The sequence below is a fragment of the Cryptomeria japonica genome, chromosome 5 (genome assembly GCF_030272615.1).
Source record: "Cryptomeria japonica chromosome 5, Sugi_1.0, whole genome shotgun sequence".
Lineage (NCBI taxonomy): Eukaryota > Viridiplantae > Streptophyta > Pinopsida > Cupressales > Cupressaceae > Cryptomeria > Cryptomeria japonica.
The window spans coordinates 641,741,828-641,813,916 of record NC_081409.1 but is presented as its reverse complement, the minus strand read 5'-3'; the positions used below and the strand labels follow the sequence as shown (position 1 = coordinate 641,813,916).

Genomic DNA, 72,089 nt, shown 5'->3' with positions numbered 1-72,089 from the left:
CCACCTGGTCAGTCGCTATGTTGCATGTGATAACCATCAAGCACTTTCACATGGTGGTATAGCAACAGTTGTAGATCTTCCCTCAAGTTGCTTGATCCTTAACACCTGGTCCGCCCTCTCTTTTAGCGCACGTACTTTGTCGCCAAGTCGTATGGGATATTTGGCGAGCACTTTCGCATTGCGACATGGCGATAACTGTTAGATTATCTCGCCCGACCATCAGATCTCCTTAACCCGCTCGGACTTTAGCCTCTCTGAATGGCTCTCGCCTATGCCACGATGTCACCACTTGGTATCTCTGGATTCGCTCTTAGATCTTACTGGACTCCACTTGTCCAGTCAAGCCTGCCACTTGTCAACCACTGGTTCATCACCAAACACACCTGAACCGCCCAGCCATCGCCATCGGGTCCACCACTTCCTTTGGTTTGTTCGGCATCATCCTTTTGGCCAAACTTCCTCTTCGGCTATCCATTTTCTTGTCTCATCGAAACCGCATTTTCATCGATGCCTTCACTATTCAATGAAACTGATTGAAATTTCTTCGATGTTCCTTTGTCGATGGATCCGAGAATTCGGTGAACTATTTTCACATCTTATCAAAACCTTAGTTTCATCGACACCTTCTATGTCGATGAAACTGATGTCTTTGGTGAGTCCTCCCTAAGATCCATCAAACCACGGTCTGCTCGACATTCATCTGCAATCTGTTATGTCGCATCACCACTGGACCTTCCACTTCATCAACTGCATGTTACCACGTGGCACCCCATGACTTGCTCAGTGCTTACCTCAGCACCACCTGGACCGCTAGCTCATCAGTCGCCAAGTCATGGATGTTAACAGTCGAGCAGTTTCATCCTGCGATATAGCGACTATCGTCCAATCTTCTGCAACCTGCCCGTTGTTTAATTTCCCCTTTTGCTGCAAAATTAGGCCGTTTTGGGACACACACGCACGTGGGGGCCCACCACCTCCTTGACCGACCATTTGCCAAAACCCCGTAAGCTTTGACACTAAGGATGCGTGCGGCTGTGCATTTAAATATTAAAACTCTCCTCCCGCAACCAATGTGGGATAAATGGTTCTTCACCTTGGTGTCTAAAATTGCTTCCTCGGACTATGCAGAGAGGATGGTTCTGGTCTAGGCCTAGACTATACACCTGCCATTGCATTGTTTATAAAACTTAGATGCCTCCCCAAACACTTGTGAATCTTTATTTGTCTGAAATGCTTGCATTAACTGCTGGCCATGGTTCACCACTGGTGGTTTGTCGCCATGTCGCGGTGAATAAATATCAAGCACTTTTATGTTGCGGTATAGCGACAGCCGTGAGATCAACAGGAACCTGCTCGATCTTTAGGAAGCCCGATAGATACATAGGAAAAGACACAAGACTTCGGTAAAATTAAAATTTATTAGAATTCGCCCAGGCGTAGACTAAAAAGGGGGCCCCTCTTGACGACGCATAGACCCTTCCACTTAAGTGGAAAAATGATGAGCAAAGACTTTTAATCAAAAGCAAAGGGACATTTTGAACCTTGAACCTTGAACTGATTTGCAAATGGTTCAAAATAGACATAATGCATTCTCACTTTCTTATTAAAAAAATAATAATACAAAGCCACAACACAAGTAGGAGAAGAGGTTGAACCTTGAACCTTGAACCAAAAAGGTTCAAGGGTTCAAGTTCAAAGTGAATTACAATAATGTGCTACAAAGGCTTAATTTTTTTAAATGTTTTCATGAAAGAGTAAAAACCCTAAACCCTCAGAACCACAAATTTGCAGGCAAAGGTCAAATTCTAAATTTCGATAAACTCCAACAGCTAAAAGGCAAGATTTTCAACATATTTGAAACAGTGATAACAGATTCATCAAGTGCCATTAGAAAGTGCAGAGCAAAATTTTAAAATGGGCCACCCAGAATCTTAAAATTTGTATAGGTCCCAACAGGTTGGACCAATTTTAAGAGGGTAAATCATAGCTATCAATGAATAAGGAGACTAAGTTATCATTATATGCATCAAAGAAAACATCGTGAACATCTTGAATGTAACTTGAAATTGAACTAGCAAACTAAGATAAGAACTCCATATGCACTTATGATCAAACAAGAAAATCATATGCCATGTACCCAAAGTAATGTTCACTCAATATATATAATGAAATTATGAAAAAATAGATCTGAAAACACAAGTGAGAAATTATGCAACCCATAAGTCAAATTTAGAAGAATAAATTAGGGTTTTATGAAATTAACCTCTAGATTTATGCAACTTAATTGTAAATATGATCTATGAGTGCAAGTTTGAATGTTAAAGTGTATACAAATCAGATCTGAGACTATAAATCATAAACAATCATGAAATAAGTTGGGCTCACCAAAATGTAATGGTGTAATTTGGAATTAGGGTTTCACCAATTAAGATAATAAAACCACTAGCTAATTAAATTAACTATACATTGAAAGAAGGGGATAAATCCAATAGATCTAGGCATACTTTGATTGGAAAAGGGGGCTAAGAACATTGATTATATTTACCAATTTGTGGGTCTCTTTTCTAGTTGAAATTGGATTGTAAATTATGAAATGAAGGTAAAACAATGAACAAATAAAGTAGATCAATGAAAATAGATTGCTACAGATATCTCTCAGAGCCACAAATTGAGATTTGGGAAAAGAAAGATATTTAGAACCTATTCCCTGAAGTTCGGCCTAATTTTTCGGGACCAAGTAGTACAAATTCGCCTTGGTCCTCTAAATTTTTCTCCGTCGAAAGCTGAACCTGTTCGACACTGTCAACCCTATTGAAGCTCCTAAGTATAACTCCTACATGTTCACTACACATAGAGAGAATAAAAACCTTGAATTGAATAATGTAGATACTAAATTAAATGCTAAGAGACATACCAAAAATTTGAAATTGTTGATGGAAGGATTGATGATGCAATTCTCTTTGAATGTAATGGCATGACAAACACCTAAACATGAAAACCCTAATTAAACACACATGCTTGCATGAAGATTGATGTTAATTTGCTCCATAATGTTTGAAGGATGAAATTTTTCCTTGAGTCTTTGAAAATCCTTGATGATAAATGCTTGTTGGATGTACAAATAGAATTGATAAGTAATAGATCCCAAAATGAATTCACAAGATATCTTTATATAGGGTTCCCTAGGTAAATTACTGATTAGGTCGACCTCCAACAATCAAGTGTAGTCACGAGGACCAAAATATGTCAGGGAGAGACAGGGCCTACCCCATTTCAAATTGAGGTCTGTTTAAGGGGGATCAGGCATTTTGGGGTACCCTAGTACAAGACCAAGGCACTCCACGCCATGATCCTCCAAAAATAGGACCATTTAATCAAGAAACAAGAGAGGATAGCCTCAAGGATGGGGCCCACCTAATGGTATCAACATGTGACATCAAGGTTGGGGCAAAAGGGGGCCAAAATGGGCCTAGGGGGAATGAAAATGAGACACACTAAAGTAGGAGCACAAACATGAGGTGTAAATTGTACTGGTTACAATTTGCGACACTACAATAGGTTAGTGAAAGTACCTAATATTTCATGATAGTTAAATAGGTTATTTTTAAGTTTAAGAGTTTTAATATTTATAATATTGTGATTTTAAAATTATTAGTATTGATAATGATATAAAAAAATTATTCAAGTACATATTCATTTGATACAAAAAGTAAAAAAGTTATCTAATGTTAAATTAGCAAATCAACAAAGAACGATTTAATTCATAATTATTCCATTTAATCTTTTTTGGGATCTTTTTTTAACACTTCAACTAAAAAACATATTGATCTGACATGATATTTGATATTGTGGATTAAAAGATTAGATTTAATTAAGGATATTGTTAAATAATTTATTATTAAAAATTGGTCCAGATCAAAATTATCATGTAGTCTTTGAAGAAATGTGTAGTCAACCAAATATGTAGGTAGAAGCTCCTAGATTGAATGTGGTGATGTAAAACCTGATGTAGTGAATACTAAAATAACTCATGACCTTATGTATTATAACATGTGTTCTTTTGCTATTCTAAAATTTAGAAATTTTTAATAAGACTTGAAGAATACAATTGAGTGTTAATTTTCAAGTCTAATAATAAGGTTCAAAAACCAAGTTTGTAATGACCAAAATCTTATGAAAATTGAATACGACATTGAATAATCATAGTGTAATATTTACTCCATATTAGAAGGTGACATATACAATTGTGTTGAAATAAAGTAGGATATATGGTGATTGACAAATGATTGAAAATCTACAAATAAACAAAATAAAAGAAAAATATTTTTGGTTGATGAAGATTACTTTTGAACCTTGAGATGCTCCTACATCATTTAGTCAACATAGTTGCAAATTGAATTTGATTGTTTTGTCCAAAAAATAAAAAACATGAAAATAATCGTAAACTCTATCAAATATGAATCCAATAGATACTACAAAAATCTAGATCCTAAAATCTCACAATTATATAAAATCATTGATAACACTGAAATATAAAAGATGCACAATTATATTCAAATATTCTAAAACTAAATAAAAATTATTAATTTACTTATATTAAATACAATAAATTCTTACTTATTTATCTTCTTTAATTTAATTTTAAAAAGTAAGATTACACATATATGATGAACAATTTGTTTTAGAAATTCATATATTCAATTTAATCTTTGTAATTTATATTTATTCAATTATAAAAAACTTTGTATAAATAGAAAAGAGAAAAGAAAAAAGAAAACCAACTTAAGCTATCCATCTACTAAATTCTATCCTAGGCAACTTTGGATAAAATGGCATACATTGAGAAGAAAAATGAGATAAATAAGTATAATAATCTAACATCTTTAGTAAAACATCTAAATTGAAAAGTTGGTCTCGCCAACGTTAGGTTTTATTACCTCCTTAGTAAGTAAAAATTCTGCCAGCCACTATTATTTTGTTATATGATTAGTAAGATGATAGGACATCTATAAGACTGTCAGTTCGCTTGGATTAAAACTTCGGTTGTTGAAGACGCGATTGGTTAAGTGGTTGAATAAACCTCGTCTCGTCCAAGACAAACGTAGTTGTTGATTTTTAATCCCTGATGTCGTGTCATCATTTGACGCGTTAATGATTCATCTAGAAAGATCGGTGAAAACAATGTTCCCCGCACACAGATGGCACGTGATGGCACACGGATGGCACGTGTCGTAGAGGGCCACCGTGTATTTCTAGAATCCAGAAATTTATGCACTTCGTATCCTTCTCGGAAACGGAAACCCCCAATTTGATTTCTCTCTCTATATATATGCTCCAAATTGTTTATCCTCGCCAATAAACCAAGTCTTGTTTATTTGATCTGATCTATTTGGAGTTTGGCTGAACAATTGAATTTTTATCTACATTTACAGGCAAAATAGTTATTTCTTGGTCACTAAGCTTTCTGTAACAGATTCATGGAGTACAGTGCATCAATGAAGGGTTTACAGGCGCATCCCCGTCTTATGAGCAAGTGTGTTTCTTCTGGAATTCCACGGCTCAGAATTGGAGCGAGGCCAAAGCATTCGACAAGTATTAGGGCTTTTCAATCTCAAAATGCTTCCTTTTCTTCTTCATCATCATCATTGTATGATATTCTCTGTATCTCCCCTGACGTGAGTGCGCGTGATATAAAGAGCGCATATCGTCGGATGGCTCTCAAATATCATCCTGACGTCTGCCCTGCTGCAGAGAAGGAAGAGTGTAGCAGATTGTTTCTTCAAGTTCAGGAGGCTTATAAGACTCTGTCGGATCCTCTGCTCCGCCAGGATTACGATTGGAGACTGCAGAACATGTTCACGGTAGGCGATTACGAAGGCGGATTAGGGAGTAGTCAAGTGTGGGAAGCTCAACTGATGGAGTTCATTAGAAGGAGATCAGAAAATAATACTTCGTCATGGGGTAGCAGAATGAGAAGACGAAATCAAGAGGGGGCTTATGCTTGCTGATGATTAAATCGTGATTACAGTGGATTATTTGCGAGTTTTTTGTAAATGGATTCTTAAAAAGGGGCATTTGAGCGCCTCCTCGTTGTCTAAATATTATAAAAAAAATTTCTGTTTATTTCATTCGTTCTGTGATATTTTACTAGAAATGTGGGTAAAAACAATAATAATTTCAAACAAAACTATCATAAAATGGTCGTTATCAGTTTCTTTCCCTAACTTTTGGTTGTCAAATTCGCCAATTTCGTGGATGCCAAAATTCGACAATTTTTACATTTTATAACATAAAGCAATTGCCAAGAGCTTTATCAATACGAGTTTCAAGCATGGTATTTGTCTTTGTGATTTATAGGTAGAACAAAGGACCACGATTTAATATCAGATTCTTTATCATTTGTAGACTCAAGTTTAAGAGTTGAAAAATCCCTTGCGCAAGGGTAGATTGAATAATTTGGATCAGATTATGGAATTCATTTCTTATAGGTGTGCTTCATTATTTGTTCATGTCAATTGAAGTAGCATGTGATTAGAGGGGGAAAAAGGGAGCTGAGATCCTACCAAATGAATAAGAGGCGAGTGCTAGTATTGGTGAAGAGAAGGAATTTGGAACTCCCATAAACTTGGTTTTTCTCTTAATTGTAGACATGATCTATACAATCCTCTCACATAATTGCTTCTGTGTAATTATGTGTCTTCTGAAAGAAATATTCATGTCATTGTGTTTGTTATGTAAAAGGATTAAACAATCTTATGTCATGGTGTTTGTCATGTAAAAACATTGAACAATATTAATGCCAAGCTTGCAAGTCTAGGTTAAGTTCACAAAATATAGATTTAGTCTTTTTCATTTGGGCTCAATCTTATGTAGTGTATAGTTTTGTATTGTCATTTGTTTCAATAATCTTCATTTAATTATATTGTTTTTAATATTTGAAGGTTAATAATATTGAAAAGTATTTGGAAGCGCTATTGTTTTGTCACAAGGAGACAACTTCACTTAAGTTAACTCTTGAAAATGTGTACAAATATTCAAAGAAAGTAAGTAATTGTGTTAGAATTATGTATGTAATTTTTTTGCATTGTTATATACTAAATTTAGATGTATATCTATTGATTGTTTCTTTAATGCTCTAAAATGAGAGAGGACATGTGAATTTTAAATGTGTTAGAATGAATGTATAGAACTTCTTTGACTACAAGCATAACACCAAATTGTGCCAAATGTGTACTTAGTTGACTATAATTTAACTTTAAATCTTAGAAAGGGCGTTCAAGTCTGCAACTAAGGGGTCAATCTAACAACTATATCAATGAACTTCAGAGGTTAAATAATTGGATGACTATACGAAAATAGATGTGTTTTTAAGAAATTACATAAATATAGTTAGAGCATAAGTTTTTTTAAAAAAAAAATTGATACTATATATATGAAAGTTGATAAGAATAAAGAAAACAAACAGCGTCATGTGTATATACAATTTTTAAATAAACAAAATTAAGTAAAAAATATACAAATTTTATCATTATAATGAAGAAAACCTAACCACAACTAGCTCATGTTGAGAAAGACAAGAAATAGAAGTTTTCAAAGTATGGTGAAAGCTACACAACTTACCCATTGAGAATTGAAAAAAAAAAAAAAAACACTAATTTCGGGTTTCTATAACGTGAAAGGTGAGACAGATGTATTTAAAACAACTAGCAATCATTAAGAATAAAATACAAAGATTGTTCCTTGACAAAATTCAATTTCACTATCTATGATAATAATCTAATGATTTTTATGAATTTTAATTGTGAATAAATTTTTTTCTTCAATGTTTTAAATCATATTCAATAATCCATCATCAATATGCATTGAAGTTAGAGAAGAAAATGATGAATCATTGAATATGATCCAAAACATTGATTAAAAAATTATACACAATTAAAATCCAGAAACATCATTAGATTAAAAAACCTATTACTAAAAACATCATCATATTAGAAAACTAACCTATTACTAAGAAAAAGATATGGACAATGAACCATTACAAAGCTTATTTCCCTCTAAACTAGTTAGAGGAAAACAACTTTATAGATGAAAATCCCCCATTAAAAAGAAAAAAAAGTGACGTGGACAATGACGCGAGGTGATAGTTTTCCGAAGAGTCAATAGAGGGTGGAGGCGTGACGATGGGACAGAGATACATACCTAACAAAAAGAGACCCAATCAGCCCGTACATCAATAAAATAAAGTAACGATCATTCATTTCTTGAGGAAGTATAGAACAATATGTCAATGTCAATCATGAAAACTTCAATTGCTTTATTCTATACATACATAGAAGTCGTTTCTTATATTCCAATTTATTACTAAAAGAACATTCAGTGGGCAATGGGCAGACGTGGCCTAAAAACTGAAGCTATCATCTTCATCTTCATCTTTAATCAGCAGCAGCAGCAGCAGCAGCATAAGCAAAGAAAGAGTAGGGTCGAGAGGGGAGTGGTAAATGGATATGCCTTCTAGAATTTTCCGTCTAATTTTCTTCTAGATTTTCTTTCGTTCTACGTGCTGACGTCTTGTATGATTTCATTTAAGATTCGCAAGGAGAAATTTAGTATAGCTTTATAATCAAACGATTACAAATTTACAATTAAATAAATTGTAGTGCTCGTTAAATATACGTGTGATTGTGGAGTAAATAAATTTTAGTGCTCGTTTTCTGGTAGGTGAAGGATAAGGAATGAGAGGATAGAATATTGCAAATTACTCACTTAGACCTTAATATTTAGTAGATCTAAATCTGCTTAATTGATTGTCAATAAATAAGTGTATTTTAGTAAAGAAATATATTAATTTCAATATATTTTTAATTAAAGTTTTTCAGTATATTTTTAGTTCTTGTCATGGCAGGATATTTATGCATTCATTATGTTTTTAAATAGCTTAAATAGTGATTAGTCATTGTCTTTTCAACCAATCAATCTTTTAAATTTTTTAAACTAAAATAAATTTCTCTCTTTTCAAAAATTAACATGCACATTTTTTAACAAAAGCTATGCAAAATAAAATTTATTTATTATGTGATTGGTCAATATCAATTTCTGTGGGTAGGAAAATAATTTTTTTAAAACAAAAAAATACGCATTTTTGTCATTTTATTAATTAAATAACTTTCTTACTCATGATATTAACACGGACCCCACACAGAGAAAAGATACATTTCCCGTTCCTGCCAACTTTGATGCTCATAGTTGCTTTTCCTTCTTTTTTTAACATTGGTTATCTTATTTACAAATATCTCAACGAGGGCTCAATCATTGTGACTCAACTCGTTTAACAATCCTAATTCATCTTACTTCAATGTGACATTATTTATCATGGATCTTCATAGGTTATGTCATATTATTTATTTACATATTTATGATTTTGGCATGCACTTATCTTTTGTGTCTTTTGATTGTGTCATACTTGCTTCACTTATGTGCTTTTATGCTATGGGTAAGGATGCATTATCTATGGAGGGATTATATCTTGTAATTTTTATCCCTTTGTTATATATTTGGTCATATAAGAATCATGTTATCCTAGATAGCCTCATTTCATTTTTCCATGAGCTTCATGTTTATCTTAGTCTAGCTATAGTTTGTGATGGCAATGAGCATGGACCTAGTTTTACTTTACAATGTTACAAACCTTACAACATAGCTATTGATGATGTGGCAACTTCTATTCAATACATTGTTGCAAGTTGAGATGATATTTCTTCTCCATATCATGATATACATGCGCCTACTCTTGTGAATTTATCCTCTTTTACACATGATGTATCTTGTGGTGCTCATTTTTTAGATCCCACACATGAACTTTTGTTTTTTGTTTTCTTAGTATATAAGAGGATGTTTACATTGATAGATAAATAAGTACTTAAATGCATACCCATGTCACAAAGGGTGCTCTATAGAGCCAACACAAAAATTGGCTATCAACATAACCCATAGATAATACTAAAATACAAACAATGCTAAATTATTGTATTCTCATAAAGCCCTTTCTCTGAATGATTTATATTTTGACAACGATTTCCCCCTTTTTGGGTTGATCTTAGTAACATTTGATATTTTCTAGAAAGGATTTCTTCTTCTTTATCTTTGTCAATTCCATCCTTGATGTAGGAGAAACCAAAGTGTTTGGATCCACTTTAGCAAATGGTTTCTTCTTCCTTGAAGCTACTACCTTTGTTCATTACCACTAGGGAAAAGACCACCATTAATTGGCAAGTTCAAAGACATTGCAATCATATATGAAAGTGAAGAGGCCTCACCTCCCTTGGGACAATGATTAAATTTTGAAGTTGCATCATCCATTGAGTTTTGGGAAGAAGAATCCATCGATGTTTGTAATTTTTTTACCCCGAATTAGCAAGTCTATCTCATGGTTAAATGTAGCAACTTGAGGAGGATTTTGGAGCCTCTGGAATCTAGGGTGATACCTCTATGGGTGATGTATGTCTATCCCCCAATTGCGCCTCTACCTCTTTCAATGGGGAAGCCCTCTCTACATGGTAAGAGTCAAGTTCTTTTCCCACAACTTTAGAAGCTTCAATCAAATAACGACGAGGAAGAACATCTGACCATGAAGATTAGTTCTCTATTTTTTATAATTTCTCAAACAATTGTTGGCCATATGCCTAGTTTCAAAGCATCTTCTACATCAAAAGTGCAAACCTTCATAATCCAAAAGTTGAGTCGAACTGCGGTCAACAATCTTGAATGTAGTATTTGCAGGGAGATCCCTTGTGATATCCAGATCCATAAGGATGTGGGCAAAAGTTGTGTGGATGAAATTGAAAGTGTTTGTGTCAACAACTAGAAAAAATATCAAAGACTCTCCAATGGCTTCAAATAAATCCTCAAATTATAATTATAATGGGAGATTTGGAAGATAAACCCATACATATTTTATCGAGAAGGATTCGATGGAGGGATTGAAATATCGATACCACAATTTGAGGAGTATATTTTGTCTCCAACACCATCTTTCACGAAGGATGACATCCCTATCATGTTTACAATAAAACACACCAATGAAAAAACCCTTTTGCACAAGGATAAAATTCTACATTACCTTTGAGCATTAATTTTTGTCATTGTAGAAGGCCTAGTAGTCACAAATGGGAGGCATGAATAAAATTTATATTTCTTAAGAAAGTCCTTGGAGAGTAAAAAAAATGCTTAGAGAAGGGCCCATCATGGACATACGATTAAAACTAGGGCATGACAAGGAATGTTGCACAATATAGATTTCAAGTAAGAAATGCCTAAGCCATCACCTACACTACATAAAGAAGAGCTCTGGATGGTGCCTCCCAAATCCAACTAAGGGTGAGAATATGCACTAGGGATCCAGCTAGAAGCATGCAATAGTTTAAAAAAAAATCACATCACAAGAACATTCATTTATTTTTGACATCGCATGTGAGTTATATGGGTACTCATAATACTCTTTTTTCTAGTGATATATCTCATGATGATGGAATGAATTATAATTTTCGTTATATATCCCCCTTATAATGATTTTAGTGAGACTTCTCAACTCCTTAATCATTAAATTTTCTAACATTATTATTCTTGATGAACATTTGTTACATGAAGGCTAGGAAGTACATAAAGATGAGGGGACAAAAATTGATCAAAATACATTTTGAAAATGTGTTGTTTTAAACTTAACCTAAGTGCCTTATTGAATGCATAAAATGCTCATCTTATGTTATTAAAAAAAATTAAGTCTTAAGGAAAAAAAATGCTCAATTTATAAATGAAATGTGTTTCCTAACTCACTCACATTATAATGTGAGATTCATTTACATGTTCTTTGGAAGATTTAGCCCTAAGAACTTGTAGGCCTGGATTTTTCTTGAATATCAAAGCCTAAGGATTTCACAAATGCTAATTATGCTCTTCCTTAGTTCTACATAGTTTTAGGCAATATGTTGCACATAAATAAAACTATGATGTTAGGCTCCATTTTAATATTCTAACCATTTTCTTTTAACATATTATTATTTTGATTTTTAACTATTTTTGGTAGTGCCTTTATATTTCATAAAACACATGTTTCTTTTCCTATATCATTTTTTGTCCTCTTGAATTCAAAATTGAAAATAATTGCATTCTCACCTCTGACATTTATTTCTATACACATTGAAAAGATATTTATTAATTAAGTTTTATAGTGGGAGAGTGATGATCATTTTGTTTCTTAATAATATCCCATCAACGACTTCATTTTCATTCCAAATTGTTCCTGCTATTCTTTCACAAGCTTACCATACTAGGGTTTTCATGGAGCATAGTGCATCAATTAGAGCTTTACAGACCAATTGTGCTTCTCCTAGGATTTTAAGGGTAAGATTTGTTCTTTTGTACTTCTTACAAAGATGAATTGTTTGGTAGTTTTAGACCCCACTTTGAGCTCCATACTCATGAGTTGTATTTTTTCTTTTGTACAAGATATCTCCTTGTTCATTCTAGTGGTTGAGTTGTATATAGAACGTTTCTTCATAGATTGTGAATTATTAAGTTCTATGGTGATATATTAATATAGATGCCTCATTTGTGTCGATGTCAATTGATGCACAATGTTGCACAAAAACCATTCTACACTATACTATTGATTGATTAACCATTAATTAAGCATTAAAAATAGAAATGTAGTAGAATTTGTATTATACTAATTGGGCTAGCCTTATACCACACACACTAAGAAACATATTAAGCCTAAAGAATGTCAGTCAACTCTAAGTGTTTAACACTTTTAATTATAAAAGTCAAAGCTTAGTGTGTATAATTTAAGCTGTCTGTACTAATTGTATTTAAGAAAAAAGTATAATATATTGAGATTTAATTTCTTGATTCTAGAAGCACAAGATAACCTACTGTATGCGGGAAAAGCGGGTCGATAGAACTCAATATGTGAAAATATTCCAAAAAGACTTGTCCACACACACACACAAGACTTCTTGGTGCAAGCTATGGAGTCATAAAGTATAACTCAGCTTCCCAAGGTGGGTCCCATGGTTCTCTATCTTACAATGTCCCTCAAACCAATATTTTTGCTCTCAGGTCACTGAGCAAAATGGTTTAGGGATGGCAAATGCAAGAACGAGGGATGCTTTGATAGATTTTAGAATGAAATGCATCCTAAGCTATGCATGATCTTAGAAATGCAATAAACTAGATGATAAGATGACAAGGTTAGTATGAGTACTATCCTAACATGATATATTAGTCTATGATTGAGCTAAATGATAAAGAAAATATTCTAAACATGCATATTTAGACTAATTCCTGATTTAAAAGAGGCTAAAATGATGAGCATAAAAATGATATATGAAAGCTTGAATGTATTTGGGTATAAATGTAATACTACACATTTGGAGGATGATCTAAAATGGAGGAATGAGAGCTCTATCTATAGCAAAAACAGGGCAATGGATGGTCAGGATTGAAAGAGTTGATCAAGGGTTGAGTTTGAAAGTTGGGGATCCATGTTTGCAATTTGTACCAATGAAATGGTGACAAGTGTCAACATAGGGTTGGGTTGAGAGAAGGGGTTGGAGGCATTAAATGCTTGAGAAGACCTTATGGTTATCTAGAAGGTAAGGGTCAAGCTTAAGTTAGGCTTACCCATTGGATTAAGAATTAATCCAAGGATAAACTCTTGTGCAAATGATTAAGAGATAATCATGGTCAAAGCATTAAAGGCTTGATGAGACCCTAGGGTTGGAAGAAGGTCGAGTTAAAAGAAATTCTTTAACCATGTAAGAGGGTTTGAGTTAACCATTAATGGTTATGAAGACTTTGGGGAATTAAGTGGTTGAAGGCTTGAAGCCTTTAATGGTTATCAAAGACTTTGAGGATTTGAGAAGTGACTTCCCCTTGCTTAGGGATGTGACAAAGTTTAGAAGATGGGTTAGGCTAATTTGGAAGCGATTAGAAGAGTCTAGAAGGGATTAGAAAGGGGTTTAGGAAGGCAAGTGGGAGATGTAGGATTTTGCAAGTGGATGGAGGGATAATAGGATTTAATTGAAATAAAGTTAATTTAATTCAATTTGGTTGCAATTTGGGGAAATTAAATAAATTAGATTTATTCAATTTAGGATAACTATTTAATTAAATTTGAATTTAATTAAAAGTGGATAGGGGGGATTTAATTGAATAAAATGATTTATTCATTAAATGGTATAGTGAATTTAATTTAAATAAATTGAGTAATTTACTTAATTAAATAGAGGAATGTGGGTAATTTAATTAAATTGGATTTAATTAAATAAAGAAATGAACATAAAATATTCATTTAGGAATATGGTCATTTTTATATGTCTACATTTTGCCCCTCTTTGAAGTGACGTGTGTGCACATGTTATTTCAAAGAAAATGATGTGTTATCATAATTTATGATCAAATGTCATTTTTGTGTCGCTCTTTTGATTTGCAAGTCGTGCCCCAGATTTGATTTGATGCATGATGCCCCAGATTTGATATTTGATGGTGATGCCCCCTCGGGAGATGAATCAATATTTTGAAAATTTTGATTTAATTTGATGAGTTGTGTGTGGTGTGTAGGATTTTGTCTATGTGAAATGTGTGTAAATTGATTCATCTCTCGATAATGTACAGTGTGTAGAGTATAAGGGAGACCGCGACCATATTACATGTCTGTTTGGCTAACCTTAATTTCATTGTCCCTCCTATAAAAGGGGAAAAGTGGTTTAATTAGATTCATTTGTTCATTGTTGACTTTGGAGAAAGAGAATTTGGTCTGAAGAGAAAATGCCTATTCTATATTCCAGACATCGTTTCGAGGGCATTCGGAGGTATCGGAGACCTACAGCGTATGGACCACCAGTAAGTCAACATTTTTTACCCTCTTTTGATTTTTGATTTGGTCATTTTAAGTCGTTTTTTTAATTTTTAAAAGTCAGTTTTAGCGTTTTAGCGCGTCAAAGTCATAGATTAGCGCATACGAAGTTTTAGGTAGCGCATCAAGTCAATTTTTAGGGTCGCGTCCGAAATAAAATAGGGTAGCGCATAGGAAATATAGGTTAGCGCATAGACTTAAAATAGCGCATGGTGATAGTCGGGTAGCGCTTCAAGTCATCAACTTAGTGCGTAGGGTAGACCTAGCGCATAGGGGCCGCAGATGTTCGCATGGGTAAGGGGGTTTAGTGCGTAGAGTTAACCTAGCGCATAAGGTCAAACAGGTAGCGCCTGAGAGGTATAGATTAGCGCGTCGGTAAGGTTTAGCGCATAGTGCAGGTTAGGTGGCGCATGGGGGGAAATAGATTAGTGTGTAGGAAAAATAGTCGTCGGTAAGGTTTAGCGCGTAGAGTCAGTCTAGTGCATAGGGTGAATAGATTAGTGCGTAGGAAAAATAGCCTAGCGCGTGGGTGAATTTTAGCACATCGAAAATCTGTTTTAGCGCATCTGAAAAAATTTTGCGAGATGAGCTGATTTGTGAAATTGTTGTGTCGTGCTGTCATGATTTTTATGGATTTGTCCAATATGAGTGTCGATATAACTTGTTTTAATTTGCGATATTTCAAGTTATGCATAGATATCAATGTGTTGATGCGATCAAAATATGATTTGTTTGCACTCTGTGTTAAGTTCAATGTGTGAAGTCTGATTTGTGTTACAAGCTGATATGGGTTGGAAACTTGAGTTGTTTTACAAGCTGATATGGGTGGGAAACTTGAGTTGTGTTACAAGTTTATGTGATTTGGAGACTTGAGTTGTGTTACAAGTTTTGATATGGTTTTTGAGAACTTGAGTTGTGTTACAAGTTGATATGAAATGATAGGATTTTGAACTTGATGTAGATGAACAAATTGTTTCATGTTGTTGATGTGAGTTTGATTTTGATATCTTTGTTTTGATGTGGAAACTGATATTAGATTTGTTTTGCTTGTTGACAAGAGCGATTGGGTGTGGTGCAGTCGCAAGAGAGATTTCCGAGACCGTGGACATTGATACCGCGGTTGACCCAGGCCGACCTCGATATTATTGAGAGATGCGGTTTGACATCCCTTTTGGATATGCCTCGGTTCACTATGAACCGGGGGCTACTGACAACACTTGCAGAGAGGTGGCACAGCGATACGAACACCTTTCATTTTGCTACTGGAGAGATGACAGTCACACCAGAGGATTGTTACAGGATACTGCGCATTCTCGTAGTAGGTGCACTACTACCATATGAACAGTTGGAGGAGGGTGGTACAGAGGCTCTTCGCCATATTTTCCATGATGAGACAATCTTTGGTTATGAGATCCCGTGGCAGGAGTTCTTAGACCTGGATTACGCACCACTGCCATCAGTACTGGCAAGGTTTATTGGTGGATTCCTTTGTCCTGATCGTAAGTCAAAGGGATTCTCTATGGGATGGGGGTTGGTATTGAAGGAGATGGTGACACAGGGCCAGAGGTTTTCATGGGGATCAGCTATGCTGGCCCATCTGTACAGGGGCTTACATGAGGTAGTATACCTTGGTTACGACAGTTTGTCAGCTGGCGCGACACTGTTACAGGTATGGTGCTAGGAGCATATTCCAGCGGCGAGGCCATTAGCAGACAAAGATAGGCCCGTTGGAGCAGCATATACTTATGGATATAGGGGTCTAGTTGTCTAGCGAAAGCTGGGCAAACTAGAGCATTGGAGGAGAGTGTTAGATGATATCGATACGGTTACATGGCGACCGTATACAGGTTGTGAGGTGTGGGCGGAGGACGGGCTGGAGATGCCCTTTATATTTATGACTAGATATTTGATTGGGAGGACCCCTTTTGTTATAGAGAGGTTTGTGGTGACCCGAGTTTTGAGACAGTTTGGGCGCCAGCAGGGTATTCCGCAGGGAGCTTATCTATATGCACGACAGAGGTAGGATGTAGCCGATTGGGGCCCGACTATTGATAGCACAGTGGCGGTGGAGGATTTTGTCAGGTTGGTGGGGCAGATATGGGATTATGTCCCAGAGATTCTGGATGCGGGTATGACGGATGAGTTTGCTAGATTGTTTGCTGCGCGGGCAGTGGCCAGGATATCTGATTCGGAGGAGATGCGGCCAGCTTTTGATGATGATGATGAGGAGGGAGAGGGAGATGATGATGATGATGGAGAGGATGGAGGAGGAGGACGAGGGAGAGGAGTCAGAGGGAGACGAGGAGATAGAGGGAGGAGAGGAGATAGGGGTGTGGAGAGAGTGGTGAGATAGGGGGAGAGGTGGATTGGCTATTGGAGCCGGTGGAGAGAGGAGAGTGGGGGAGGTGCTAGCTGCAATGGGGGGTACTGATGAGGCGAGGCGACCAGCACAGAGGAGGAGGACGGATGTGCTCCCACCTTCAGCACCGAGGACAGACAGAGTGGGAGGGTTTGATGGGTTCAGGTCCCTACACATGTTGAGGATGCGCAGATTTGGACCCTTCAGGTGACTATACAGCAGCTGTAGGCGTAGGTTTTGACATATCAGTGACAGATTGCACAGTTGACCACTGAGCGGGACACCTAGATAGAGCGGAGGGGGCGAGCGAAGGAGCTTGCAGCCAGTGTGCAGAGAGCAGCGGCGGGTGGCCTGATGAGAGACACCCTGAGAGAGCTAGCATTGAGAGCTCAAGAGGCGGAGTACTACCGGTGGCATTATGAGGCTACGGTACTTAGGGACCGGCGAATACAGAGCTTTACACAGTCGAGATCTAGTCGATCTCGAGATACTGGGTCACGATCTAAGAGCCGAGGTGTCATAGGGCCATCAAGACAAGACCCTCCTATAGATCCAGGGGCGGGTACATCTGGAGCCAGACCATCTCCGTCAGGGGATAGTCATACTTGAGAGATGTGGTCTCTGCTGTATTTTTTATCATTGTATTCTTTGTACTGGACACAGTGATGATATATTTTGTACATTTTGATCATTTTTGATATATATATATATATGGCACCATTTTCTTTGATCATGTGGTGTGTTTATATGGATGCATGTTATGTGGGTTATTTCTTCATGATGATGCAATGCTTAAATATATGATATAATGTATGATGCAGGATGTATGCTTTTATATGCTGTGAGATGTATCTTGAAAATGAGATGGATGATTTGATATGCTGTGTGATGTATCTTGAAAATGAGATGTATGATTTGATATGCAACTAAATGTAAAATGATATGCAACTATGTTAAAATGATATGTAATTAATTATAAAATGATATGCAGCTATTTTTAAAATGATATCTAACTATGTTAAAATGATATGTAATTAATTGTAAAATGATATGAAACTATGTTTTTGGTAGCATCCTCATTCTGCATTTGCCATCCGATATAGCCATATTTGTTTACTGTCTTTGTAGGTATCATCATTGAGCATTGATTTGTTTAGGATATGTTGAAAATTTATACAAGCATAATGGTATAATTGAACCATAATGACCTGAGAAAAATTTACATGATGTTTTGATTTTGCAAGATAGCACAAGCGTCAAGGTATAATTGAACCAGGATGACCTGAGTGCGTATTGCGTATAAACAGACAAGAGTAAATCATTTGTATGCATGAAGTGGAGTCAGGCCTTTAGTGATATTTGATGTATCATGTCTCAAGGCAAGTATTCACACAGTACAAGTGATCGGCTCCCAAACAGAAGACTAAGAAAATATTGGAAGTTCCTCATGATCTCTAGCTTTGAAGCATTTAGTGAGAAAAGGAAGAGAATCCAATAATTCAAAAAGTTCAAAATGCAATACTAGTCAAGATTTTTATGCGATAATGCAACATTCAGTACTTCAGAAAATCATCCATCCTTGGTATTTCTGTGAATTGTTTTGTTTTGGTTTGCGATGAAGTGTAGTTGTGGTTGTTGGATGTCATGCTTCTGGATTTTGTAAATAGTTTTGATGTCTTGAATGTTTGCAAGTTTTAGACGATTTTAATGCCCCTAGTTTTGAGTGCACCTCTTGATGTGAATATGTACAGTGATTTCCAAGCCATGGTGGAATGTGGTAAGAGGATATATATGGATAAACCAGGATAGTGACTACGCTAAGTATGTCCTAAATGGATATGTGCTAAGTGTCGGGCAATGGCCGATAGTGTTTGGATGGATAAAATGGTATGGAGATAGATAGAGGAGCCATTCTTTCACAAGAGCGCCTGTTTACCAAGTTTTCACCATTTGTTTTTATTGTACTTTATGTTTTTGTTTGTTTTGGCTTTTTCCATGCACTAGGCTATTTAAGTGTAGTGCTTTTTCAGATGGACGTTGTTAGTTGGTTCGTCGAGCACATCTCCTTCTGAAGTTGTTAGCTAATAGACACCTAATCCATAGACTGATATGATAACATAGGGACCCAGCCAATTAGGTTCAAATTTCCCTTTCTTTTCTCGATCTTGTTGATTTCTTGGATTTTCTTTGAGGACTAGGTCACCAATTTTGAAGTTGCTGGGGATGACCTTATGATTGTAGCTCTTGCACATGCGTTGTTGATATGCTTTGAGATGAGTGTAAGCATGCTGACGTCTTTCATCTAATAGTTCGAGTTCTTGCAATCGGTTAACTTGATACTCTTCATCTGGGATTAATCCTTTCAAAGAGACTCTGAGAGATGGGATTTCTACTTCCAGGGGTAAAATGGCTTCTGATCCATATACCAATGAGTATGGGGTTGCTCCTGTAGGTGTGTGGATGCTTGTTCTATATGCTCAAAGTGCTGGATTGAGTTGTACGTGCCAATCTTTGCTTGCATCATTCATTGTTTTCTTTAGGATTTTCAAGATTGTCTTGTTAGATGCTTCTGCTTGACCATTTCCCTGTGGGTAGTATGGTGTAGAGAACCGATGTTGGATTTTGAATTTTTCACATAGTTCTTGTACATCTTAGTTTTTGAAAGGTCGGCCATTATCTGTGATGATTGAACTTGGAATACCATATCTGCAGATCAAATAATTGAGGATAAAAGAGGCAATTTGTTTCCCAGTCACTGTGGTCATGGGAACTGCTTCTATCCATTTGGTAAAGTATTATGTTGCTGTTATAATGAACTTGTGTCCATCTGAAGATGAAGGATGAATTTTGCCCACTAAGTCTAGTCCCCACTAACAAAAGGGCCAGGATGTTGTAAATGGCTGCAGTTCCTGTGCTGGTGCATGTATCAGATTGCCATGGATCTGACATTTAGGACATTTCTTGGCGAAGTGATATGAGTCTTTCTCCATTGTAGGCTAGTAGTATCCCATCCATAGAAGCTTTTTAGCAAGAGTAGAACCACTTGAATGTGTTCCACAAATACCTTCGTGAAGCTCGTGTAAAGCAGAATCAGAATCATTACGATCAAGGCAATGAAGAAGAGTACCATCTAGACCTCGACGATACAAAGTATCAACGGTAAGGGTATAACGGGCATCTTACCAGATAAAGTTATGTTTTTGGTTACGGGATTGGTCAATTGGTAAGATATTGTGCTTGAGGTAGTTGTATATTGGTCCATATAATGGAGAATCTGAACCAGTCAAGGCATAGATAACATGGGATTCAGAGTGGTTATAGGCGGGGGAGAACAGTTGCTCTACTAGAAACTCATAACGACTCTATTGCTCTGGAATTTGTAGTAATGAAGCGATGGTAGCCATTGCATCGGCTGCTTTGTTATTCAATCTTGGTATTTGCTCGAAGATGATGTGCACAAAATATTGTTTGAAGTCATCCACCATTTGCTTGTAGGGTAGTAGCTTGTCATCCTTTGTCTGATAGTTGTTGTTGATTTGATGGATGACTAGTTGTGAGTCTCCATAGACCTTTAACTCTATGATTTTCCATTCTATGACCATTTTGATACCTATAACCAATGCCTCATATTCAGCCACATTATTTGTGCATGGAAACATAAGCCTATATGATCTTGGTATAGTGTGTCCTTCAGGAGTGATGAACAAAATACCAGCACCTGAACCATGTTGTGTATAGGATCCGTCAAAATATAGGGTCCATTGTTTGGTAGAAAGAGAAAGAACGTCCCTATCTGGAAATTCAATCTCCATGGTGTGTTTGCCTGGTAGTGGTGCTTCAACCAGCTGATCTGCAATTACTTGTCCTTTGATGGCTTGTCTTTCTGTGTATTGGATGTCGAATTCACTGAGAATCATGACCCATTTAGCCAATCGGCCTATAAGAGTTGCCTTGCTAAGTAGATATTTGAGAGGATCAATTTTTGTGACTAGCTTAATGGTGTGTGCTAGCATATAATGTCGGAACTTCTGAGATGCGAAGACCACTGTTAGGCAAGCCTTCTCAATGAATGTATAGTTGAGTTCATAGCCATTCAATGTCCTACTGATATAATATATGGCTCTTTCCTTTCCTTGTTGATCTTCTTGTGCCAATAGTGCCCCCAGCGATATATCTGTTGTTGAGATATATAGGATAAGTGGCTTTCCTGTGACTGGTGGTACTAGAACTGGTGGATTCATTAGGTATTGTTTGATTTGGTAAAAAGATTCTGCACACTTGGTCTCCCACTTGAATGGTACATTTTTGTGTAGTAAATGGTTAAATGGTAGACTTTTATCTGCTAGCTAAGCGATGAATCGCCTGATTGATTGAAGTCGTCCTTGTAGAGATCTGAGTTGACTGATATTCTTTGGTGGTGGCATGTCCATAATGGCTTGTACCTTTGCTGGATCTACTTCGATACCTTTAGCTGAGACTATATAGCCTAGTAACTTGCCTGATGTAACCCCGAAGACACACTTCTTAGGGCTGAGCCTGACTTGGAATTTCTCCAATCGATCAAAGATCTTTGTTAGGATGCTGAGATGTTCTACTCTGGTGAAGGATTTAGCTAGTAAATCATCCACATAGTCTTCCATAAATGTGTGCATCATGTCATGGAATATTGTTGTCATTGCTCTTTGATAGGTAGCCCCTGCATTCTTTAAGCCAAAAGGCATAACATTCCAATAGTACGTTCCCCAAGGACAGGTGAACGCGGTTTTATCTTGATCTTTTGGGGCTATTTTGATTTGATTATAGCTTGAGAAACTATCCATTAGTGAGAGCATTGCATGGCTTGCTGTGATATCTACAATTATGTCGATACTAGGCAGAGGAAAGTCGTCTTTTGGGCAAGCTTTGTTGACGTCCCTGAAGTCAGTGCATATTCTGATACTACCATCTGGTTTTGATACTAGAACAATGTTGGAAATCCATTCTACATAGTCAATGGGTCGGATGAATCCGACATCTAATAGTTTCTTTAGTACAGTTTTGACCTTGAGTGCCACCTATGGATTCATCTTTCGTAGCTTTTGCTTGACCAGTTTAACTCCTAAAGAGATGGATAAGTGATGCATGATTAAGTGTGGATCCACCCCGGGCATATCAACATATGACCAAGCAAAGTTAATTTGCTGTTCTCTAAAGAAAATGATGAATGCTGATCTTTCTTCCTCTGTCAGAGATTCTGCAAGGTGTAGGTTTCTGACTGCTTCTATGGTACCAATGTTGATTGATTGAGTGGGCTCAATCAATATGGGTGATCGTTCATGAAAGTGCTCAGGAAGAGTGTCAAGTCTCCCATCGTTAGGTGCCTTAAAAAGGTTTTCACCCTCAGATGCGTCCTTTATTTTTACTTTTTTGTGATCTAGAGCTGCCATTGACTGGTTTTCAGCATTAGATCTTTTACTTGGTTCATTTTTGCGACTGAGAGACTTGGCACTCCCTGGTTTGCAGACATCGTTACTTTGTTCATTGGTAGAGCCTATTTCCAGATTTACGGTACATAGGTAATGGATAATAGATTTATCATCTAGAAAAATTGGTATATCATGGATTTCAAGTTCATCCCAGTCGATGAGGTCAGGAAAGACAAGCGGTAAGGAATCGTTAGGTGGATCAAGTTTGGCTACTGTGAGTGTTAGGACAGAGTTTTCATCGTGATTGTCCTTGGTTTTAAAGAAGTCCAGGATTTCGTCGAGGTCTTCGATGGTATTATCTTCCGCATAGACTTGTTCATAATGTTTCTGTTCGCTTTCCTTGGCGTCATAGATATTCTGCGGTCCAAATTCAAGAGGTCTATCTTCTGTGTTATGTTCTTCTCGAGAAAAGGATATGGAATCAGTATCATCAGGGATATCTGTAGTAGCATTGGAGCAGGTACCCCATTCATATTCATTGGAATCAGTCTCAGAGGCATCATCCTAGATTCTATCAGTGCTGTAAACTGGTATGTTGTATGGTGAAAACAAATCTTTGATAATGGATACCATTTTGATAGTTTTTGTTGATTCTGTGTCAGATCCGTCTTCTATTTTCTATATTTGTTCATAGACTGTGCTTCCTCGGGGAGGAATAATGCTATCCGGAGATGATATTATTTGTTCTTGAGATATTGGTGTTTGAATATGAGCTACTGCTGCAGATATGGCCCTTTTGTGTTTTAGAAGCTTTTCCTGATGTAATTTCTGATCTTGACGTTCTCGTGCCTTGCGGATTGTTTCTGCTGATTCAAAGAGTGCTTCCTGCCAGGATTCTTCTTTGTACTTCGTCTTTACTTTCCATTGAGGTTTTGTAGTTAGGTGGGGTGGCCTTTTTAATAGGAAAGTGAGCTCACAACCCAATCCTGCTTTGTTTCCATTGGGCCGTGAAGGAAGATCTATAGGTTCAGTGACTCCTTCCTTGCGTTTCCCAATAGGTCCTTTACCGTCATATCCCATTTGCTGCATGATTAAGTATCCTTTTCTATATAGGTGTGTAGGTAGAACAATGTCCAGAGCAGCTGCTCTATTATCTTCTTTCTCAGCTTTGTATAACCAGCTAAGAACATCCTTGTCTTCTGATTCATGTGCTAGAGTGCCCAATTGGATGAAGGTACCATCAGATTTGGTGATGGGTTGAGTGACCAGATGTGTTGATGTAGTAGGCAATCCATGAGATCTAGGTGATGTTGGCAATTCGGCCAAACATAAGGGCTCCAAAGAGTATTCTCCCATACCTTGGTCTTTGATTTGCATTTTCTGTTTGAAGTCTCCAAATAAGGAGTTGGACTTTGTTGTTTGTAGATCTGATGTTAAAGATCGTTTTTTCTCTCTATTATGAGGAACCAAACTGTCTTGGGCTGCCCCCATTGCGTTGCAATGTTGAAATGGATTGTGATCAGCAGATATGGAAATTTCTTGTCCATCATAAGGAAATTTGACACATTGGTGATATGTAGAAGGTACTGCTTGCATTTCATGTATCCAGGGTCGCCCTAACAAAATATTGTAGGTAAGATCTATGTCTAAGACCTGACATATAGTATCTTTTTGCACTGGTCCCACTTGAATAGGTAATATCACAGTTCCTTTAGAGGACCTTTCCTCATCATCATATGCCTTTATAGTAATTTTTTTGCAGGGATCAATAGATTCTTCTGAGAAGCCTAATGCACGGATAAGCTTTAAAGTACATATATTAAGTCCGGCTCCTCCATCTATTAAGACTCTTTTTACTCAGTGTTTGCAAACAATGACTTCAATATGGAGAGGAGTGTTATGCGGATGGTTTAAGGAAGCATAGTCATGTTCTAAGAAGGTGAGGTTATGAGGTCCAGTCATATGGGCGACCATGGCTTGAAATCTGTCTGTATCTAGATTTTGAGGTACATTAGTTTCCAATAGTGCTTGTTCCAAGATGTCTTTGTGCTTCGGGGATAGTTTCAGCAATTCCAGTATAGATATCTGAGCTGGAGTTTTGCGTAGTTGGCTAACCAAGTCATATTGGATTTTTGGTGTGGTAGTTGTAGGTGACGTATGTCCTTTTAAGACATATTTATGAGTTCGAGTTGTTACATTGACAGATTCATGATCACGCTTATCTCAGATGGTAATGACATTTACTTGATGATCTTCAGCTGATATGTGATTTATGGTGTTGTTGTAGATATGGTTGACACGAGCTCCACGTGGATCGTTTGAGGTTAAAGCTCCCTCTTTGTTATAATTTGGAAGAGGATTTTTAAAGGCTCCATGATCACCATTTGTTTTGAGACCATCTACTGTTAAGTCACCTCGATCAATCATATCTTGCACCATGTGTTTTAACCTCATGCAATCGTTCGTTTGATGACCCTTGTTACGATGGTAATCACAATAGTGTGAATCATTCCACCAAGGTGGTTTGATTTGGGGTTCATAGTTGCTGATTGGAGGCAAAGAAAGAATCTTGTGTGCCAAAAGTTCTCTGAATGCTGATTTTAGTGATTGCCCCAGTGGTGTGAAGATACGCTTTTGGAAATTGTTTGTGTTGTTGCGTGAATTGTTGTTAGGTCCTGGATTCATGTTTTTGTTTTGAGTATCATTGGTGTTGTTTGTGTTGAGTTGTCCTTGATCGGTGTTTGGTGCATATGTGTTAGCATTTGGATTAGCATTTTTAGGATTTTTCGTATTTTGAGGATTTCCAGATAATGCAAGTACTGATTGCTTAGATTTGGGATCATGCGTTTCATTGTTGCCTTCGTTTTTGTTTCTAGTCCAAAATCGAGATTTGTCGAGGTTGGTGTTGTTCTGGTTATTGTAGTTTGATGAGTTTGTTCCTTCCCTGTAGAATCTGAGTGTTCCTTTTTTTACACATGCTTCTTCTACTTGAATGCCATTTTCAATCAATTTAGTGAAAGATGGTATGCATTGAAGTTTTAGCCTGTAACTCATTTCACCATTCAAGTTATCGATGAAGATTTCCATTTTCTCCTTTTCAGGAATATCTCGAGGATATCTGGACACTATACGTCGCCAGCGTTGCAAGAACATCATGAATGTTTCATTGTTCTTTTGTTTGGTGTTGCAAACATCTAGCATGGTTATGGCATGTTGGATGTTGTAGGAATATTGGGTTATGAATTTGTTAACCAATTCATCAAATGATCTGACAGGTGGTGTAATTTTGGATAACCATTCCATTGTTTGCCCTCCCAAGCTTCTTGGGAATAACCTCATCAAATAGGTGTCATCATGAGCAAATTCAAGACTCATTGTGCAAAATTCTCGAACATGATCTCGGGGATCACTTTTCCCATCATATTTATCAAATTTGGGAACATCTAAGTTTGGAGGAAAAGGTGCCATGTTCAATCTTCTATCAAATGGATAAGGACAGATTTTGTTTAAAGAATACCACACTGTTGTCCCTTGTTGCATATCCTGTATTTGTCTTTGCAACATTTGCATTTGTTGAGTAAGGGCAGCCAAAGGTATATTGTCTTGTCGAGGGAAAAGTTCTTCCCTTGTATTTGTTGTCAGCTGAAAAGGTGTGGTAAATGGTATATTTTGCTCTAGAGTTTCTAGTTCGGGTATACGCATTTCTGGTATGCGTTGTTCAGGAAAGTGTTGCTCAGGTATGTGTTGTTCAAAGTTACGAGTTTCTTCTTCTCTTTGTTGTTCTTGATATGCATATTGTCGAGATCCGATTTTAAAGATGTTTGTGTCTAAATCTTCGGAAAGTTTAATGCCTTTACTTGTGAGCATGAGCAGATATTTTTCTTTGTCATTTTCCATGAGCCTTTCGATAAGTTTTTGGAATGAGGGGTTTTCCTGACATTCCTGAAGAAGTGCTTCAAAAATTTCAGTTTCTTCTAAGTGTGGAACTTCAAAAGGATTTGACAATCTTCGATTCATACTAGACTCTGTGTGTGTCTCGCTTTGTTGGTTTCTTTGAGAGCGAGTAATAGGCATTTTAGTAGAAACTTTCTATGATAAAGGGAACAAAATCCTCTTCGATGTGTTTCTCGGAGGTGGGTGGTTCTGGTCGAGATGTGTTATAAGTGATACACTCGTTGAGCAAGAATGTTGGATTGATTTTTCCTCCATGGTTTATGATTTGGTTTAAAGCAGACTTTTGACAGTAGGCTCTTGTCTTCAAGGGTTCTTTGTCAAATTCGTTGGATTTGTTTTGGATATAACGTTTGACGTGATAAAGGAATACCCGATGAGATTTGAAGAGTTGACGATTGATGTATAAAACTTGTTTCTCTTGATGAACTTGAAAAAACTAGGTTGTTGTTTCTTCAACGTGATGTTACGATAAAGGTTCTTTCTTCTTAGAATATGGGGATTAGTCATGCATGAGTGATCAATGGTTTCCTTTGATTTGTGTGGATTTAGTTGATCTTGTTTGGAAAATTTCAAATCTTAATCTATCAAAGTGAAGGTTTAGATGCCCCTTCACGACAAAGCATGTCAAATGATATGGATAAAAGCCTCCCGATATGGAGACTGGGTTTGACAACTTGAAAATTTTAAACAAGTGTTTTTGAGATGAAATCCGTAAGATGGTAAAGGATTCTGTTGATACTGATGATGAAGTTTTCGGATTATGATAAGATAGACATGTTTTATCGTGCGATCAGTTTAGGATTTTTACAACGTTTGTTTTGACACAAATTTAGCTCAAGAAATAGTCTTAACGGTTTGTTTTCGCTACTCTGCTTTGATGAAAAATGATGTTTGATGGAAAAGGCTTCTGAAAATGTTTTTGAAATTTTTAAAATTCTTTACTGTTTTGCCCTCTGTTTTTATGTTTTCGATCACGCGCTAAAACAGAGACTATATGCGCTACAAAAATTACTCCATGCACTAAAACAATGACCACACGCGCTAGGCTGCCCCCAGACACGCGCTAAAGTTTTGACTGTTCAAAATTGTTTTCTTTGTTTTGGAAAAGCTATGCGCTAGCCTGGGCCTATAATGCGCTAACCTGTGAACCTAATGCACTAATGTTTAGCCTCCACGCGCTAAGCTGATGCTTCCACGCACTAGACTGTTTCTCTAATGCGCTAAATGTTTTCACACTGTTTTGCTTTGGGATAAAACGCTACTGTTTGGAACCAACGCGCTAAATTGATGGTTGGATGCGCTAACAGAAGTACCTCACGCGCTAAGAAGTTGCTCTTATGCGCTAGACTGCCCTGATTTTTCTTTTGGTTTGTTTTTTTGCAAATTTTGAATTTTTGTTGTGAATTTTTCAAGTTTGATGGATGATTTTCTAAAGTAGTAAATGCAGGCACGGCACAAAAATTACAACCATTTTGCCTAATCTAACAAAAAGTGTATGTTTTACGAGGATGTGTTTGAATACTCAATGTTTTAACAGGTTTGGATACGAATAATACACTTCAGAAAGACTCTTTATTCAAAGGTCATAAATAACATCATAGCCCACTAGTCTCGATACTCCGTCAGCTCAAACAACCATGTCACCCCCTAGAGGGCGCTCGTTTTTTTGCCTTTTGCCAGAAATTAACCCAAAGTGAATCGCTTCACAGTTGAGTAGTTATCTTGGGAGATATATGGTGAGTAATCTTGGGGGCGGATTCTTCCCCACCCTTGCACTATGATGTTATAAATGTTTGGTCACTGACTCGGTTCAAAGTTTCTAATTCTATGGTTCATAATCAAGCTTCCCGTTCGACCGTCAGTGATAAACTCCCTTAGGAGGCTTCCCAACCTTTAGAACAAAGGCTTTACGTATCTCAAGGATACTGGAGGAAGGCTAATCGCTGCGCGCAACCGTTGAAAAGGACTTTCGTCACTTTCCACATTTGATTATAGTGGTTTGGAATTCTTGGCGTCAAAGTCGCTCCCCACTTAGGTCGTTCCCTTCACACCGGCCATAAACGGCTTTAAGAGTTGATTTCAACTCCTCGGGAAGGCAGGCCTGCTAAAGGTTTTATGCTTGAAATACAAAAAGTTTTAAGAGTGGTCTGGATTTTTGATCACCTAGTTAAGGGGAGAGCATATACCTTCCACTTTCGAGACAAGACAATCAAGTTGTTCTTTTTAGCCTTCAAGACAATGATTTGCTAATCTCTACTTGGAGATGTTGCTCCAACAAGCATGATGTTTTTTTTAACCTTTCATAGCAAAGTGTGTATTTCTGAAACTTTTGTAAAACAAGCTTGGTCAACAAAGTAAATCGTGATGTTTGGTCAACAAATTTAAAGTCGATAGGGGAAAGTTTTCCCTCTTTGCTTTGCACAAAATAAAGATGAGATTCTTTTTCCTTTGCAAAATAAAATGGATCCTTTTAGACACCAAAGGAAGGTGAGGTTCGTTTTAAGCTTTGCAAAAAGTAAATTTGTTTGTTCTTTTTAGAGCTTCCAAAATGAAGTTTTTCTCCTATAAAAGCAAGAAAATTTTCGATAGTGATTCTTTTTATAGCCCAAAAGAAATAAGTGAGTTCAATTTTAAGAATAAAAGATGTTTAAAATTTTAAACTAACTTAACTAAGTTAGTGAAAATCTTAACTATTTAAATATTCGAAGATTACGCTCCTTTCTGCAACAAATTTGTTAGAATCCTGCAAGAAAATCAGAGAAAAAACGTTAGATGCTTTGGTGGACTTCCACGAGTCTAATTTTTAACTTTCGGTTACAATTTTTGCTTATGTCCGCGATGCGTTACAGAACAAACTGTACGCGCTAAAATATAACCTTGATGTGCTAAAATATGGTTTCAACGCGCTACACTGTTTTCTGGATGCGCTACTCTGTGTGCCGAAAGCGCTGCTCTATTTTTCTCCTGCGCCAAGACCTGTAGGAAAATTAGTGATTTGATGCGCTAAACAGTGAACCAGATGTGCTAGGTTGTTAACCAGATGCGCTAAACAGTCAATTTAACGCGCTAATTCATTTTTCCCGCGTGCCTGCAAAAGTGGTTAAATTTAAAAACCGATTTGATATATGGGGTTGGGCCCCATGGTGGGCGCCAGAAATGTATGCGGGAAAAACGAGTCGATAGAACTCAATATGTGAAAATATTCCAAAAAGACTTGTCCACACACACACATAGGACTTCATGGTGCAAGCTATGGAGTCATAAAGTATAACTCAGCTTCCCAAGGTGGGTCCCATGGTTCTCTATCTTACAATGTCCCTCAAACCAATATTTTTGCTCTCAGATCACTAAGCAAAATGGTTTAGGGATGGCAAATGCAAGAATGAGGGATGCTTTGATAGATTTTAGAATGAAATGCATCCTAAGCTATGCATGATCTTAGAAATGCAATAAACTAGATGATAAGATGACAAGGTTAGTATGAGTACTATCCTAACATGATATATTAGTCTATGATTGAGCTAAATGATAAAGAAAATATTCTAAACATGCATATTTAGACTAATTCCTGATTTAAAAGAGGCTAAAATGATGAGCATAAAAATGATATATGAAAGCTTGAATGTATTTGAGCATAAGTGTGATACTACAAATTTGGAGGATGATCTAAAATGGAGGAATGAGAGCTCTATTTATAGAAAAAACAGGGCAATGGATGGTCAGGATTGAAAGAGTTGATCAAGGGTTGAGTTTGAAAGTTGGGGATCCATGTTTGCAATTTGCACCAATGAAATGGTGACAAGTGTCAACATAGGGTTGGGTTGAGAGAAGGGGTTGGAGGCATTAAATGCTTGAGAAGACCTTATGGTTATCTAGAAGGTAAGGGTCAAGCTTAAGTTAGACTTACGCATTGGATTAAGAGTTAATCCAAGGATAAACTCTTGTGCAAATGATTAAGAGATAATCATGTTCAAAGCATTAAAGGCTTGATGAGACCCTTGGGTTGGAAGAAGGTTGAGTTAAAATAAATTCTTTAACCATGTAAGAGGGTTTGAGTTAACCATTAATGGTTATGAAGACTTTGGGGAATTAAGTGGTTGAAGGCTTGAAGCCTTTAATGGTTATCAAAGACTTTGAGGATTTGAGAAGTGACTTCCCCTTGCTTAGGGATGTGACAAAGTTTAAAAGATGGGTTAGGCTAATTTAGAAGCGATTAGAAGAGTCTAGAAGGGATTAGACAGGGGTTTAGGAAGGCAAGTGGGAGATGTAGGATTTTGCAAGTGGATGGAGGGATAATAGGATTTAATTGAAATAAAGTTAATTTAATTCAATTTGGTTGCAATTTGGGGAAATTAAATAAATTAGATTTATTCAATTTAGGATAACTATTTAATTAAATTTGATAGGGGGGATTTAATTGAATAAAATGATTTATTCATTAAATGGTATAGTGAATTTAATTTAAATAAATTGAGTAATTTACTTAATTAAATAGAGGAATGTGGGTAATTTAATTAAATTGGATTTAATTAAATAGAGAAATGAACATAAAATATTCATTTAGGAATATGGTCATTTTTATATGTCTACACCTACTACCTTGTAGGTGGAGAAAGCTAAGTAATAGGTGGTTGAGGTATCATGATCGCACTTAGTGGAAAAATGTATTGTCTCCTATACATGTTTAGTTTCTTTATTCTAGACCATCTTCTGATCAATTGTCATATAATTTGATAACTACAAAAAATAGACTATTATAATTAAATGAGAATTTAATATTTTAATAATATTATTAGTTGTGATTTAAAAATTATTAGTGTTGATAATGATAAAAATAATTTATTGAAATAGATCTTTATTTGAGCTAAAAAGTAACAAGTTATTTAATGTCATATTAGCACATAAACAAAGAATGATCTAATTCATAATTGTTCAATTCAATTTTTTTAAGAGATCTTTTCGAACACTTCAACAAAAATATATATTGATGTGACATGATGTTAAATATTGTGGACCAAAAGCTTAGATTTAATTAAGTAAATTGTCAAAATTTGTAATAAAAAATTGGTCCAATTCAAAATATTCATGTAGTTTTTGACAAAATGTGTAGTTAGCCAAATATGTTCGTAGAAGCTCCTAGAATGAGCGTGGTGATGTAAAACTTAATGTTGTGAATACTAAAATAATTCATGATCTAATGTAGCATGAGATGTGTTCCTTTGATATTGTAAGATTTAAAAATTTATTACAAACCATGAATAATGCAATTGAGAGTTATTTACCAAGTCTAGTAAGGTTTAGAAACCAGGTTATGCCTTTGCAATGACCAAATCTTATGAAAAGTAAATATTACATTGAAGGATCATAATATAACATATATTTCAAGTTACAAGGTGAAATATACAATTATGATGAAATCCATAAGGATATACGCTGATTGAAAGATTACAAACAAATCAAGTGAAAAATAAATTTAAAAAATTGGTTGATGAAGAATAATTTTACACCTATAGACACTCTTACATCATTTAGTGAACATATTTGCATTTTCAATTTGATCATTTTGTCAAAAAAAAGGATAACATAGAAATAATATTATACTCTATCAACATGAACCCAATAATTACTACAAAATGTAGATACCAAAATCTCACAATCATATAAAATAATTGATAACACTTAAATTTAAAAAATACACAATTTTATTTAAACACTCTGAAAACTAAATTAGAAACAATGATTTACTTATATTAAATGCAATATACTCTTACATTATCTATCTTATTTAATACACACCAAAATCCATGTAACTTTATTTAAAGAGAAAACAAAAAAGAACACCACCCAACTTAAGCTATACATCTTCTAAGCTCTATCCTTTAGGCACCTTTGGATAAAATGGCATATAACGAGAAGAAAAAGGAGATAAATACATATAAAAATCTAATCATCTTTAGAAGAACATCTAAATGAGACCTTTCCATTGGATGAAAAAGTTGGTCTTATCAACATTAGGTTATTTTGAAAAAAATTAGCACCTAGGGGAAGAACACCAATAGCCATTATAGTTCACTCCTTGTGCACCCAACCCCCCAAGTTACTAACTTTAAAGGAACTGAAAAAATGGTAACTAAAAGTCCATTAATAAATTTCACATGTACTAAAAGCGGCTCACTTTTTAGCCTTTTTGGACCAAAATTATGCATGACGACTAGGGCATTTTTCGATAAGTATTGACAATTAAAGTGCACAGTTATTGGGGCATCTTTAAGTAGGTATTGGGCAACAATTTGAAATGTCTAGTTTTTTACCTTTGCACGCATAATGGATCCCACAACATGCGTTGTTACTACCTAGAAGCCAAAACAATAGCTATAAGCAATTAAGTCATATACAAAGACAACCAGTTTTGTTTTGTTGAATTCCAATGTATTGTTTAAGATTTGTGGATGCACAAATTAGCTATAATGACTATTGATACACTTCCCTTACCCCATGTCCCCATGTGGCTGCTTATGAGCATTTTCTGCTTAAATTTAAGCAGCTAGAGTGTTCCCATGTAAAATTCTAATTAAGGGAAAAGGATAAATTGGAATTTTTCACTATTTTAGTGGAGCAACAACTCCTTAAAAAATGAAAATAAGCTTTGAAAAAAAGAAGGGGCTAGAAATAAGCAGTAGTTGCTTATTGAAAAAAAAAAACACATGACTTCATATTTTTTTGCTCTACTATTTACTTGCCTAAAATTTTGCTTATGAATTTTATTTGTAAAAAATATTATCAATAATTTCATTTACAAAATAATATAAGAAGATTGTATAAAAATAAGCAGCCGTTTGACTATCCATGGGGCCACCTGTTCTACAAGTTGCTCCTAAAAAAGTTGAGCAGCTGCTGCTAGTAAAAATAAACTAAGCAGCAGCAGGGGCACATGCCCTTAGAGAGAGTTGTTTAATGAGTTGTAATTTCACAATTATTTTGTTAAAAAATATGATTGTAATATGATAGGACATCTAGAAGACTGACAGTTCGCTTGGCTTACTTCGGTTATTGAAGACGCGTGAGCAAGCTAAGCGCGTTTGGTCGAGCCAGCTTGGGCGGAATTCTTGATACGTGTCATCATCCGACGCGTTAATAATTCCAGAAGGGTGGAAAATAATCAATTGAAGATTTACAGAGCCTAATGTTTTTACATCGCCGAAAACAATGTTTCCCGCACAGATGGGACGTGACGGCGGGGTAGACGTAGAGAGGGCCACCGTATAGTTCTAGAATCGAGATATTTATGCACTTCGTATCCTACTAGGAAACGGAAACCCCCAATTTGATTTCTGTCTATATATATGCTCCAACTTGTTTATCCTCACCACTAAACGAAGTCTTGTTTCTTTGATCCAATCTATTTGGAGTTTGGCTGAAAAATTGAATTTCCATCTACATTTACAGGCAAATTGTTATTCGAAGCTTTCTGTAACAGATTCATGGAGTACAGTTCATTAATTAAGGGTTTACAGGCGACCCCCCGCCTTATGAGCAAGTGTGCTTCTTCTGGAATTTCACGGCTCAAAATTGGACTGAGGCCAAAGCATTCGACAAGTATTAGGGCATTTCAATCTCAAAATGCTTCCTTTTCTTCTTCATCATCATCATCTTCATTGTATGATGTTCTCTGTGTCTCTCCCGACGTGAGTGCGAGTGATATAAAGAGCGCATATCGTCGGATGGCTCTTAAATACCATCCTGATGTTTGCCCTGCTGCAGAGAAGGAAAAGTGCAGCAGATTGTTTCTTCAAGTCCAGGAGGCTTACGAGACTCTGTCGGATCCTCTGCTCCGCCAGGATTACGATTGGAGACTGCAAAACATGTTCACAGTAGGCGAGTACGAAGACAGATTAGGGAGTGGCGAGGTGTGGGAAGCTCAACTGATGGAGTTAATTAGAAGGAGATCAGGAAACAACACTTCGTCATGGGGTAGCAGAATGAGAAGACGAAATCAACAGGGGGCTTATGCTTGCTGATTATTAAATCGTGATTATAGTGGGTTATCTGAGAGTTTCTTGTAAATTGGACTGTTAAAAGGGGCATTTGAGCGCCTTCTAGTTGTCTAAATATTATTAATTCTCTGTTAATTTCATCTGTTCTGTGATATTTAACTATCAATTTGGGGATAAAGAATGACAATTGAGACACTAAATTAGGACTTTCAAACAAAACTACAGTAAAATGGTTGTTAGCAGTTTCTTCCCCAAATTTGTGGTTGTCAAATTCACCAATTTCGAGTATGTCAAAATTCACCAATTTTTTTCATTTAATAACATAAAGCAATTGTCAGAAGGTTAATAACAACACGAGCTTCAAACATGGTATTTGTGTTTCTAATTTATAGGTAGAACAGAGGACCACGAATTTACATCAGATTCCTCCATAGAGTCAAATATAAGAGTTAAAAATTCCCTTGCGCAAAGGTAGAGTGCATAATTTTCATCATATTTTGGAAAATCTACATATATTATGGAATACATTTCTTAAAGGTGTGCTTCATTATCAATAGTCTATTTGTTCGTTGTCAATTAAACTAGAATGCGATTAGAGGGAAAAAAAACTAAAAATGGAGCTGAAATCCTACCAAGTGATTAACGGGCAACTGCTACTGGTGAAGAGAAGGAAGTTGGAACTCCCATAAATTTAGTTGCTCTTCTAATTTTAGAAAAGTCTAAATCTATTATCAAACAATCTTCTTATAGAAAAGTCTAGACCTATTATCAAACAATCTTCTTATATAACTATCTTCATCTAATTATGTGTTTTCTAAAGGAAATAATATTAATGTCATTATGTCTATTATTAAACATAATTAGAAAATAGTCTTTTTTGATAAATTGTAAGGAAATATTATGTGATTTTTTTGTGCTAATTGTTCAGTTTTTAAGAATTGTATGTGTTCAAAATGATTTATAAACATATTTTCATTTTCTTGACAAAATCTTGGCAAAAATCATTAATGAAGTTTTATGATTTTTTGAGGAAACTTTGAATGTTTTTTTTTTTTTGTAAACAAATAAAATATGTGAGATCTACTTTGTCGATGTTTCCAAAAAAATAGGGATGAGGAAAATTCATTGCTTGTGTGTGTGTTTTCTCTTTTGGTTGCTCCCTATATCTTCCCTATAAGCAATGTTGTGATATCAATCTTGTTAGTTGTGTAAGATTGATAAGTCAAGATAGATGAAATCCCAATTTCATATCCTACATTTTTATCCTTTTGAACTTGGTTCTTATGAAGATCCATATTGTGCTGACAAAATGATGCTAAAATATGCATTTTTGTATCACCAAACTTGTGTGTTTGATGAGTATGTTAACAATCTTCGAGCTCAACTTTATAATCAAGTGGGATGGACATTTGGGTTTCAAATGTTTTGGTGTTAAACTTACTATTAATTATTTATGAAATAGTGTCATTTGATGATCTATTTAAGAGCTTAGAAAGTTCTTTTTTTATTGAGTTATTTTGTTAAACTTTATTATCATTGAACTAATATGTGAGTTGAGTTTAATTGTTACTTTTAAGTCAGTAGATATTGTCGAGAAATATAAGTGTATGCACTGAATGAAATGACATGACAATTTATAAGTGTATTCATGATTAACGTATCTTTAAAAAATGTATAATAAATGAAATAAAACTATTTGAATGAATATTGTAACTTTTTATTTAATTTTTACAATTCTTACATTTAAGATTTATTTCATAGATATGTCATTGGGTGAATGCATTATTTTTTGATCATGTGTATGTTCTAAATGTGTTAAGTATTTTTTCTTACAAGACTCTTAACAAGTTGTGACTTTTTGAAGGCATTTGTTTGGAAAAGTTTATGTCTAAAGAGCAAATTCTCAATATACAATAGGTGTAACTAGCCAAGATGTATTTTATATGGTGATCTAATGACTAATTTATGACTGTCATTTCTCAACAATTTGAAGCCATCCTTATAATAATTGTCTATGATTTTTAAGTTTGAAGTCTTACAAAATTACAAAAAATTTTGACATGTAAATAAACTAGATGAAGATCTCAATTGGGGTTAAATTCACATTTAGTTTAATTGAATAATAGCTTAGGTCCTTGCTTGTATAGTCCTTGTGGTAAGAGAAATTGACAACCAATCATATTCTTGTTTCATCAATTTCTATAATGATGTCTCAACCACCTATAAGTAATCTTTCTCTAACCATTTTTTCTACTTGGAAATGGCTATCTAGACCCTAGAACGCACCAATAAATAAATTATTCTTAAATTATGACGCGTGACACTAACTTATACAATGATACATCCTAAAAACTGAATAGCCATTTTCCTTCTATTCCATCTAAAAGATAACCAGTTACCTTGTATTTCTAAAATCAAAAACCTGAATCTTGATCTAGCAGGACTTATTCCTTAAATATAATTCATAAAATAGAGATTCAGTTACTTCATTCCTATTTTCAATGTTTAATTTTTGGGTTAAACAATCACTAGTATAGTGTAGAATAATTTTCGTGCAGCAGAGTCCGTCAATAGACATCATCACAAATAAGGCATCTGTACTAATATGTTACCATAGAACTGAATCGTTCACAATATGTAAAGAAACATTCAACCGCTAAAATGAACAAGGAGACCTCTTATACAAAGACAACTCACTCTTACAGCCATGGAGCTCAAACTCAAAGTGGGTCTAAAATACCAAACAATTGATCTCTTTAGGAAGTATAAAAGATTGAAGTTTCCCGGAGTCTGTCGAATTGAATGGCTTTAGTTTATGTTAATAGGTGCAATGGCGAGACTTGATATTCACTAGAGGAGGCCAAATAATCTAATAATGTAATGTTCACATTTATTACAGGGAACTTGGAGTGTATGTATACGGTCTCATATAACTACTATATGAGCCTTTTTAGCAAATTTCATTCATAAGTAAACCACGGTGAAATGCTCTAATAGGACAATATTATGTAATCAGAGTTGTATTGTGAGATAAAACCCATTTGCCCTGAACCGTCTAGAGAAGAGATAAATAGTCAATATAAATTTTGTTTTTTTAAAATTGATTTTATGTTTTTTAAATTTAAAAGAGGGATAAAAATTTATTGAACACAGAGAGAATTATTACAAAATAAGAGGGGTCAAAAGCTCAGCGAAAAACAGAACATTAAACAACTTTACCTTCATCAACTAACTACTCTAACATATTATACTCTAACATATTATAGACAATTTGAAAGATAATTATCCATCATCTTCTGATAAATGAACTGCAACGCTTGATACAAACATCCATCGTGCGCAGGGTTTAGGTGAGACATTCTGTCAAACATTTTCTTTGCTACTTTAAGAGAGGTGCACTTGGCATACATAATAACAATTCTGGCATGTAAGTAGACATGGCGTATAACTTCTGTGAGAATGAGGTGGGTGTGGAGTAGTTTGCCTTATGGAAGAACAATGTATTTTAAGCATCCTTGGAGAAGGGAAACATATTATGAGGGTACAATGAAGGCATCGAATATGCCATGAATTATAGGCAACACCATTTAAATTTGCATACCCCTGACCAAAATTCCTCTGAGCTGGGATTCAATTTTAAATTTAGAAATTGAAGCCTTGAACATGATTTCGTTTCAATTCGAAGACATTTTGACCTGAGAATAGTGAAATTATAGACAAAAACTTACTTTTTATGTTAAATTGTGATCCTTTGTTCTGCCTATAAAGTAAAAATTGGTGATTTTTTTTACATCCACAAATTTGGGGAAGAAACTGATAATAACCATTTTACGATAGTTTTGTTTCGAAGTCCTAATATAGTGTCTCAATTATCATTCTTTATCCCCAAATTGCTAGTTGAATATGACATAACGAATGGAATTAAGAGAAAATTGACAATAATCACACAACTAGAAGGCGCTGAAACGCCCTATTTTACAATCCAATTTACAACAAACTCTCAAATAACCCACAGTAATCACGATTTAATCAAAAGCAAGCATAAGCCCCCTCTTGATTTCGTCTTCTCATTCTGCTACCCCATGACGACGAGTTATTTCCCGATCTCCTCCTAATCAACTCCATCAGCTGAGCTTCCCACACATGACTGCTCTCCAATCTGCCTTCGTAATCGCCTACTGTGAACATGTTCTGCAGTCTCCAATCATAATCCTGGCGGAGCAGAGGATCCGACAGAGTCTCGTAAGCCTCCTGAACTTGAAGGAACAATTTGCTACACTCCTCCTTCTCTGCAGCAGGGCAGACATCAGGATGGTATTTGAGAGCCATTCTACGGTATGCGCGTTTTATATCACTCGCACTGACGTCGGGAGAGACACAGAGAACATCATACAATGAAGAAGACGAAGGAAAGGAAGCATTTTGAGATTGAAATGCCCTAATACTTGTCGAATGCTTTGGCCTCACTCCAATTCTGACCCGTGAAATTCCAGAAGAAGCACACTTGCTCGTAAGACGAGGGGACGCCTGTAAACCCTTAATTGATGCACTGTACTCCATGAATCTGTTACAGAAAGCTTCGAATAACAATTTGCGTGTAAATGTAGATGGAAATTCAATTTTTCAGCCAAACTCCAAATAGATTGGATCAAAGAAACAATATTTGGTTTAGTTTTGAGGATAAACAATTTGGAGCATATATATAGACAGAAATCAAATTGGGGGTTTCCGTTTCCTAGAAGGATACGAAGTGCATAAAAGTTGTAGGAATTTGTCGATTCTAGAAATGGACGGTGGCCCTCTTTACGTTTACCCTGCCGTCACCCGATCTGTGTGCAGGGAACATTGGTTTGGTCGGTGTAGAAACATTGGGCTTTCTAGATCTTCAATTCATTATTTTCCACCCTTCTTCATTTATTAACGCATCAGATAATGACACGTATCAAGAAGTTCGTCCTATTGGGCGAGGCAAGAGGTTGTTCAACTGGTCGACCAATCGCGTATATTTGGCAAAGCGTCTTCAACAACCAAAATTGGAAGGCAAGCAAACTATGAGTCTTCTAAGTCTTCTAAATGTCTTATAATCTTACCAACCATGCTACAATTATATTTTTCCAATAAGCGACAATTACAATTCATTAAACAACTACCTATGTATGAATGAATGATTGAGTTTTAATGATGTTCATGAGATCTAACGGTCTAAGGGATCCACAAGTTCATTTATTTCAGTTTCAGATTCTTTTCCATGCTGAATCTTCTCTTGTGAATCTTGATCAAGAGGTTTGCTGTTTTGTGAAGTATTGACTCTTCAAAAAGCTCGTTCAAAGTATCTACTTTTAATTCATTCCCAAACTAGCTGCGAATGTCTTCATACGCTGTAGGTACTAGAACTTTTCAAAACAAACTAATGTTTACGAGACCAACTTTTTATTCGATGGAAAGAGTTTATTTAGATGTTCTTCTAAAGATGGTTAGATTTTTATATGTATTTATCTTTTATTTTTCTCTATGTATTCAATTTTATTCAAATGTGTCTAAGGATTGTTTTTCTCTTTACTCTTTTATCTTTATACAAAGTTACACGGTTTTTTTTCGTGTATTTAAGAAGAAAGATAATGTAAGGGTATATTAAATTTTTCATTTAGTTTTAGAATGTTTAAATAAAATTTTAATTTTTTTAAATTTTAATGTTATCAATGATTTTATATAATTGAGAGATTTCATGATCTAGGTTTTTTATTGTTGATTGGATTCATGTTGGTAGTGTTTAAGATTATTTTCATGTTATCCAATTTTTTTTAGACAAAACGTTCAAATTCAATATGCAACTATGTTGTTTAAATGATGTAGGAGCATTTCAAGGTATAAAAGTAGATCAACCAAACAAAATTCTTTCACTTCTATTTGTTTGTAGTTTTCCAATCAATCACTGCATATCCTACTATATTTCAACACAGTTGTATATTTTACCTTATGGTTTGCAATATATATTATGGTATAATTCTTCAATGTTGTATTCAATTTTCATAAGATTTTTGTCATTGCAAAGGCATAACTTGATTTTTAAACCTTATTAAACCTAGTAGTTAACACTCAATTGCATTGTTAAACACTTGTAATAAATTTCTAAAGTATACAATAGAAAAGGAGCACACCTCATGATACATGAGACCATAAAGTCATTTTAATATTCACCTCATCGAATTTTACATCACCACATTCAATCTAAAAGCTTCTACCTACATATTTGGTTGACTATACATTTCATCAAAGACAACATGATAATTTTGAATTGGAGCAATTTTTAATAACAAATTATTTGGTAATCTCGTTGATCAAATCTAAGCTTTTGGTCCACAATATCAAATATCATGTCACATCAATATATTTTTTGGTTGAAATGTTCGAAAATATCCCTAAAAGATTGATTTGAAAAATTATTCATTAAATCATTATTTGTTGGTTTGCTAATATGACATTAAATAACTTATTGCTTTTTAAATAAAATAAATACTTTTCATTAAATTATTTATATCATTATAATACTAATAATTTTAAAAGCATAACTAATAATATTATTAAAATTTAAACTAAAAAATCACTATTAAAATATCCAAAATTATTAGATACTTTCACGATCCTATATTGACAAATTCTCTCAAAACTTCTCGAGAATTGGCATGTGCATCAACATTTCACCACTAGGGGAAGAGCACCAGTAGTTGTCATAGCTAACTTCTCCCCTAAATGGTACATCAGATTTTGATTTTTTTTTTAGTTGTCTTCGTATGTGACTTAACTGCTTATAGCTATTGATCTTGCTTCTGGGTAGTAACGATGCACGTTGTGGAATCAGTTATGCGCACAAAGGTCAAAAATTACACATTTCAAAGTGTCTCTTGATACCTAACTAAAGATGTTCCAGTAACCGTCAACTCAAAATCTCTAGTACTTGTTGACATTAAATAAATGAAATAAAATTGTTTGAATGGATATTGTAATTTTTTATTTAATTTTCGCAACTCTTACATTTATGGTTTTATTTCATAGATATGTCATTGGGTGAATTCTTGATTTTTTTATCATATGTGCATGTTCTAAATGTGTTTAAATAAATTTTTTTACAAGACTTTTAACAAGTCGTGACTTTTTCAAGGCATTTGTTTGGAAAAGTTTATGTCTAAAGAGAAAATTCTCAATATGCCATGGGTGTCACTAGCCAAGATGTACTTTCTATGGTGATCTAATGACTAATTTATGATTGTCATTTCTCAACGATTTGAAGCCATCCTTATCATAATTGTCTACAATTTTCAAGTTTGTAGTCTTAGAAGTTATTTGACATGTAAATAAACTAGATGAGGGTCTCAATTGGGGTTAAATTAACATTTAGTTTTATTGAATAATAGCTTAGGTCCTTGCTTCTATAGTCCTTGTGGTAAGAGAAATTGACAACCAATCATATTCGTGTTTCATCAATTTCGATCATGATGTCTTTGTTAAAATAATATTAATATCTTCTATAATGGTCATCTTCTATTTTTAGCATTCATCTTAGTTGTTGACTTATTTAGCTATTTAGCTTTTTAGTCGACTTATTTAGCTTGTTAAGTTAGCTTTTTATTATTTAGCCTTTTAAGCTATATTTACCTTTTTAAGCTTTTTAGCTTATTTGCTTTCACTTTAACGACTAGTTCTATTTATAGAACATTGTCTTGTAACCTCTATATATACGTGTGTATATCGTTCAATGTAATTTTCCGATTATTGAATCATTCATTCAATTATTTTTCAATCTAAACCACCTATAACTAAGCTTTCTCTAACCAATCCTAACATTCGAGACTTAACATTCACCAAAGGAGGCCAAATAACCTAATAATGTAACGTGTGGATTTATTACAGGGAACTAGGAGTGTATGTACCCGGTCCCATATAACTACTGCACGAGCCTTTTAAGCGATTTTCATTCATCACTAAACCACGGTGAAATGCTCTAATAGGAAAATATTATGTAATCAGAGTTGTATTGTGAGATAAAATGCATCTACTTTGAATCTTCTAGGGATGAAGTCCAGTTCGCTTATTATTCCAAGTTTCAGACATAAAAAGTAAAATTGTCAATATAAGCTTTCTGAATATAGGCTTTATGTTTTTTAAATTTAGACGAGAGATAAAATTTATTCAATATAAAAAATTACAACATAAAAGAAATCAGAAGTTCAACAAAAAATAGAATATTAAACAATTCTATCTTCATCAATTATCTGTCATACCATGTGAAAGAACTGCAACGCTTTATCCAAACATCCATCGTATGCAGCGTTTAGGTGAGACATTTTGTCAAACATTTTCTGTGCAACTATAACAGAGGCGCGCTTGGCATACATAATAACAATTCTGGCATGTAAGTAGACATGGCGTATAAACTCTGTGAGAATAAGGTGGGTGTGGAGTAGTTTGCCTTATGGAAGGACGATGTGCTTTAAGCATCCCTGCAAAAGGGAAACATATTATGAGGGTACGTACAATGAAGGCATCGAATATGCCATGGATTATAGGCAACACTATTTAAAATTGCATACCCCTTACCATGGCAACACCATTTAAAATTGCATTTAAAATTGCATACCCCTTACCAAAATTCTTACCAAAATTCCTCTGAGCTGGGATTCACTTTTAAATCTAGAAATCGAAGCCTTGAACATGATTTCGTTTCAATTCGAAGACATTTTGATCTGAGAATAGTGAAAATATAGACAAAAACTGACTTACTATGTTAAATTGTGATCCTTTGTTCTACCTATAAAGGAAAAATTGGTGATTTTTTGACATCCACAAATTTGGGGAAGAAACTGATAATAACCATTTTACGATAGTTTTGTTTCGAAGTCCTAATATAGTGTCTCAATTAACATTCTTTATCGCCAAATAACTAGTTAAATATGACATAACGAATGGAATTAAGAGAAAATTGGCAATATTTACACAGCTAGAAGGCGCTCAAACGCCCTATTTTACAATCCAATTTACAACAAACTCTCAAATAACCCACAGTAATCACGATTTAATCAAAAGCAAGCATAAGCCCCCTCTTGATTTCGTCTTCTCATTCTGCTACCCCATGACGACGAGTTATTTCCCGATCTCCTCCTAATCAATTCCATCAGCTGAGCTTCCCACACATGACTACTCTCCAATCTCCCTTCGTAATTGCCTACTGTGAACCTGTTCTGCAGTCTCCAATCATAATCCTGGCGGAGCAGAGGATCCGACAGAGTCTCGTAAGCCTCCTGAACTTGAAGGAACCATTTGCTACACTCTTCCTTCTCTGCAGCAGGGCAGACATCAGGATGGTATTTGAGAGCCATTCTACGGTATGCGCGTTTTATATCAATCGCACTGACGTCGGGAGAGACACAGAGAACATCATACAATGAAGAAGACGAAGGAAAGGAAGCATTTTGAGATTGAAAAGCCCTAATACTTGTCGAATGCTTTGGCCTCACTCCAATTCTGACCCGTGAAATTCCAGAAGAAGCACACTTGCTCATAAGACGAGGGGACGCCTGTAAACCCTTAATTGATGCACTGTACTCCATGAATCTGTTACAGAAAGCTTCAAATAACAATTTGCCTGTAAATGTAGATGGAAATTCAATTTTTCAGCCAAACTCCAAATAGATTGGATCAAAGAAACAAGACTTGGTTTAGTGGTGAGGATAAACAATTTGGAGCATATCTATAGACAGATATCAAATTGGGGGTTTCCGTTTCCGATAAGGATACGAAGTGCATAAAAGTTGTAGGAATTTGTCGATTCTAGAAATGGACGGTGGCCCTCTGTACGTCTACCCCGCCGTCACCCGATCTGTGTGCAGGGAACATTGGTTTGGTCGATGTAGAAACGTTGGGCTTTCTAGATCTTCAATTCATTATTTTCCACCCTTGTTCATTTATTAACGCATCAGATAATGACACGTATCAAGAAGTTCGTTCTACTGGGCGAGGCAAGAGGTTGTTCAACCGATCGACCAATCGCGTATATTTCGCATACGCGTCTTCAACAACCGAAATTGGAAGGCGAGCAAACTGTGAGTCTTCTAAGTCTTCTAAATGTCTTTATCATCTTACAAACCATGCTACAATTATATTTTTCCAATAAGCCACAATTACAACTCATTAAACAACTCAACAACCCTATGTATGAATGAGTTTCAATGACGAAACTCAATGGTCTAAGGGACCCACAGGTTCACTTATCTCAGTTTCAGATTCTTTTTCATGCTGGATTTTCTCTTGTGAATCTTGATTAAGAGATTTACTGTTTTGTGAAGTCTTGACTCTTCAAAAAGCTTGTTCAGACTATCTACTTTTAATTCATTCCCAAACTTGCTCTGAATGTCTTCATATGCTGTAGGTACTAAAACTTTTCAAAACAAACTAATGTTTACGAGACCAACTTTTTATTCGATGGAAAGAATTTATTTAGATGTTCTTCTAAAGATGGTTAGATTTTTATATGTATTTATCTTTTTTTTCTCTATGTATTCAATTTTTTTCAAACGTGTCTAAGGACTGTTTTTCTCTTTACTCTTTTATCTTTATACAAAGTTACATGGTTTTTTTTGTGTATTCAAGAAGAAAGATAATGTAAGGGTATATTAAATTTATAGTTTAGTTTTAGAATGTTCAAATAAAATTTTAAAATTTTAATGTTATCAATGATTTTTATATAATTGAGAGATTTCATGATCTAGGGTTTTTATTGTTGATTGGATTCATGTTGGTAGTGTTTAAGATTATTTTCATGTTATCCAATTTTTTTTAGACAAAACGTTCAAATTCAATATGCAACTATGTTGTTTAAATGATGTACGAGCATTTCAAGGTATAAAAGTAGATCAACCAAACAAAATTCTTTCACTTCTGTTTGTTTGTAGTTTTTCAATCAATCACTGCATATCCTACTATTTCAACACAATTGTATATTTTACCTTACAGTTTGCAATATATATTATACTATAATTCTTCTGTGTTGTATTCAATTTTCATAAGATTTTTGTCATTGCAAAGGCATAACTTGATTTTTAAACCTTATTAAACCTAGTAGTTAACACTCAATTGCATTGTTAAACACTTGTAATAAATTTCTAAAGTTTACAATAGCAAAGGAACACACCTCATGATACATGAGACCATGAGTCATTTTAATATTCACCTCATCGAATTTTACATCACCACATTCAATCTAAAAGCTTCTACCTACATATTTGGTTGACTATACAATTCATCAAAGACAACATGATAATTTTGAATTGGAGCAATTTTTAATAACAAATTATTTGGTAATCTCATTAATCAAATCTAAGCTTTTGGTCCACAATATCAAATATCATGTCACATCAATATATTTTTTGGTTGAAATGTTCGAAAATATCCCTAAAAGATTGAATTGAAAAATTATTCATTAAATCATATTATTTGTCGGTTTGCTAATATGACATTAAATAACTTATTTTTTTTAAATAAAATTAAAGTTTTCATTAAATTATTTATATCATTATAATACTAATAATTTTAAAAGCATAACTAATAATATTATTAAAATTTAAACTAAAAAAAACTATTAAAATATCCAAAATTATTAGATACTTTCACGATCCTATATTGACAGATTCTCTCAAAACTTCTCGGGAATTGGCATGTGCATCAACATTTCACCACTAGGGGAAGAGCACCGGTAGCCGTCATAGCTAACTTCGCGCACCCATAGATCTTAAATGGTACATCGGATTTTGATTTTATTTTTTTTAAGTTTTCTTCATATGCAACTTAACTGCTTATAGCTATTGATTTGGCTTCTGGGTAGTAACGATGCATGTTGTGTAATCAGTTATGCGCACAAAGGTCAAAAAGTACACATTTCAAAGTGTCGCCTGATACCTAACTAAAGATGTTCTATTAACCATCAACTCAAAATCTCTAGTACTTGTTGACATTAAATAAATGAAATAAAACTATTTGAAAGGATATTGTAATTTTTTATTTAATTTTCGCAACTCTTACATTTATGGTTTTATTTCATAGATATGTCATTGGGCGAATTCTTGATTTTTTTATCATATGTGCATGTTCTAAATGTGTTTAAATAAAAAAAATTACAAGACTTTTAACAAGTTGTGACATTTTCAAGGTATTTGTCTAGAAAAGTTTATGTCTAAAGAGCAAATTCTCAATATGCCATGGGTGTCACTAGCCAAGATGTATTTTCTATGGTGATCTAATGACTAATTTATGATTGTCATTTCTCAATGATTTGAAGCCATCCTTATCATAATTGTCTACAATTTTCAAGTTTGTAGTCTTAGAAGTTATTTGACATGTAAATAAACTAGATGAGGATCTCAATTGGGGTTAAATTAACATTTAGTTTTATTGAATAATAGCCTAGGTCCTTGCTTCTATAGTCCTTGTGGTAAGAGAACTTGACAACCAAACATATTCTTGTTTCATCAATTTCGATCATGATGTCTCAACCACCTATAACTTAGCTTTCTCTAACCAATCCTTCTACTTAGAGGGAAACAGCTATCCAGCCCCTAGAATGCATCATTACATTAATTGCTCTTAAGTTATGACGTATGAGAGTAACTTATGCAATGGTACATCCTAAGAGCTGGATAGCCATTTTCCTTCTTCTATCTAAAAAATGGTTACCTTATAGTTCTATAATAAAAAACTTGAATCTCAATATATCAGAACTTATTCCTTAAATATAATTCAGTTACTCCATTTCTATTTTCAATGTTTAATTAATTGTTAATCAATCACTAGTAATAATGTAGAATAATTTTCCTGCAGCAGAGTTCGTCAATTGGCATCATCACAAATAAGGCATCTGTATTAATATGTTACTATAGAAACAACTCAACCGCTAGAATGAACAAAAACAGCTTAGCTCATTCTTACAGCCACGGAGCTCAAAGTGGGGTCTAAAATACCAAACAATTCATCTCTTTAGAAAGTATAAGAGATTCACTAGAGGAGGCCAAATAACCTAATAATGTAACGTGTAGATTTATTACAGGGAACTAGGAGTGTATGTACCCGGTCCCATATAACTACTGCATGAGCCTTTTTAGCGATTTTCATTCATCACTAAACCACGGTGAAATGCTCTAATAGGAAAATATTATGTAATCAGAGTTGTATTGTGAGATAAAACGCATCTACCTTGAATCTTCTAGGGATGAAGTCCAGTTCGCTAATTATTCCAAGTTTCAAACGCAAGAGGTAAAATGATTAATATAAGCTTTCTGAGTATGGTATTTATGTTTTTTAAATTTAGATGAGAGATAAAATTTATTCAATATAAAAAATGACAAAATAAATGAAATCAGAAGTTCAACAAAAATTAAAACATTAAACAATTCTATCTTCATCAATTATCTGTCATACCATGTGAAAGAACTGCAACGCTTTATCCAAATACCATGTGAAAGAACTGCAACGCTTTATCCAAACATCCATTGTGTGCAGTGTTTAGGTGAGACATTTTGTCAAACATTTTCTGTGCAACTTTAACAGAGGCGCGCTTGGCATACATAATAACAATTCTGGCATGTAAGTAGACATGGCGTATAAATTCTGTGAGAATAAGGTGGGTGTGGAGTAGTTTGCCTTATGGAAGGACAATGTGCTTTAAGCATCCCTGCAAAAGGGAAACATTTTATGAGGGTACAATGAAGGCATTGAATATGCCATGGATTATAGGCAACACCGTTTAAATTTGCATACCCCTTACCAAAATTCCTCTGAGCTGGGATTCATTTTTAAATCTAGAAATCGAAGCCTTGAAAATGATTTCGTTTCGATTCGAAGACATTTTGACCGAGAATAGTGAAAATATAGACAAAAAGTGTCTTACTATGTTAAATTGTGAGCCTTTGTTCTACCTATAAAGGAAAAAATGGTGATTTTTTGACATCCACAAATTTGGGGAAGAAACTGATAATAACCATTTTACGATAGTTTTGTTTCGAAGTCCTAACATAGTGTCTCAATTTACATTCTTTATCGCCAAATAACTAGTTAAATATGACATAACGAATGGAATTAAGAGAAAATTGACAATATTTACACAACTAGAAGGCGCTCAAATGCCCTATTTTACAATCCAATTTACAACAAACTCTCAAATAACCCACAGTAATCACGATTTAATCAAAAGCAAGCATAAGCCCCCTCTTGATTTCGTCTTCTCATTCTGCTACCCCATGACGTCGAGTTATTTCCCGATCTCCTCCTAATCAATTCCATCAGCTGAGCTTCCCACACACGACTACTCTCCAATCTGCCTTCGTAATTGCCTACTGTGAACATGTTCTGCAGTCTCCAATCATAATCCTGGCGGAGCAGAGGATCCGACAGAGTCTCGTAAGCCTCCTGAACTTGAAGGAACAATTTGCTACACTCTTCCTTGTCTGCAGAAGGGCAGACATCAGGATGGTATTTGAGAGCCATTCTACGGTATGCGCGTTTTATATCACTCGCACTGACGTCGGGAGAGACACAGAGAACATCATACAATGAAGAAGTTGAAGGAAAGGAAGCATTTTGAGATTGAAAAGCCCTAATACTTGTCGAATGCTTTGGCCTCGCTCCAATTCTGACCTGTGAAATTCCTGAAGAAGCACACTTGCTACTAAGACGGGGAGGCGCCTGTAAACCTTTAAGTGATGCACTGTACTCCATGAATCTGTTACAGAAAGCTTCGAATAACAATTTGCCTGTAAATGTAGATGGAAATTCAATTTTTCAGCCAAACTCCAAATAGATTGGATCAAAGAAACAAGATTTGGTTTAGTGGTGAGGAAAAACAATTTGGAGCATATATATAGACAGAAATCAAATTGGGTGTTTCCGTTACCGAGAAGGATACGAAGTGCATAAAAGTTGTAGGAATTTGTCGATTTTAGAAATGGACGGTGGCCTTCTTTACGTCTACCCCGCCATCACCCGATCTGTGTGCAGGGAACATTGGTTTGGTCGATGTAGAAACATTAGGCTTTCTAAATCTTCTTTCTAGATCTTCAATTCATTATTTTCTACCTTTCTTCATTTATTAATGCATCAGATAATGACACGTATCAAGAAATTCGTTCTATTGGGCGAGGCAAGAGGTTGTTCAACCGGTCGACCAATCGCGTATTTTTCGCATACGCGTCTTCAACAACCGAAATTGGAAGTCTTCCATACGCGTCTTCGCAAACTGTGAGTCTTCTAAGTCTTCTAAATGTCTTATCATCTTACAAACCATGCTACAATTATATTTTTCCAATAAGCCACAATTACAACTCATTAAACAACTCACTAAGTAGGTACTAAAACTTTTCAAAACAAACTAATGTTTACGAGACCAACTTTTTATTCGATGGAAAGAATTTATTTAGATGTTCTTCTAAAGATGATGGTTAGATTTTTATATGTATTTAACTTTTTTTTTTCTCTACGTATTCAATTTTATTCAAACATGTCTAAAGACTGTTTTTCTCTTTATTCTTTTATCTTTATACAAAGTTACATTATAATGTAAGGGTATATTAAATTTTTAGTTTAGTTTTAGAATGTTCAAATAAATTTTAATATCTTTTAAATTTTAATGTTATCAATGATTTATATAATTGAGAGATTTCATGATCTAGGTTTTGTATTGTTGATTGGATTCATGTTGGTAGTGTTTAAGATTATTTTCATGTTATCCAATTTTTTTTAGACAAAACGTTCAAATTCAATATGCAACTATGTTGTTTAAATGATGTAGGAGCATTTCAAGGTATAAAAGTAAATCAACTAAAAAAATTCTTTCACTTCTGTTTGTTTGTAGTTTTTCAATCAATCACTGCATATCCTACTATATTTCAACACAATTGTATATTTTACCTTACAGTTTGCAATATATATTATACTATAATTCTTCAATGTTGTATTCAATTTTCATAAGATTTTTGTCATTGCAAAGGTATAACTTGATTTTTAAACCTTATTAAACCTGGTAGTTAACACTCAATTGCATTGGTAAACACTTGTAATAAATTTCTAAAGTTTACAATAGCAAATGAACACACCTCATGATACATGAGACCATGAGTCATTTTAATATTCACCTCATCGAATTTTACATCACCACATTCAATCTAAAAGCTTCTACCGACATATTTGGTTGACTATACATTTCATCAAAGACAACATGATAATTTTGAATTGGAACAATTTTTAATAACAAATTATTTGGTATTCTTGTAAATCAAATCTAAGCTTTTGGTCCACAATATCAAATATCATATCACATCAATATATTTTTTAGTTGAAATGTTCAAAAATATCCTTAAATCTAAGCTTTTGGTCCACTAATTGCGATCACGATATCTCAACTGCCCATAACTTAGCTTTCTCCACCTACAAGGCGGTTGATTATCTTGTGCTTCTAGAATCAAGAATTTGAATCTCAATATATCACAACTTTTTTCTTAAATACAATCCGTATAAAACAGATTTTACGACCTCATTTCTATTTTAAATTCTTAATGGCCTATTAATCTCTACTGTAATGTAGCATGGTTTTCGTGCTGCACTGAGCTGCTATACTGAAACAATTTTGAATGGAGAGAAAGAGAGGAAAAAAGAGTCGTGTAGAAGAGGGATTCTTATGTTTTTGAAAAAGGTGAGGGTCAGCTACTAAGTAGCACCAGAGGGAAATGACGGATTAGATCGACAAAACCAACTGACGGGACCAGCGGGAAGCTTCTAGAATCTGGGCGAGTCGAAAATTGCATGAAGACTTTATTCTTTCTGTTTTGCACCAACTAGATTTGTAAATTTTATTATATAATTTATTTTCTTTTCATATTTATCTTTTTTCTAAAATAAAGATAAACCATTCTTAGCATAAAGAATATTCAAAATTTCATATGAGCCATATCATTGGTCTAAAAGTTGAAGCGATATGAGCCGATTTCTAAGAAATTTTAAGAAACATATTTTTCTTTTTATGTTTGTTTAAGTTCTTGTCATATCAGTTTAATTACTGACAAACACTTGTTCTCTTTTCATTTTCATGTTTTCTCTAATCTTTTTTGGTAGGAACTAAAAATCTCTAAAGATGGTAGGAACCCAAAATAGAGTTCATAGACATTAAATGAAATAAATTTGCAATTTGTTTTTTTTGGGTTTTTAGTTTTCTTTCATGTATCGACTGTGTCTAAAGGGGGATAACTAAAACAAGAAAAAGTTTCTATTGTTTTTTTTTTCTTAAAATAGATAAGGGTTGGAAAATGAAAACTTTATATTTGGGTATTCATTTTTTTGCCTCATTATATATTATAGAGACAAATCTATAATACTAGCAATTTCACCTTAGGGTGCAACAAATATGTCGAAGAGGTGTGGAAGGTCAATTAGGGAAAAATTGGGTCTATTTTTTGCATAAATTTGTGTAGTATACGAGATCAATTGGTAATCCATTTAGAACATGATATTGTTTGTGCAACAAAGGTCTCAAGGGAGAAGTGATAGATTCAAATCCACTTTGCATTCGCTTACAAGGATCCAATCATAACTGAAACAAAACCTCTAAATTAGGAAGATAATCAGGTTTCATTACCAAGAGGATCATGTCATTTTTGCAATAGGGTGAGAGGGAGAGAAAGGTTGAGATAGCAATTGTAGCATCCTAAAATTGCACTCCTTGGAATTTTGAACCCATTTTGGGCCCTTACCTTACCAGTCTCATCCTCATGCTTGATCGAGACCTGTTTATGCCTCCCCTATGCAACCAAGCTTCATTTTTCCACTTTGCACCTTGCATAGCCCTTATTCATGGCCTAAATAAGGGTAGGACCAGGGCATGTCCTCCCTAATCAGGACCTATCTAAGCCCTATCTCAAATTTGAGCAGGAAATAAATCCCCCATGTCGACCTATGTAAAAAAACTAAATGTTTGATGACATGTAGGTATATAAGGAGGTCATCTCCTCTCATTTTGGTATACAAGCATAAAGTGAATAAAGGCGGAATTGGATCTCAAGCGTTCAAGCATCAACCATTCATCATCTAGCATTCCTTAAGGCTGCATATTCTTCATCTATCCATTGGAGCATTATTACATCATTCATTTGCAAGCATGTGTTAGGGTTTTGTCATGCTCATGCCATTTCATACAACATATGTGATTACATCTAAGAAGCAAAGCATCATCATCATCTATTTTAGATTTGAATGCATACCTTCCTATCATTTATTTCAAGCATTTGCAGTATTTCTTTCAAGGTTGATTCCAAACCGGGGTTTGACTTAGGCAAACCCCTATTCCCAACCCCTTTCTTCTTCTTTCTGCGTGCGGGAAGTAGGTGCACAACTATACTTCTGGAATTAAGCTTTATTTGTAGAGACGAAAAAACCCTTTTCGAAGTGCGAAAAGTTTGAAGAACTGATAGGGGGACGACTTGGTCTAGACACAAGTGGTCTCTGCAACTTTTGGCAAATTTTGCAGAGCAACTCCGAATCATCTCAAACTTTTCAGATCTAGGTACACAACGAAATCCCAAATCTATAGCTCATTGTTTCCACTTACTTTGTCTTCAATTTCAACACTTTACTTATTCAACTTACAAAAGAGGGTCAAGCACATTCCAAACCCAATCAATCTACTTAGTATTCAATCCTTGTATCATTTAGGATTGGATCTAGTGGATTCATCCCCTCTTTTGAATGTAAAGTTCTCAAAGTGAAAGTCGACTTAGTGATTTCCCCTTACCAAGTGGTGAATTTACAAAGCCCCGAATTTTCCAGTTTACATTATGGTGAACCTGACTCCTTACACCACTAATTCTGATTTTTGCTTTCAGATATGAGTGTATGCAATTTAAAATTCAAATTTTCATTCACAAGTTTGATTTCTTTGCAAATTTTAAAAATTTAGAGGTTGATTTCATTAAAACCCTTATTTTTATTTTCATTCTCTTGGAAAGTGTAAAGCATTTAAGGAATTTGTTCAAGAACAATATGATCGTGCTCATATATGTCTTTCAATGGATCTTTCTCTCTTTCTAGGTGAAAAGGTAGTGCCAAGTTGCACTCCTTTCATCCTCATGTTGCTCCTCACCCCATGACATAAGAAGTTTACTTAATTGGGGGCTCTTTGTTATTAGAGGTGGTGCTTCTTCAATTTCAAATATCTTGGGGTAGCAACATGATTTCTCCTCTTTCTAAGGTCTCGCTATTTTATTTGATATTGCATTATTCATAATTTGATGTCCTTTCTTGCACATGGAATAATCCTTCATGCAAGCACATGTTTATTCCTTGGACGGAACCTATTTCTTGCTTCAAATGGTGCATATTTTATGAATAATCTCTCCTCAGAGAACTTTTGTGAACCTTCTTCTTCCTCTTCCTTTCTCTTTGAAAATTATGTCTTATTTTGTGTTGTGTTATTCATCACTTGATGTCCTTTCTTGCATAGAGTAATCCTTCATGCAAGAACATGTTTTTCCTTGGTTAGGATCTATTCCTTGTTTGAGATGACACATCTCTTAAATGCATAACCTCTCTCTAAGAAGATGTGTAATTTTCCTCCTTGTCCTCTTTCTTGGGGGGCAAGGATGGCTTTTTTTACCCCCCTCTTTCTATCTAATATATCACTATTCCCTTTAGGGGTTGCATTTTTCATGTGTTGATGGCATTTATCTTATGAATAATCCCTCCTTAGGGGAATATGTGATCTTTCTTTCTTTCCCTCTCTTTCTCTTTGAAGATTACCACTTCTTTTGAGATGCAATTTAAATAAATTATTGTCTTTTCTTGCATTGGATACTCATTCATGTGAGTTTATTTTATGCATTTCCTTACGCCTAATCTCTCCTTCGAAGATTGTGTAATTTTTCTCATTGTCCTTACACTTGGGAGGCAATGATTGATTTCTCCTCCTCTCTCTCTCTCCTCTCTAAGGATCTAATTTTCCTTTGTGGAGTGATGTTTGTTCATGATTTGGTGTCATTCCTTGTGTGAAGTTATTGTTTTCTCAAGGATTCTCTCTTATACAAGAGGTGTAAGTCCTTGGCTACAACCTCTTCTCCACTTGGCAATGTATATCTATCATAAACTTACCCCTCACATTGGGTCAAAAGTGTGTCATCCTTCATCAATAATCCCTTTAACCTAGCAATAGGAGGAAGGTATGATTTCTTGTTCTCCTTCCTTTCTTTTGGTAGAAGATTTTATGTTTGTTCAAGATAGCTCCTCTTGGAGGTAGATGTCTTTTGAGAAAAGATCTCTTCTCCTCCAAGGACCCCCTTTACACTTGTTGCAAGATATCTCTATTTCAACTATATTATCCTTGCTTGAAGAGTATTCCCTCTCTAGCTTGGATTTATGACACTGTTTCTTAAAGGCCATCTCCTTGGTGTTGAAGGAACATTAAACTATGTTGACATCTTAAGGGGGGGGGGGGCACCCATATCACTCCCTTTGTATCATATTGTACTATGCTCTTGCATATCATTTTTGCATTTCTTAAACAGGGTGTTCATTCTCGGAACCAGAGTAAAAACTCTTAGAGAGAGATGCTTCACACTCTAAACTAGACACAAAATTTGATATATGTCTTAGATGGGGTTACACATCACCAAAAAAAATAGTCTTAAATGGGATGGCCTTGAAACCAAGTATGTATCTTCGCCACTTGGCATTTACATATTTGCAAACACACAATCGCCCCTTGGCATTTGTATTTACATTACATTCCTTAAATAGGTTGAAGCACACTCAAAATCAAAGCAAAGACTCTTACAGGGGTGCTATACACTTGAAACTAGACATCACTTGCATACATGTACGAGGATGGGTGGAACTAGATAAAAACAACTAGACTATTCTTACTCTCCTCCCCACATTGATCACCTAGATAAAAACATCTAGGGGCTAGTAGTCCATGTCCTTTCCTCCACATGGATCACCTAGATAAAAACATCTAGGGGTGAGTAGTCCATGCCCTCTCTCATCATTCTTCTCATGGATCACCTGGATAAACACATCTAGCATTTATTCATTCTCTCTCTTCTTCCTCTCATGAACTTGTAGCTTTACTATTGGTGGTTCATGGATGATCCTTGATTTGCTCTTTTATATCATCACTTGTGTTCACGAGATGACATTTTTAAAGAATGATATTAGTTGTTGAGACATTTTAATATCGAGGTCTCTTTGGCTAGTTGACTTGAGGTCTTGTGTGCCCTTGTGTCTTTGCCTTTTTTTTTTTTTGTCTTTTTGTCTTTTTGTCTTTATTTTTCTTTTTCTTTTTGTCTTGTTTTGTGTGGCCTTGTATATTTTTGAGTGAGTTAAGATCCTAAGATTGGGGGCTTAGTTCCTCAAAATTAGTGATATCTTATACTCCTTGTGATTTTTCTCCGCATTCCTCATCTTCTTCTACTTTATTGTGAGTATTTGCTTAAGCTCATACTCTCACTAAAGTGGGGGCTAAATTTAGCATCCTAAAATTGCACCCATTGTAATTTTGACTGTATTTTAGGCCCTCACCTTACCCATCTCATCCCCATGCTTGATCGGGACTTGTTTATGCCTCCCCTATGCAACCAAGCTTCATTTTTCCATTTTTCACCTTGCATAGCCCTTGTTCCTAGTCTAAACTAGGGTAAGACCAAGACGCCACTCCCTGGTCCTCCCTAATTAGGACTTATTTTGGCCCTTAGGCCCTATCTCAAATTTGAGTGAGAAATAAATCCCCCTTGTCCTTCTATGTCAAAAAATTAAATGTTTGACATCAGGTAGCTATATAAGGATGTCTTCTCCTCTCATTTTGATATACAAGAATAAGATGAATATACATTCATGAAGGTGGAATTGGATCTCAAGCATTCAAGCATCAAACATTCCTCAAGGCTGCATATACTTCATCTATCCATTGGAGCATTATTACATCATTCATTTGAAAGCATGTGTGTGTGTTAGGGTTTTGTCATGTTCATGTCATTTCATACAGAAGGCATACATTTCCATCATTTATTTCAAGCATTTGCAGTATTTCTTTCAAGGTTGATTCCAAACAGGGGTTTGACTTAGGCAAACCCCTATTCCCAACCCCTTTCGTCTTCTTTCTGTGTGCACGAAGCAGGTGTGCAGTTGTACTTTTGGAATTAAGCTTTATTTACAAAGACGGAAAAACCCTTTTCGAGGCATAGAAAGTTCCAAAGACTGATAGGGGCGACATGGTCCAGACACATGGTCCTTGCAAATTTTGGCAAATTTTGCAGAGCACCTCCAAATCGTCTCAAACTTCTTAGATCTAGGTGCATGACGAAATCCCAAATCTATCGCTCATTGTTTTCGCTTACTTTGTCTTCAATTTCAACACTTTACTTATTCAACTTACAAAAGAGGGTCAAATACATTCCAAACCCAATCAATCTACTTAGTATTCAGTCCTTGTATCATTTAGGATTGGATCTAGTGGATTCATCCCCTCTTTTGAATGCAAATTTATCAATTGAAAATCGGCTTAGTGATTTCCCCTTTCCAAGTGGTGAATTTACAAAGCCCTAAATTTTCCACTTTACAACAATAGATAGAGGGGGGAAGAGAAAGAGAGAGGGGTAAAGAGATTTAAAAAAAAGGATATAGAGATATTGCTAGAGATGGAGATTGAGATGGATACAGAGGAGAAGAAGATGGAGAAAAGGAGAAATAAAAAGAGAGAGGAGGGGGGATCACATAGATATGGAAGAGAAAAATAAATTGAAAGAGACAAAGAGGGAGAGATAGAAAGATATAGATAGATATAAAAAGTGGTATATGGAGAGAGGGAGAGATATAGAGAGATAATTGAATAAAGAGAGATGAATGGATGAAAAATGAAATATGGAGAGATAGATATAGAGAGGAAAAGATATATGATTGGAGAAGTCTAAAAAGAGGGAGAGGGAGAGGGAGAGGGAGAGAGAGAAGGTGAGGAATGGATGGATTGAGGGAGGCATTTCTAGAGATAGAGGGGGGAGAGGAAGATAGAGTGAGAGTGGAAGAGCGAAAATATAGGGGCGAGTGCACCAAGATGGGGGACCAAAAAGTTTCCAAAAACATTTTTGTCTCCCACCAGGCCCTTTGGCACATGCCAAATAGGCTTGGCATGCCGAAACTAAGGTTTGGTCATGCCAAATCTATTTGGTGAGCACCAAATGGAATTGCATTGACAAGTATATTTTCATTTTGAAAATCACAATTTGTCTTTCTCTTCCACTCTCTCTTTGAATATATACATTTTTATATATAACATTTAAGTACTGTGACTTATAATTTAGGTTATATTTTATGTATATATTGCCAAGATGTTTGAGAGTGGTTTCACATCTCTAGGATTTATAATGCAGATTCTAGTTTTTAGTGCATTCATATAAATTTTAGACAGACAAATTTCAGTAATGAGGATGCTCATATTAGCACTCTCTCTCTCTCTCTATGTGTGTGTGTGTGCATTCTCTCTCTCTGGTATCTCCCTCTCTTTCTCTCCCTCCCTCTCTTGCACTTGGGATTTTTCTCCCTCTAGTGTCTCCCTCAACCACTACCTCTCTCTCTCTCTCTCTCTCTCTCTCTCTCTCTCTCTCTCTCTCTCTCTCTCTCTCTCTCTCTCTCTCTCTCTCTCTCTCTCTCTCTCTCTCTCTCTTTCTCACTCTCTCCCTCCCCTCCCTCTCCTCACCTCTCTCTCTCTCTCTCTCTCTCTCTCTCTCTCTCTATGGTTGATGGATAGAAAGGTGTTACTGCGTCATTTATTCTTCATGCCGAGAAAGGGTCATAATTTCCTTTTTATGTTGGAGTCCTAGTTCATACCATATTACCTTGGTTCGAATCTTTAAATGCGGCCTCAAGTCCTTTCTCTAGTCATTTTCATTCAAGTTCGGATAATTCATTGTACTCCTTGAACGCGTCGAACCGTTCTAAACTAGGTTCAAGATGTTCATTTAGGTTCAATAGGTTTTGAAGTGTTCAGAAAAGGTTCTTTGTACTAACATTTTCTCTAAGTTTTTGCAGTGGCTCTTTAATAAAGTTTTTCTTGTTCAGTGACATAACATTTGTGTTGAACTTGTTGAACTAAGTTCAAAGGGTTCAAATATGTTCAATGTGTTCAATACGGCAAAGTGGTCAATAGTTTGACGTGGCGTACATCCTGAACTACTTGAACACCCAAGAAGTTGGTTCAAGATGTTCACACAGGTTCGATGCTGGTGGGTCCCATGGTTTCAAATGTTTTGAGAAGTGCATTTATTGCTAAATACGGAGAGGAAGAACCATATTGTAAAGTGAAGTTGTTCTTTGGTTTTTTTGAAGTGAACATTGTCGGAACTGGCAGTTTCTTAAAGTACGCCGCCATGCATTCAATGCATGCGTGCGGGGGTCTAATCTATCAATTTGCCGCGTTTGGAATGAAATTGTGAAATCATTGCATTTAATGTGTCTGCATTATTACCTTTCTTTGTAAGGTATGAAAATCATTTGTGTTCTGCGTTTGCTCTTGCTGCCGGATTTGTGTTTATATTATCCCTAGATAGGAGTTTTTCTTGCCGCTAGCCGTCGTCCGATTATACAGTTGTGAAGGTGAGTCTCTTTCATATTTTCTGCAGTGTTTTCCCTTGCATTTTCTCTCATACAGAGGTTTGGTTTCATTGCAATCAAGTTTGGGTTTCTTGTTTTTAAATCATGAAGTCCACCCTGCACTTGTTTGGAAACGTCTTTAGCATGGTGTCCACAGAAGCCATAGTTAGTGATACTGACCTCAAGGGTGAGAACCTTGAAGATTTGAAAGAAAGGGTGTTCAGGGGTGTTGATAAGTCTTTCTGTATAGAGATTTTGAGTAGTGGACTTTTAGAAGCTGCAGCCTTTCCTCTGGCAATCCCTTGTCTAGAGCTTATTCGGGAGTGTATTTCCAGATACGACCCTGTATATGAAACTATTAAAAGAGATAACGGCGAAACCCTTCTCGCCATTAACCGCGAAGTGATTGCTTCGGTGTTCAAAATACCAGATTATCAGCTTTCTAATTTCTCCCCTGCTCAGTCAATTAGTGAGTTCAATGTGGATAGAGCTGGACACAGGAATAATGTGGCGAAGTACTGGTTGAAAGTCCCTTAGAGAGGTGGTTCTAGATTGCCTAAAAATCCTAACAAGAACCACATGTTGCCACATATCCACGATGTAATGCTTCTGTTACATCGAACCAAAGGTTCTACCGAAGCTTATAGCTTTGATGATTGGATATATTGCTATGTACAATTGGTTCTGGAAGGAAAACAATATCTGGATTGGGCGGAGTTAATTGTTGATTCGATGAAAGAGTAGTTGAGTCTAGCCAAGAAATTTCAACAAAATTTCTTCATGTCCTCGTATCTTTTGTATTGTCTGGCCTGTGTTAAGGAGTTAACCGACATACCCAAGCAGCCCACTAAGGAAGATGTTCCGGTGTATGAGTTTTATCCAATGCTACAAAAGGACAATGCCCTACAAGATTTCAGAAGGGTACATAATGCATTCCTAGGCGATATGTGTCATGAACTGAAAGGTACAAAAGCCAAATGGATTTCAGATGAGGCACAGGCTTTGATTAAGAAGTTTGGAAGCTTCTACATCTAGTTTTCATGCTTTTTCTATATACGAGTGGGAGGCTTTGAAGAGGAACCCTTCAAGCTTCCACATTTCTGTTTTGATTGTTTTATCCTAGCAGAAGTATGCAGACAATTGACTTCCATGGTCAAGAAGGCATAGCCAAAGGACAAGTGGGAACGTCATTTTCCAATACATTTGGGAGTGTTATCCTGTAATTCAATGTCTGATGCACTAAGTATAGGAGCGGACCTTCTAAATTTTAATTTCTCTCTGTATGCTGAAAGAAAAGGGTTTGACAACAAAGGATTTTCTCGGAGCCTTGGTTTAATGCCTTATCTTCCCACGCCACAGTTAGAAGATTTTTGGGAGGACTGTTTAGATGAACTTGAAGTCTTCAAAAGAGAAAATATGAGACTGGTGCTAGAACAGGTTATTTCTCTACAAATAAAGATAGATATTAAAGGGCTTGAAGAAGATTATCTTGAACTATTTGAACCAAGGTATTTAGCCCACGCAGAGACTGAAATGCCCCCAATTAATTGGGATGAAGAGGAAAATGATGACATTCAATCAAGAACCGAACGAGTTCTGGATAGAACAGTGGCATGGGTGGCCGAGAAGAAAGCAATGAAGCCAGATGCCAAGCCTCTTTCTATGAGAAGTATGTCTTCACCAAAACGTCCTTCTAACAGTGCTCCTGTTCGTGCAGGTAAGGAAATCAAGTCGGCTCAGCCTAGACACAGACCTAGCCCAACTCTGGATTTCAGTACCCCTCGGCATACTCGATCACGTAGTGTCGCCCAGAAGAGGATGTATCAGGTCAAGGATATGGGAGCCAAAGATGTCGTACTTGAAGCTCAGATCTTTGAAATTGAAGATTTGGATGGTGAAGTTGCTTGTGCTCTAGACTCTCAAATGGTGACTGTAGCAATGACGCCACCTCCAAAGATGATTGAAGGAACTTCTCATTCTGATGCGACTCCTAAATGGTTAACAACCTCAGTGAAGAAGAAAAGGAGCTCTCTTCCTGTGACCATTCCAATTCAGGAGATGGTTGCCAAGTACTCTGAGAAGAATCCAAAGCCAAAGAGGTTCAAGACCACCGCGCACCTAAACAATGACAAGGAAACTGGTAAGTGGATGATGGAAATTGCTTCTTACAAATCGAGGGATGAGAACAAAGAGGCTGGTTCTGATGATTTTGAAATAACAAAAATAGAATTGGGAAAGATGAGCAGGGATATAGATAACCATTTTTTCCAAGTGTCAGCAAAGAAGATGCTTACCCGGTCAGAGAAAGATGGATGGGAGAAAAGGGAACTTAAAAGACATGTCAGTGTTTTGGCTCAGTTCATCGAGAGCATCGGTTGCCTTGGAGCAATGCCAATATCCCATGCCACTAAGAATTTTGACCCAACTTCTCCAAAAAATAGGAAGTTGATGGATCAAGTCCAACGGGCTAAGAGCATTGCTGAAGCAGTTGAAAAATGGATTGAACAAGTGATCAAAGATGGTGAGAAATACATTATCGACTCCCGGAAGTTGTGTGATGAGGTATAGGGCCTGATTTCTGAAATTGAAAATCAGCTTGTACCATGGGAGAAGGAAGAGCACAAATGGAAAAATGTCCTGCCTTTGTTTACCAAAATCGAAGAGTACGGAACTACCAGATTTCTGACTGAACATTCAATCAAGCTGGTATCCAATGAATGCCAACTTTTCATGCTTAAGAAAACTATCATGTGGCGGGTGCTCACCTTTCAGTTGGTAATTGTGGATGCAAAAACCTCCGTCTATGAACTCCAGGATTTGCAGAGCAGTATTGTCAAAGATAATAAAGTGGTTAATCCCGATTATGACTGGGAACTAGGATTTTGTGGGGCAAGTACACAGGAAGCAATCAAGTTGTTCCGGTTGAACATGGAGAAGATCAGAGTTAGGAGTAGTTTCACGCCGAAGGATATAACCAAAGTGGCTAGGATTGAATCAATGGTATTCATTGGGAATGATCAGCTGCCGAAGCACTCAGAAAAAATGGTGCAACACAGGTGGAATAAAGAGGTGGCAAAGGCGAAGCTTAATGCAATGAAAATCCCAAGCCAATCAATGATCCAAGAACTCACGGCTTCTCATGACGCTCGTGAAGACGGAGAAGAGGGTGATGATGAGATATAACATAGTGCATCCGCTTTGGGCTTGTTTTCTTTATTTTTAAAAACAAAACATTTTTTTTTCATAGTTATGCAAAAACTTCGGGACAACTGTCCCAAAATACTTTCTGTTGGTTTCGTAACTATTTTATTGGGGAGTGGTCGAGTTTTCAGGGAGACCCCCCCTGTTTAGACTATAAATTAAGTAGAATCGATGGTAGAAGGGTGATATTTTTAGTAACTGATTTTACAAAAAACTGGAACGTGTGTTTGTTTTTGTATTTTCTTATTCCTAATCAAAGGAGGAATCAGATGGTTGAAATCTGTGGTGGAAAAAGATTAGTAGAAGTATCGTTATGTCTTTGATTACATAAAGATATATATATGAAATCTGGTGATATTGTTTTGGGGGAGAAGAAAGATCTGTGAATTTTGAATCCGAATGGATAACTTGTCTTTGCATATGTTCATCCGATCAGGAAACAGTATTTGATTATTTCATTGCAGTTTTTCATTATCCCTTTGATGTTCTTTCCTTTGAATGTGTTGTTTACTCTGGAAAAGATTCATGTTTGTGGGTGCATTCATTTTCTCTGAATCTGTTCGTCTTTATTTGGAAGAAGTATATTGAACTTTGTTTCAGTTACTGTAATTACATACTTTGAAAATTAAGAAGATAGTTTCCGTTATTTATGAGATATGAAGAAAGTTATAGCCTTTCATCCAAGAATGATATAGCCAGCCTTATACGCTTTCTGGTTAAAAGCTTTCATTTTGGATATAAATATAAAAACAAAAACATACTTTATGAAAAATCTAGATAGGGAGCTATACCTAGGCAAAAATTCAGAGGGAGGTGATTGAACAAATGCCGACCCAACTGTTCAGTGAACCATTTGTTCATAAAAGAAGGTAATAGAGTCCTAAAATTAATCATTTGAATGCAAAGAGCAAAATCTATTCACTAATAGATTTTTGGTGACTTTGCTGGGGAAAACGAAACAAAGAGAAAGCCAAATTTTTCAATAGACCAGTATGTCATAAACATGAGCCTATAATAAGCAAAAGTGTTTGGAGTGCAGGAAGATTGTTGAGATTGAGTCTTGATTGAAGTAACCTATTTTAATCATCCTGGATTCTCGTTCATATACTAGAACACAAAGGAAAGAAGGAGTAATTGATAACTATTTTGAAGAATTGCAAAATTTGTCATTTGCCCCAAGTTTTACTCCTAGAAGGAAGGCCAAAAGCAGACCTTCATCTCTTGATAGAGTTACTCCTATATCTTCTTCTTCCCCTTGGCAAGCATTAACACTTACTGGAATTCAAGCTCCACCTCTTGTAACCATTCATCTAGTATTCATTACGGCTCAACCCTGGGGTGCGGCTGTTGGACCTCTTGCTCTTGCAGCCCATAATCCGCTACCAAAAGGAGCAAAAGATGTTTTACCCAAATATAAAGGTGACGGAAAAGTTTCAGTTGAAGAGCATTTGAACTCTTTTAATGTAGCAACGGGAATCCTAGCAGTTCAATATGAGGACGTGGCTATTAGGCTTTTTGCCCAAACCCTCACTGAAGGGGCAGCAGAATGGTTTAGCCAGTTGCAAGCAGGATCCATAACTGACTGGAAAATGATGAAAGCCACATTTGAAAGAAGATTCCAAAGTGCTGATGATGAACACACGCTACTAGCTCAACTCACACAGATGAAGAAGGAAATTCATGAGCCGATGAGGGATTATGTAGCAAGATATAATAAGATTATTCACAAAATTCCTCAAGCCAAAAGACCGACTACAGATAATCAGCGGTGTTTCTTCGTAAATTCCATGCCACCTGATGTAGGATTTCACCTCAGAAGAAGTAGGTTGGCTGACCTAGAAACTGCACAAAATGAGGCTATAGAGCTTGAAGATGATCTGATAACAACTGGCAAATGGAGGAAGGATGTACAAATTCCTCAAGGACAATCTCAGGCTTCTACGTCCTCTACTGATCCAGTTGTTCAACGACTTGTCAATGATATGATTGCTCTAAAGAGGCAAATACCTAAGCCTGGAAACTCTTATCCACAACCTTATCAAGATATAAGCAGGAGAACCCCAAATCAATACAACTATGGACGACCGTTGCAACTTCCTACAACTCCACAAAGATTACAGATAGAAGCACCTCCTGACAAAGGTGTCATGTGTTCATTTCATCTTACCACTGATCATGATGAGTTTTCATGTCCTAATATGATAAGACACGTTCAGATGCAAAACACAAAGGATGAATTAGGAGAGTTCACTGAAGCAGAAAGAATTCAAGAGGCACCTGGCGACTCTGGAACATTCTACCTCGAATATGAGTTGGATTCAGAAAAGGGTAGTAACATTTTGGCAACTCTTGAAGGTTCTTCATGTGCGATCCTAACAAGGAATCAACAAACCTCCTAGCCTTCTTCCTTTGTGAACCCTTTTGGAAACAATTTCAAAAGCAAATTTCTCTCAGGTAATAGTTTTTCGAAGGTTCCCGAGGTTAAGATTTTGCAAAGGAACCATGAAGATCATAAGAGCTCTTCCTCTTCTTCCTCCTTTGATATCATTGAATTCTGTAAGGCCTCAACCGTTCAACTACCTACCATTGAGTACTTAAAGCTTAACCCAAAAGAGTTGGATAAACTGGTCAAATACATTAAAGGGGATTCCTTTTCAGAGTCTCAAGTACACGGGTGTATGGAAAATAGTGATTTAGTTGCTGCCGAAGGGTCTTCATCTATCCCCTGCTCATTAGCTAATCTGGCAGATTCTTGTGCTTTTCATGACACAAGGTCTGCGAATGAGGTCGAGATTTTGAAACCTGAACCTTTCTATATTTCCCTTCTCCTAAATGGTCAAAAGTTAAGTAATTGCATAATTGACTCAGGAGCTTCAGACAATATAATGCCTTCTTCTATGGCTAAATCGTTAGGTTTAACCCTTACTAAAATGTTTGGAAGATGCTTTTCAATGGATGGAAAATAGGTTCCTCTTATTGGTCAGGTAAAGGACGTCCAGGCAGTGCTGGCAGTATGCCCAAACAAAAGAGTAAGATTAACTATACTGGTTGTTGATATTCCGACGAGTTACAGAATGCTTCTGAGTAGGACGTTTTGCAAGGACCTTGGAGGCGGAATCAAAATGGACTGGTCTAAAGCCGTTATTTCCCTTGGAAACCAGAAAATCAAGCTTGAACCTGAACCCAAGAATAAGTATACTGTATTTCCCTCAGATAACCCGAAAGCCCAGATTCTATTTCAGGAGTGTGAGTTTGGAAACTATCTTGTCCTTGCACCTGGTGAAAAGAAAATGAATAAGACAGCTGATGAACTTGGTGGACTATGGCAGATGGAGTTTGATGGAAGCTGCGCTAACTCCGGTTCTAGAGCAAGGGTGGTTTTGCTGTCACCAACTGGTAATATTTTCCCCTTTTCCTTCAAGTTGGATTTTAAAAACACTAATAATACTGCTAAATATGAGGCACTATTATTGGGATTAAGTGAGGCTAAATGTAAAGGAATTAAGTTGCTTAAAGTCAAAGGTGATGCAGAGTTAATTATTAGGCAGGTGAGGAATGTTTATACAGTTAAGAATGATAGGTTGAGGCATTACAGGAATAGAGTTTGGGATGAGATAGAATTCTTTGACGCCTTCTCGATTGAAGCAATTCCGAGGGAACAAAATAGTAGGGCAGATTCATTGGCCGTGTCTGCCTCACTTTTATTACCACATCCGGATTTTAAAGATAACTCATATAGGATCGAAATGATCTATAGGCCCAGTGTTCCTGATAATGTAGATCATTGGCAGGTTTTTGATGCAGATGCACAGATCAAAGATTTCCTAGAATGTGCCCAATCATTTTTTCAGTCATATTTTGAAGGCTCTGAGAGTGTTTGCAAAGAGTTCAGTTCAAACCCAAAGGTGGATCCTACAAATAGCTTTATTCAGCTCAAAGGTAACAAAATTCCTAAGGGGTTAGTGACTCTGGAGAGATTTTTCACCAGAGATGATGCATTCATAGGTAATAAAGTTCCCAAGGATGATGGGAAAGGAAAATGTGAGAAAATAAACTTGGGAAATGAAGCTAATCCAAAAGAAGTGACAATCAGCCGGTGTTGTTCTGCAGAGGAAAAGAGAACACTTGGTACACTGCTTAAGGAGTATATTGATGTTTTTGCTTGGTCTTATGATAATCTGAAGCAGTTTAGAAATGGACATTTTCAACATCAGATTCCGCTGAAGCCAAGCGTCTCTCCTTTTAGGCAAAAATTAAGGAACTTTAATCCCATCATGACGGATGCAATTTCTAAGGAAGTTGAGAAAATGCTTAAGGCCCAAATCATATATCCAATTCACCATTCCACCTGGGTAGCTAACATTGTACCCATAAGAAAGAAAAATGGGGAAATTCATATCTATGTTGATTTTCGAAATTTGAATCAAGCAAGCCTAAAGGACAACTACGCCTTACCAAATATGGATCACATATTATAGACGGTGTCTAGGTCGGAGATGATGTCGATGTTGGATGGTTTTTCTGGTTATAACCAGATATCTGTAGCAGAACATGAGCAGCACAAGACAACATTTATCACTCCATGGGGAACATTCGCATACAACCGCATGCCTTTTGGTTTAATAAATGCCAAAGCCACTTTTCAAAGGGCTATGGATTCCTCTTTCAAGGATTTTTGAGACAGAATAATTGTAGTTTATCTGGAAGACCTCATAGTGTTTTCCAAAAAAAGGACATATCATTTCCGGGATTTGAGTGCAGTATTACAGCGTTGTCGTGAACACGGGATTTCTCTGAATCCTAAGAAATCAGTTTTTTGCGTCACTGAGGGCAAATTGTGAGGACATATTGTCTCAAAAGAGGGAGTCAAGATTGATCCCGACAAGGTTAATGCAATTCAACGTCTTAGTTTACCCTCTAGCCGGATTGGGGTAAGATCGTTCTTTGGTCAAGTGAATTTCCTGAGGAGATTTGTTCCAGAATTTGCTGAGACCACAAAACATATTGTTGGTTTGCTAAGTGAGCAACGTCCTTTCAAGTGGACCGAAGAAGCCAAAAATGCTTTCAAGAAAATTAAAGGATCAGTTGCAAATGCGCCCACTCTTGTTAACCCAGATTTCATGAAGGATTTTATTCTGTATTGTTACGCATCAGACCATACTATGTCTGGAATTTTGTTGCAGTTGGATGAACATGGGGCTGAAATGCCTATAGCATTCATGAGTACTTCGCTCAAGAAGCATGAGCTCAAATATTCACCTATGGAGAAACATGCATATGCTGTTGTAAAAGCCGTGAAACAGTTTCGATATTATATCCTGCATTCTCACTCTCTGGTTTTTGTTCCAGATTCAGCCATGAAAAGAATTTTGACTCAACAGGAAGTTGGGCTAAATAAGCCAGCAACATGGGTGACAAAAATTCAAGAGTATGACTTAGATATTCGCCCTACGAAGACAATTAAAGGGCAGGGCTTATGCAAGTTGATAGCGGAAAATGAGGTGGAAACTGAAGCAGAGTTACCATTAACTCTTTTTGTTGGATTGCAGGATACTTGGTTCTCTGATGTGGCCTACTATTTAACTTATGGTAGTTGCCCAAATCATCTGTCAGCTAAAGAACAAAGGAATTTAAAATTAAAGGCTGCAAAGTATGTAATTTGGCAAGATGTTCTATACAAAAAGGGGTTATATGGAACGTACTTAAGGTGTGTAGATAAACCTCAACAGCAAAAGCTCCTGGAAGCTTATCATGGAGACGTTTGTTGTGGACACTTTTCATCATCTGTTACTGCTTTCAAAATTCTAAGAAATTGTTTTTATTGGCCTGGCATGTTTCAGGACGCCTATATTCACGTAAAAGAATGCGAAAAATGTCAATTGTTTTCTGGGAAGCCACATTTAGCAGCACTGCCTCTAAGGCCTGTAGTGATGGATGAACCTTTCACATAGTGGGGCATTGATTTCATAGGCCCAATAAACCCTCATTCCAGTGCGGGTCACATGTATATTTTGACAGCTACTGACTACTTTACAAAGTGGGTAGAAGCCATTCCTACCAAAAAGGCCAATTTAGAGATTGTGTGTAGTTTTCTCATGGATTACATCCTAGTTCGTTTTGGGGTACCCCAGAAAATTGTGACAGATAATGTGTTATATTTATCCTCTGAAGAGTTGACCGTGTTTTGCTATGATCATCAAATTTCACTCTCACATTCTTCTGATTATTTTCCACAGGGCAATGGTTTGGCCGAATCTAGCAACAAGAATTTGATAGTCATCATGAAGAAGCTAGTTGACGAGAATGCTAGGAATTGGCATAAGAAGTTATATGAGGCTTTATGGGCGGACAGGACCACACCCAAGAGGGCTATTGGGATGGCACCTTTTGAACTTGTGTATGGTGTAGGAGCGAAACTTTCTTTGCCATTGGAATTATCAGCAACCAAGCTGCAAACAGTAGTGGAAAATTCCTTCTTTCAAAATGCTTTGGAGAAAAGAATCATGTATCTGACAAAGTTAGAAGAAGAGAGAGAATTGCTGGTGGATAGGATTTCAGAGCATCAGAGCCGAGTAAAGAGGATTTTTGACATGCGAGCTCGACCAAAAGGTTTCCTAGTAGGAGATGAGGTGCTACTATGGGACAAAAGGAAAGAGTCCAAAGGTGCTCACGACAAGTTTGATTCATTGTGGAAAGGTCCTTTCAGAATTTGTGAAGCAGTAGGACAAAATGCATTCAGACTCAGCTATGCTGATGGAACGATCCTGCCTTATACCTACAATGGGCAAGATCTCAAGCTCTCTAAATTGTAAGTCCAATGTTTGAGTCACTTGTACATAGTAGTCTAGGTATTTTTGGTTGTGCTTTTAACCCTTTCCTCGTTGTTTTATGTTTTGCGAAACCAGAGTCTGTGAGTTCTTTGCATTTTCCTTTGAAAAATACATCCCCAGTCAGAGCCAATGTTACCGCGTCATTTATTCTTCATGCTGAGAATGGGTCATAATTTCCTTTTTATGTTGGAGTCCTAGTTCATACCATATTACCTTGGTTCGAGTCTTTAAATGCGGCCTCAAGTCCTTTCTCTAGTCATTTTCGTTCAAGTTCGGACAATTCATTGTACTCCCTAAACACGTCGAACTGTTCTGAACTAGGTTCAAAATGTTCATTTAGGTTCAATAGGTTCCAAAGTGTTCAGAAAAGGTTCTTCGTACTAACATTTTCTCTAAGTTTTTGCAGCGGCTCTTTAATAAAGTTTTTCTTGTTCGGTGACATACCATTTGTGTTGAACTTGTTGAACTAAGTTCAAGGGTTCAAATATGTTCAATGTGTTCAATACGGCAAAGTGGTCAACAGTTTGACGCGGCGTACATCCTGAACTACTTGAACACCCAAGAAGTTGGTTCAAGATGTTCACACAGGTTTGATGCTGGTGGGTCCCGCGGTTTCAAATGTTTCGAGAAGTGCATTTATTGCTAAATACGGAGAGGCAGAACCATACTATAAAGTGATGTCGTTCTTTGGTTTTTTTGAAGTAAGTGAACATTGCTGGAACTGGCAGTTTCTTAAAGTACGCCGCCATGCATTCAATGCATGCGTGCGGGGGTCTAATCTATCAATTTGCCGCATTCGGAATGAAATTGTGAAATCAATGCATTTAATGTGTCTGCATTATTACCTTTCTTTGTAAGGTATGAAAATCATTTGTGTTCTGCGTTTGCTCTTGTTGCCGGATTTGTGTTTATATTATCCTTGGATAGGAGTTTTTCTTGCCGCTAGCCATCGTCCAATTATACAGCTGTGAAGGTGAGTCTCTCTCATATTTTCTGCAGTGTTTTCCCTTGCATTTTCTCTCATACAGAGGTTTGGTTTCATTGCAATCAAGTTTGGGTTTCTTGTTTTGAAATCATGAAGTCCACCCTGCACTTGTTTGGAAACGTCTTTAGCATGGCGTCCATAGAAGCCATAGTTAGTGATACTGACCTCAAGGGTGAGAACCTTGAAGATTTGAAAGAAAGGGTGTTTAGGGGTGTTGATAAGTCTTTTTGTATAGAGATTTTGAGTAGTGGACTTTTAGAAGCTGCAGCCTTTCCTCCGGCAATCCTTTGTCTAGAGCTTGTTCGGGAGTGTATTGCTAGATATGACTCTGCATCTGAAACTATTAAAAGAGATAATGGTGAAACCCTTCTCGCCATTAACCGTGAAGTGATTGCTTCGGTGTTCAAAATACCAGATTATCAGTTTTCTAATTTCTCCCCTGCTTAGTCAATTAGTGAGTTCAATGTGGATAGAGCTGGACATAGGAATAATGTGGTGAAGTACTGGTTGAAAGTCCCTCAGAGAGGTGGTTCTAGACTGCCTAAAAATCCTAACAAGAACCACATGTTGCCACATATCCATAATGTAATGCTTCTGTTACATCGAGCCAGAGGTTCTGCTGAAGCTTATAGCTTTGATGATTGGATATATTGCTATGTACAATTGGTTCTAGAAGGAAAACAATATCTGGATTGGGCGGAGTTAATTGTTGATTCGATGAAAGAGCAGTTGAGTCTAGCCAAGCAATTTCAACAAAATTTCTTCATGTCCTCGTATCTTTTGTATTGTCTAGCCTGTGTTAAGGAGTTAACCGGCATACCTAAGTAGCCCACTGAGGAAGATGTTCCGGTGTATGAGTTTTATCCAATGCTACAAAAGGACAATGCCCTACAAGATTTCAGAAGGGTACATAATGCATTCTTGGGCGATATGTCTCATGAACTGAAAGGTACAAAAGCCAAACGGATTTCAGATGAGGCGCAGGCTTTGATTAAGAAGTTCGGAAGCTTCTACATCCAGTTTCCATGCTTTTGCTATATACGAGTGGGAGGCTTTGAAGAGGAACCCTTCAAGCTTTCGCATTTTTGTTTTGATTGTTTTATCCTAGCACAAGTATGCAGACAATTGACTTCCATGGTCAAGAAGGCACAGCCAAAGGACAAGTGGGAAGGTCATTTTCCAATACATTTGGGAGTGTTATCCTGTAATTCAATGTCTGATGCACTAAGTATAGGAGCGAACCTTCAAAATTTTAATTTGTCTCTGTATGCTGAAAGAAAAGGGTTTGACAACAAAGGATTTTCTCGGAGCCTTGGTTTAATGCCTTATCTTCCCATGCCATAGTTAGAAGATTTCTGGGAGGACTGTTTAGATGAACTTGAAGGCTTCAAAAGAGAAAATATGAGACATGTGCTGGAACAGGTTATTTCTCTGCAAATAAAGATAGATATTAAAGGGCTTGAAGAAGATTATCTTGAACTATTTGAACCAGGGTATTTAGCCCACGCAGAGACTGAAATGCCCCCAATTAATTGGGGTGAAGAGGAAAATGTTGACATTCAATCGATAACTGAATGAGTTCTGGACAGAACAGTGGCATGGGTGGCCGAGAAGAAAGCAATGAAGCTAGACGCCAAACCTCTTTCTACGAGAAGTATGTCTTCACCAAAACGTCCTTCTAACAGTGCTCCTGTTCGTGTAGGTAAGGAAATCAAGTCAGCTCAGCCTAGACACAGACCTAGCCCAACTCTGGATTTCAGTACCCCTCGACATACTCAATCACATAG

At 36.1% G+C, this 72,089-nt stretch overlaps 5 protein-coding genes across 5 annotated transcripts; 2 read left to right on the top strand and 3 right to left on the bottom strand.

Annotated features, from left to right (window-relative positions):
* Positions 1–5,303: 5,303 nt before the first annotated feature.
* Positions 5,304–6,130, top strand: LOC131049763 (chaperone protein dnaJ 20, chloroplastic). Its single transcript, XM_057983830.2, has one exon. The coding sequence runs from the start codon at positions 5,478–5,480 to the stop codon at positions 6,006–6,008; it is 531 nt and encodes a 176-aa protein (XP_057839813.2). The 5' UTR covers positions 5,304–5,477; the 3' UTR covers positions 6,009–6,130.
* Positions 6,131–34,350: 28,220 nt separating this feature from the next.
* On the top strand, positions 34,351–34,647 carry LOC131049780 (chaperone protein dnaJ 20, chloroplastic). Its single transcript, XM_057983850.2, has one exon. The coding sequence runs from the start codon at positions 34,351–34,353 to the stop codon at positions 34,645–34,647; it is 297 nt and encodes a 98-aa protein (XP_057839833.2).
* Positions 34,648–38,652: 4,005 nt separating this feature from the next.
* LOC131049768 (chaperone protein dnaJ 20, chloroplastic) lies at positions 38,653–39,183 on the bottom strand. The gene has a single exon (XM_057983836.2). It carries the CDS (start codon positions 39,181–39,183, stop codon positions 38,653–38,655), a length of 531 nt encoding a protein of 176 aa, XP_057839819.2.
* A 4,379-nt stretch (positions 39,184–43,562) lies between these two features.
* LOC131049781 (chaperone protein dnaJ 20, chloroplastic-like) lies at positions 43,563–44,549 on the bottom strand. The gene has a single exon (XM_057983851.2). The coding sequence runs from the start codon at positions 44,226–44,228 to the stop codon at positions 43,698–43,700; it is 531 nt and encodes a 176-aa protein (XP_057839834.2). The 5' UTR covers positions 44,229–44,549; the 3' UTR covers positions 43,563–43,697.
* A 4,171-nt stretch (positions 44,550–48,720) lies between these two features.
* Positions 48,721–49,743, bottom strand: LOC131049767 (chaperone protein dnaJ 20, chloroplastic). The gene is made up of 2 exons (XM_057983834.2): positions 49,559–49,743; positions 48,721–49,418 (listed from the first exon to the last, which is right to left on the bottom strand). Exon 2 carries the CDS (start codon positions 49,381–49,383, stop codon positions 48,853–48,855), a length of 531 nt encoding a protein of 176 aa, XP_057839817.2. The 5' UTR covers positions 49,384–49,418; positions 49,559–49,743; the 3' UTR covers positions 48,721–48,852.
* Between the last annotated feature and the right edge of the window lie 22,346 nt (positions 49,744–72,089).

What these genes read in the sequence shown, in the direction of transcription:
- LOC131049763 (XM_057983830.2), top strand. Translation starts at nt 5,478, where the DNA reads ATGGAGTACAGTGCATCAATGAAGGGTTTACAGGCGCATCCCCGTCTT.
- LOC131049780 (XM_057983850.2), top strand. Translation starts at nt 34,351, where the DNA reads ATGGCTCTTAAATACCATCCTGATGTTTGCCCTGCTGCAGAGAAGGAA.
- LOC131049768 (XM_057983836.2), bottom strand. Translation starts at nt 39,183, where the DNA reads ATGGAGTACAGTGCATCAATTAAGGGTTTACAGGCGTCCCCTCGTCTT.
- LOC131049781 (XM_057983851.2), bottom strand. Translation starts at nt 44,228, where the DNA reads ATGGAGTACAGTGCATCAATTAAGGGTTTACAGGCGTCCCCTCGTCTT.
- LOC131049767 (XM_057983834.2), bottom strand. Translation starts at nt 49,383, where the DNA reads ATGGAGTACAGTGCATCACTTAAAGGTTTACAGGCGCCTCCCCGTCTT.